The 72,089-nt window shown below is 40.6% G+C and overlaps 1 protein-coding gene and 1 long non-coding RNA gene across 2 annotated transcripts; both read left to right on the top strand.

Moving 5' to 3' along the window:
* The first annotated feature begins 14,301 nt into the window (after positions 1-14,301).
* On the top strand, positions 14,302-52,654 carry LOC147205852 (uncharacterized). Its single transcript, XR_015100611.1, has 3 exons — positions 14,302-14,499; positions 14,938-15,372; positions 52,586-52,654. It is a non-coding gene; the product is annotated as an uncharacterized LOC147205852 (long non-coding RNA).
* A 9,046-nt stretch (positions 52,655-61,700) lies between these two features.
* LOC147205851 (leucine-rich repeat-containing protein 4C-like) lies at positions 61,701-68,425 on the top strand. The gene has a single exon (XM_086110157.1). It carries the CDS (start codon positions 61,733-61,735, stop codon positions 63,677-63,679), a length of 1,947 nt encoding a protein of 648 aa, XP_085966283.1. The 5' UTR covers positions 61,701-61,732; the 3' UTR covers positions 63,680-68,425.
* Positions 68,426-72,089: the final 3,664 nt, after the last annotated feature.

Below are 72,089 nucleotides of genomic sequence, written 5' to 3'. Positions count from 1 at the left end.
CGAGTGTGCTGTTCTCTTATTAATTCCCGAACGCAGCCAGCAGTGCGGCACCCTGTCCCCAGTCGGACCGCCTAGTGCGCACCCCAGCACTGTTTTTGGTGCACTCTCAATAACTGAATGGCAAATTTGAGCAATGCTCTGTTTCAAAATTGTCTCAGTGTACCAGTGCGGGCTCTGAGTTGATTTCCAAACGCTCCCTTAAATCGTGGCAAGATAGGATGCAACAATTTCTTCTTGAAAGGAGGTGAGGTCGAAGTGGACGTAAAGCTACGAATCACTCTTTATACACACTATCAAGACAATATCAGGAACATTTATCATACATTTTTGGATTTAGTACAAATGGATTCCCTGGCAATAGTCGATATGGCAACTGGGGTAGCAAGCAAGTAATTTGGTAAAAGTGGCAGCTGTCATGCTTTGACAGTCTGTAAAACCGAGTCTGCTTCCATTAAACCTTTGATTATGGACAATATTGTTTTGAAATGAGCTTACAACCTGCATTTTTCTTCAGATGTTGAGTGGAATGAGAGCTAACCACTTTGTACTCTTCAGATTTTTTTTTCTACTTATGGAGAAAACTTTGGGCTTAATGCAGTGTATTCTACACAAAGCAAGAAGCCAATTGTAAACAACTCTCTTAATTATAATTGCTTGAATACATGCATGTGCAGCATGTGGGCCTTTGATGCTTGTTATGCCAGCAGCATGTCGATTTGTGCTGTAGTTATCCCTTACTTATACAATAATATTTGCTGAACACATAGGCGTGTAGGACCCTAAAAAAAGCCCCCGCCCCACCCATTTAAAACTCAACCTTAGACACGACCTCAACCATCTTGTGGCCAGATATATTTAAACATAAATAAGATTCTTTAATGGACAAAAATGTTGGAAAATCTGAGGAGTAATGGAGGGGAAACTGCTCTCTGTAGAATATAAACTTCTGGGCAAAATCTGCCATTGCTAGTCTACACATTGTTCTCATTTCAGTGAGGACTGTAGAGATAAATCATCCTCTTCCTTTTTGACATTTTCAGAGTTTTGTGGAGATGTTTGTTGCTTTTTAGACATCACGAGCCTGTGTACAAGTATTTGAGCCCACCGGCACCATTGAGCCCAGGGTTGTATGTTGTTGTTTAAGAGACCAAGACACACTACAAGGGCTTTGCAAGGCCACTGTTGAGCTGGCAGTTCCTGGGGATTTAGTCATTTTTTGCTTCCAGTAGCCACAGGCTTTGGAAAAAAAAAACAATAAACACAAGCAACACACAATTTTGGTTGACTGGTGTGTGGCTAGATGTCTTCCTCGCCTGTGCTTCTAAATTACAGAATGTGCTTCCAAAGACTGCGATTGTCTGTCAACCAGTTCAGGGTGTCCCCCGCCTACTGCCCAAAGACAGCTGGGATAGGCTCCAGCACCCCCCGCGACCCTTGTAAGGATAAGGCGAATCAGAAAATGGATAGATGGATGGATGCTTCCAAACATACTGTATGTAATCAAAATCAATAACGTTGAACGCAGCTATTAAGGGTGTGCTTGCCTTGTGTATGAAATGTGTTGTAAAAAGCAGTCCTGCTTTATCGAAATGTCCCTCCTAATCCAAGGGATTATGTAATGTCACTCAGCCAGCAACAACAAATGACAAGGTGCAACTGAGTTGAAGCGGAAAGAAAAAGGAAGTTTAACTATACTGTATTGTGGTGTTGGCATTTAAATGCAACTTAAGATAAGATATCCTTTATTTGTCCCACACTGGGGAAATTTACAGTCTACAGCAGCAAGATTGTGGGTAGAAGGAAGAAAGAAGAAAAAAAACAAACACTGAAAACTTGAAAACTGTTCGGATTCTCTTTCCTGTTCTATTGTCAGCACGAGCGAAAGTCAGTGCAAGAATATTTGTGTTCCTTTGTTATTAAAGAAAGTAAGAAATATCTAGACAATGATGCAAATTGTTTTTTTATACAGTACGTACAAGTCTCCTGGAAGGGACAACTCACATTTAAATCTCGATGACTGTCTGTACAGGTACATTCAGCGAATGAGTTAAAATTGTGAAATGCTTTGCATAGCAATATCTAGAATCGCACAGTAGAAGTCACTTCACCATGCTTCCCTAAATTAGAACCTCGATTAAATTGTCATTTTATACAATCCCATACATGGCCTTTGTCAGCGATCGGCGGCAGGAGTGACAGAAAAGGCAGTGATGCAGTACCTCATACCGTCCAACTGAATCTGACTGACATTTAAAAACGCAGCCCCTTGAGATCAAAAAGAGAAAAGACAATAAAAGGACTCCTTAGCAATCAACTCTCCTGAGATGTAGTCAAAGGCATAATTTCACAGTCGGAGCTACCAAAGCTTTAAAAGATAAAAACATACCTTGGAATCCGTTGTTGTGAAATGGCCATGGTCAATTGCTGCAAGGGCTTCACACAACCATAAAAGGAAGGTATCCATATTATGAATACATACAGTCGGTGCCATACACAATCAAACAGCACGCCCACATCGGGAGTGTTGCCCTTTTTATTTTCTTGGGGGTTGTTTCAGAAAAGAAGAAATCCACGTCAGTGACTTTGGATCATTTAAGAAGCGTTCCCCTTTGGAAACAGTCAGATCTTCCCTCTGTCTTTGTTCCTGTTCATCAACCAGCAGACTGGACAGAAGGTCCAAAGACCCGATCCATGCCAAAATAATGTTTGTTTGTTTGTTTGGTTTTTTTACCATTCCTTCCCCCTTTTTCTCATTTTCCATTTCAAATATTCCGATTTTGGAACCCCTAATGAGAATATGTCACTCCCAAATACCATCTGTTCTGCGTGCACACTAAAAGAGCGAAAAAAGAACATGTGACAGTTCCAATGATACTGATTAATCAAAGCCATTGGGTTGTTGCCCTGTGTACAAAGTGCATTACTGTGTTCTTCAATATGTTTGCTGAGAATTTCCAAAAGCAGCCCTAATTATGGCTCATAAATAGACCAAATTTAATACCATTATAATATGGTATTCACAAACTTGACACTGGTTATTTTTATGTGAAAAATATTTCACATCATATTCCAAAGTTCAATTTCTGTAACTTTTAACTAGCATTCAGCAGCTACTATGTCGATGGATGGATGTTTTTAATGCTTGGCACACACAGGTGCCATTACAATCAAATCTCATTTGTACCATTGTTTGTTGAAGTCGGAATGTATCCTCCAAAGAAGGAATGACGGTCCTGGTTTGAAAAAAATGTGCATTACTCTTAGTTGCAGTTTTTTTTTTCATGTATACCTATGACCATGAATATGTTTGTGTGTGTGTTTTAAGCTGTTTTTAAATCACACTGACCTTTGTTTCTTCTCTATGCTTGATAATCTGAGCTTTTTAATTGGACTAAAATTCAAGCACTGCTGATATAAAATGGTAATACTGCAATGTAAAGGGAAGCGGAGGGAAACGTCCTAAAATGTCAACTTGCAGATCATGTGGAATATGAAAGAAGTATATTTTTTAAATCAAGGTGTGAAGGAAGAGAGAACACGAATTACAGTATCAGAAGCAGTTTGGCAAATGATAGACCATAGGTGTCAAACTCAGGTCCCGGAGGGCCGCTGCCCTGCATGTTTTCCAAGTCTCCCTGTTGCAACACACCTGATTCAAATGAACAGGTTCAATGTCAGACTTCCGCTGATGATCTGATCATTTGAATCAGGTGTGTTGCAACAGGGAGACTTGGAAAACATGCAGGACAGCGGCCCTCCAGGACCTGAGTTTGACACCTATGTGATAGACAGTCATCAAAAATGAGGCTTTGGGGTGTTTCATGCCGCTCCCAGACAAAGTTTACCGTTCAACTAAACACAAAACAACATCATTTGTATTTAAAACAACCAAACAATGTTGACTTAAGAAGGGCCTGCCAGTTTAATGCTATCATGTGTAGGCAGATAATATTACAGTTCTCACTGGTATAGAATATTCTTCTTTGAAAACGGACTAATATTGCAGCATCTTACTAATTCGCATACACTAGTCGTATAAGTGATCCTTCACTTTCCTGCATGACTGTATTATACTGCCAGCACAATGAAATGAATTGCATCATTAGGTCATGATGCACAAACTGTAATTTTTACATTTGATGTATCAATGTCATTACTCTATGTTTATATAAAATACAATATTATTGTTATGAAGGCAAATATTACTAATTGAAAAGCATAGCCCAAAAATTGTATCTGTGTGTGTGTGTGTGTGTGTGTGTGTGTGTGTGTGTGTGTGTGTGTGTGTAGGGGGTGTCTGTAAATGGCATTTCCATCAATTTCAAGTGTTTATTTTTAGTGTCTTAAGTTAGAGTGGCTCCATTGTACATTGAACCTTAAAGTCACAGCCTTTTTAGTTCAATTTTGTGATCAGAATGCAACAAATATACAGCACAAACTGATCCAAATAATGCCCTCCCCCATTTCATCGTATTGCACCGCTTTTTAGCTTGTAGCTTTTCATTTTTGATCAGTGTTGTGGGAATAACATACATTGCTACAAGGAAATACGCTGCCTCTCTTGACGACTGAGGAGTCACCAAATGACATCATATTTGACTCAGAATTTACAGATCAGAAGACTTAGACTCAGTCAGGCAACAGCTACATAGTGTGTTCAGAGCGCTGTAATTACTGTATTAGAAGCACAGACATCAAAAATAACAAATCTGCATCCTCTGCAGATTTGTCACCAGATCAAGCCTTTAATCAGAATAGATTTCTTTCGTATTTAAACACTGCTGGCAAATGTTCTTCACCGTGAAATGTTGTTTCGATTACATGGTTGTGTTTGCAGATAAAGATTTGGCAGTATAAAAGACATTTTCGGACGTGGAATGTGAGAGGAAACTGGAGTACACCAAGGATAGAGTAATCCCAGCCATTTTCGGGCAGTGGGCAGAGTATACCTTGAATTGATTGACAGCCAATCGTAGTGCACACATAGGCAAACAACCATTCACACTCCAACCACACACAAGGACAATTCATAGTGGTCCATTAACCTACCGAACCAGTTTTTGGAACGTGGGAGGAAACTGGAATACCCGGAGAAAACCAACACGGGCCTTGGGAGAACATGCTGCACACAGGATAGTCGGAGCCGGAATGAACGCATTGCGGAGGTGCTGCTATTGACAAAAAAGCCTCAGTTTCTCCGACATTGTTTGGAAACACATGTAAACAAAAAATAACAGAAACAAACAGTGGAAGCATCCCCCACCACTACCCTCCCTAAATTGCTCAAAATGGCTCAAATAAACACACGTTCCAATAAGAGTTGAAATTGAGATTCCACGACATTCAAAAGCATTATTTTCCCAACAGGCAGGCAGGTGCAACCATGCAAAGTTCCTACATCAAGAAAAGCTCTGAACTCATATTTGCTAAGTCACAAGCTGAAGAAGTTTCAACAGAAACCCTGTAGCACTCCCCTTGGCTTACTAGCAATACCCTTTGCAAATGTATTCTGCACACACAAAATATTCTGCATGTGTTTTTGTCCTTGAGTCAGTGCACTAGGACGCTCTTATCTTCCGACAAGGGATTATTAAAATAAGCTAACATGCAATGTCCCTATTGCAAAGCAGAACTGCAAAATTACAATATTGTGTTTGTGTGTGTGCCTGCCATGCATGTTTTTGGAATGTGGGAGGAAAGTGGAGTACCTGGAGAAAACCCATGCAGGCCCGGGGAGAACATGCAAACTCCACACAGGAAGGCCGAATCTGGGATCGGACTTGTGACTCTGCACCGTGAGGTCGACACACTAAGCATTGGATCACCGGGCCGCCCTATAATCCAGTGAGTGTGTGTGTATATATATATATATATATATATATATATACAGTAAATATTCTCTAGTACGGACTCGTGTTTGCGCTGTCCAATTTGTCCTGATAACAGAAATTCCTCATTTGGGAAATGAGCATGGTACATGTCCTTTATGAACCTGCAAGTATGTTGACAAAATGCATGTGTAACAACACAATCAATAAAATACAAAAATATACTGTCCAAAAACTGTTTATATAACAAAAACTGCAATACAGGTGTATCCTAAAAAATCACAACAGTAAAATACATACAGTATTTTAATGTTTATTTTTTTCTGTCTTGGGAAAATTTGGATTGTTTTGTTGGATGCATTCTTTGGTTTATGACAATGTTTGCCTGCGTGTCATACAGTTTTCTTGCTAGTTGCAAGTAACTGTCCCGTTGATCACTGAACTCTGATAATTCTTGTGCATACTGAAGGATTTTTGTTGCCATTTGCATTGCTTCCTTGCTGGATGGTGGCTTGTCATCAGGAGTTGAATCGATGCCTTGTTTTTTAAAGTTTCGTAAATTTGCGTCTTTCCGACTCCAAGTGTCTGCTGGATCTTTTTAACTTTGTGTCCAGCCTGCTCAAACGGATGCATTTCACTCGCTCCGCTCCAGTCGTTACAGTTCTTCTACGTTTCGATGTGATGATCTACACGACGTAAGTGAATAAAGTTAAAATCTTTCGCAATTACAGTAAAACGCACGCCAATAAAAAGTCGCTTACATGTCTTCGTTTCGAATCTGATGAATGAAAACGGCGAAGCGAACACGTTTCTTCGGTCATGTCGAGTGGGTGCTGCTTTTAAGATAGTGCCGCGTTCTCCAGGATGTAAGTGAATAAAGTTAAAATCATTCACAATTACAGTAAAACGCATGGCAATAAAAACTCACGTCGTTTAGAATCTGATGATCGAAAAATGCGAAGTGAAAACTTGTTTCAGCGTCAGTCTTTTCCGTCGCATCGGGTGGGCGTTGCGTGTATTTAAGCTCCCGCGGCATTACACCTCCATCCGGGTTATGGATAGTGGAATTTCCGCTTACACAAGTTCCGGTAACACGTAATATCGTAGTCAAAATGTTAATGCATAGGTTTTTATTCCGGGTGAAGGATATTCCTTTCTATAGAATTCCGGGGATGGGAATATTTACTGTGTGTATATATATATATATATATATATATATATATATATATATATATATATATGGGATATGCCACATTATCCCACATGTTTTTGTGACATTTGAAGTGTGTTTCTGCAAGACGTAGAAACCAAGGTTGAAACTTGAATTCTATTTTTCAATTGAGCTGTACAGATCATATCTTACATACATGGTGGGAAAAGTATGACATTATTTATCTTGTTCTAATTTATTTATGTCACAAAAAAAACATGAAAAAACAGATTTTTGAGTTTAGCTAATAAAAAAGTGGCAGCAAAAGAAAATGATTTTTTTAAATATTTAAATATGTACAAAGAAAACAAGTGTACAGGAAACAATCTACTGCTGTGGTAAACAGGATGTATGCTCATATAATACTTCATCTATAAAACGTTTGAAAAGCACCCACCTCTGTCATGCAATAGAGCGTTTGACAATGCTCATTGAGCAATCCACAACTGCGCAATGAACATGGCAGCTTTTCATGTCATAATTTCTAACTCACTAGTCACCAAGCCAACATCAGCAAAGAGAACACGGATTTAAAAGCCTCACGTGTTGGCTCTCATTATAGTATCGGTTAGAGGTGTTCATAAAATATGAATTAGTGATGCAAACCAAACCAGAAATCTCACGAATATAATAATCCATCCATCCATCCATTTTCCGAACCGCTTGATCCTCACTAGGGTCGCGGGGGGTGCTGGAGCCTATCCCAGCCATCTCCGGGCAGTAGGCGGGGGACACCCTGAATCAGTTGCCAGCCAATCGCAGGGCACACAGAGACGAACAACCATCCACGCCCACACTCACACCTAGGGACAATTTAGAGCGTCCAATCAGCCTGACATGCATGTTTTTGGAATGTGGGAGGAAACCGGAGCACCCGGAGAAAACCCACGCAGGCCCGGGGAGAACATGCAAACTCCACACAGGGAGGCCGGAGCTGGAATCGAACCCGGTACCTCTGCACTGTGAAGCCGACGTGCTAACCACTGGATACCGGGCCGCCCGAATATAATAATAATAATAATAATAATAATACATTTTATTTATAAGCACTTTTCAAGACACCCAAGGACACTTTACAATAACAAAAAACACAAAACAATACGGGTTGAGCAGCAGCAGCCAAAACGCGCCAGCGTTCACTCAACCCGGAAGTCAGAAAGAAACCACAAGGGAGGGAGAGGGGGAGAAAAAAAACACGCTCGAACTACCCTCATTTTGAGGATAATTTGAGTTAGGCAAAAAACTCCTGCACAAGCATATGACAGTTACAACAGGTCACAAGACATAAACAATGAAGACGGTGAAACAAGGGAATGTATGAAGGAGGGGGTGATGGTGGGGGACTAGCTTCCGTGCATACTTTCATCAGGGGAAGGTCGAGATAGCAGATGTTGTTTTGGTAAGCTGCCCAAGAATTTAAGCACGGATTCCAGTTTCTCCAAGTTCTTGACCATCTTGCAGAGACGCTCCAAAACCACAACAGTTTGTGGTTGAGCACAGTCTGAGTCTGAGTGTTGGACATCCGCACTATGCCATCCTTTGACCGGCAGCCTCTTCACTTCCAATAGAGCCGCTCCCGTCGGTTGAATTCTGCGATAGATCAGGAAACTGCTAACACCAAACAGCAGCATACCTGTTATCGGAAGGCCGATAATGTAGATGTCATCTACATCCTCAACGGACAGTGTTGACAGGCACACCATTCTCCGCTTCCTCCAAGGATCTAGGGCAGAGGTGTCAAACTCGATTCACATTGTGGGCCACATATGACCTCAGTAGATGTCAAGTGGGCCGGACCATTAAAATTATACCATACTCTGCTATAAATAACCAAAATATCATGTCTTTCCTTTGTTCTGATCAAAACAGTGTGTCCCCTTGCGGATACTCCATGAATTGCACCTCATTAACAATATTCATTCCGTGTCTTTTATGCATTTTTTTCACTTTTAAATGATCCTGCGGGCCTGATTGACCTCCTTGGGGGCCGGTTCCGGCCCGCGGGCCGTATGTTTGACACCCATGATCTAGGGTGTACCCAGCAGCAAAAGTCCCCGAGGGGCAAGTAGGCTCCCCACTGCCTGCTCTTCTCATCGAGAAAATTTTGTCGATGGCATCGAGAGACCAGACAACCAATTCCATGTTTGTTTTTAGGATGAAAATACGACAGGAGGCTAGGAAAAGTCAGACGAAGACAGCACATGGACTAAGTGGCGAGCAGGGAAGGGTGGGGGTGAGGGGACAGGAGCAGAAAGCAAAAGCGTCCGCCTTCGTCGAGAGCCAAGCAAGAAAAGGATATATATCAAAATATAACTAAAACATAGTAACACATTAATTTCGAAAGGCAGCAGTTCATTGTGTGGTGCAATTGATCAATTACGTAGCAGTTAGCAGTTTCAAGCACAGCAAGAATTACACTCACAGATAACATACAAAAATCTTTTTACATTATTGTTGATCATTGGCGGAGGGGATCCTTTTTATACATTAAATTCATCGGGGGGGTTTTCAGTTGTCTTTCGCACACAGGAAACATTTTTTACTTGGATAATGATCCAAATTCTGTGTCAATGACATGATTACCTATTTTTTTTTTCGGAATTCCATCTCCGTCAAAAGACAGTTTACAGTTTAAGCTCAGTTGTAAATAGCAGTCGTATCAGCGTAGGCATGATAACGAGACTTTGTAGCAGCCATTGTCTTTGTCAGATACTCCAAAAACGGGAGTGTGTGTGGACAATTTCAAGTACTCCTCAGAGTCCTTGACTACAACAGGAAATGAACTACAACTTTTTTGTCGTCACACATAAGAAGAATTTTCGTGTGATAATATTGTGGAGTTATGCAAGGTGCCACAATAAATAAATAATTAATAAATAAATAATATTGGGAGATCATATTGATAGTAGCTCATGTCCTGAAAAAGCGTGGCCCCCTCCGTCCAAGAGTAACACGTTACCGACCACACTGCTCTCGGTGTACAGTCGGTAAGTTTACCGTGAGAAATACATATCTCTGGAGATAACCAGGCAACAATTGAGCTATACCAAGTGTAACTCTGCCATGATACGGGATTACAAAATTGAATTTTGTTTGTTGCAGTTGATTGTTATTTGAGATTTGCTAAGTACTAAAATGCGTTTGGTCTTGAATCCCTACGCTTGAACAGATTTGGCAACTTGAGAAAATACAACATTGCATTGCCTTTTATATTGCTTGATTTCTTTGCTTTCTCAATGAGATGATTTTACCTTTGCGAGAACAAGATATTGTGTGTTGGCTAAATTAATATTCTGTATGTTTATGTTTTATCATGTATATATACAAAATCAGATACAGCTGTAGTGTATGGCTTTGAAATTTTACACTTAAAATTTGAAAACATAAAAAGGCTTGCGACAAGATGGGTCTGAATAACTGAATGATTGAATGAACGAATGAACGAAACAAAATTTTAATTTGACCCCTATAAATTCTGTTACTCAAATGCTACCCTTAAATCCCAAAGGGTCAAATTTGGCCCGAATCCTAAATTAGGATTAAAGCATTACATATTTTAAAAAGCATATATTTTGGTGTTTAGTGATAATATAGCAGGCATTTAATGTAAAATTCATAATTTTCCAGAGAGGAAAAGGGTCCTTGGGTTCTCCAGGGTTTGTATGTTTTAGAGAAGAAGAACAATTCACTCTCACATTCACATTCAAAATTTAGTCTCCATTGAAGCTATCGTGCATGTTTTTGGAATGTTAAAAGAACCGAGAGTACTCTGAGAGAGCACACAAAACTGCACACAGGAAGGCCATCACCCAGATTTGAACCCTCAACCTTAGCACTCTGAGTTGAATGTGCAAACATGCTGCCGGTTCTGAGTTTCAACACCATTTTTGTTAATTGAGGAGTCAAAGATCAGATTGGGTGCCATTCTTGTACAAAACCGAGGTCACGGTATATGAGGTAGGATGAGAAACACAGTCATGGAATTGACCCCTTGTTCCCCTAGTTTTTGCTTCCTTAGTAATTGGTTCTCCCCGACCAGGAGTCACCCTAATCTGTGTAAGTTGTGCTAGTAAGATTAGCCACACTATGAAATGTGATGCACTGCAACTATTGGAACAGATTTTTGAAATGTAACCTCAAAACATGATTTGATGTCTTGGAACTCCTGTCTTTGGGGCACTTGAAAAGGCGCTCCTGTCTGATCATTGGCCTTTGTCTACTCCAAGGTTTAAATAATATTTCATGGACAGTGTTTGAACATATTTATAATGCTTTTGTCGCACAATCTTCTCTGAGGGTGGCACAGTAGGCTAACCAGGTTAGGTAGTGGATTGATTCCTTCTTTCAGCTTTTCTATAAAGACCAGTACTTTTCATTTTTTCTAACGAATGACAAAAGTAGTCCAGTTGTCCTTTGCCATGATCATCAGGAATGATTTGTGCTTCAGAGCTTAGCTTCTTACTTGCTTTTGCATGAGATCCGAGATTTTGCGTGAGTATCAGTTTTATACCGCTGATGTCAAACACATCGTATACCTTCATGCCTGCTTCAGTCTGACTTTTTTTTTTTTTAAATTGGATAATATTTCTTTTGGGAGAGCAGAGAGTGAAAGCCCATGTTAGCAACAATAGCTTGGCAGACTTGGCAGCAAAAATAACTGAGGGGGCCGGGTCTTGGCAAAGGGCAATTGGCACTGTGAGGAAAACTGTTGAATATGAATAAATAAATAAAAACAATTTCTAAATAATTGTGCCTTTTTTGATGTTCAAACTGATGATTGTAGTCAAATCTTTCTATAAATGATTGTTTAAAAAAGGCATGCAAAAAGTCTGGTACATCATGCATATTTTGTTCAAACATCTTCCTCCTGGCAATTTGTTTTTCTTTCTTTTAGCTAAAACACCATCTTGGCCAAGTAAACAAGCCATTTTGAGTAGCAAGAGTTGAGCGGGATACATGCAGTATTCTTTCTGCTTGAAACCCACATGGCATACCCAACACGATTATTACATTATCTAATTCCATTCCAACACATGTATTATTCAGGCTCTGACAACATAATGCTCAGAGGAAAAGGAAGAGATCTGCATGAGTTGAGTCATCTCTGAAAGCCACAGCGATGCGTTTACTTCCTTCTGTCAAAACATCACATTTTCATGGTTGTCACCATCAAATTATTGCAGAGCATGGTGTGGTGAAAACTTACCGTTTAAAAGTTGGATGCAGTCTGTTCGGAAATCACATTGTTAAAGCCAAGCAGTTTCTTTCTTTATCAGGATGCTGAGCGTATAAGCAATAATCTATGCTGAAGTATGACCTTAGATAAGGAGCTTTGCCCTTGCCACATGAAAAATAACTGCCCCCAAGAGACTTGAATGTCTTGCCCTTCCAAGCAACAAGGTCACATGGCTTACGGTGCACATCTTTACTATCCTCTTAGGGTGTCGACATCAACCGAGTTGTGTCATTCTAGCCGGGTGCCTCTATTGACAAACATAATATGCAAATGCATATGTGATATTGGTTTATTAGCACAAAAACAGCGATTAAACTGATTGATTCGGGAAACAACAATTGAGCATCCCAAAGCATCACTTTAGAGACTTAAGTGTTACGACTACTGAAGATGCTTTGGTCTCTAAAGCCACATGAACAAAGATGAAGCGTGGCACGCTCACTGATGGTTCCCATGATGCTTATAAGGCCAGAATCGGGAAGACTAGTCACCAGAAAATCCACAGCTGAGGCTACAGTAAGATTTTTAAATCACGCCCAACTGGCGAGTCTGCTATTCAGAAAATTTGCTCAAACCGAGCTCAAGTCACCTCGGCAATGACAATAAAGTAGATTCAGCCACACTGTTCAACATTTCTCAGAGCAATTTGAGTGTGCATAGAAATAGCATCCGTTCATGTTGCTTTCTGAGAACCAAGAAAAGTAAGATACAAAACGAAAATAGTGAGGGAGTTAAGAGTATGTAATGCAAGGCACATCAATGCTCTTTATATGCCGGGGACACAGAGACTATCAGGAGAGTTACGGAGACAGATGAATGATGCAACACCGTTCAGCATTTGAGGAAAATGATGTCAGACACTTTCACCTTGATGGACATACAATATCTCCACTCTGGCATTTAGATGGCTCCCCACATATACTAGTTTGGAGTCTGCTGATGTATGTGTTGCTTTTGTCTGTGCATGCTGGGCATACAGCACCGAATAAAAGGTGAGACGTGAGCAATAATATATGTGAGCGAGGTTTAGCCTGTGCTGCAATACTGTAGGGTGGACCTGTGATGGCTCCTGGCACATCAGGACACAATAGCAAAGACACCCCCCACCACCACCACCACCTTGCCCCTACAATGCAATTGACATTTGTGGATGGGTGGACCATTTGGCTGTGAGGCTTGGTTCCAAAACATTTGTCAACCTTTATTCACAAGTACATGAATAATCTGTGTTCAGCAACATCCATGATTTTGATATTATTTGGTGTTCGGCTAAATTATCGTTTTTTATGGCAATTGAGAGCCATCCTATGTATTTATTGTATGGTGATATCTCATCAATGTACTTGGATATGCTGAGACTTTATTCATATGAATATGTCCCACAAGTGGAATCACCATGATACAGTAACATCACAGCCATGTTTGGATCGAGCTGAGCCAAATGGATGTACAAATCATTCCCATTACATTTTGACAGTGTTTTTGTATCTGTTGCAGGTACAACGCTGTCCCGGGGCATTTCTTAATGCAGATATATATCTAGTTTTAATCTGAGATCTCTGCGAGTAAAATGTCGTACATCCTTTGCACAAAGCGCCCGGGGGTACAGTCCCACGACAGCAAAGCGACGAGGTGGATCGGCAGGTGGCAGTCGTGTCCTTTTTGCGAGACACATGAGTGGTCCGATCTCCCACATGCGCAACATCTCAACCTCTTTTCTCCCTCTCTATCTCTGACACTGGTGCACATTCAAACAATCATTTTGACACACACACAAAAAAAAGAAAAATAATAATAATAATTAACACAAATTTCGCAGAACATGTCTTGTGTTTAAACTGAGTATGCCATTTCGGGAGCCGCGCAAGTTCAAGTGAGCAAGCAACATGTCGACTGAGGGAGGAGAAGAGAAACAGCGTCTTGCCGCTCTGCTCCTGATTCAGCAGCAGTGATCGAGGGAGCACTTTGTCAGAGGGAGGTAACCCACATGACTGCTTATCAATTCTACGCCTGTCCGCAGTACTGCGCCGTCCGGAACACGCTCTGAGATGCTGCACATCCCCGTTTCATGCAAGCCCCCACGCGCGGACTGCAAACCGGATCTTGTGGTCACAAGCCTGAAGCGTTTGCAGCCCAGGGAGGAGGAGAAGGACGGATAGAAGGACACTTGAATAAGAAGCACTCAGCATCGTCTGTGCCCATGTGTCGATCGCCTCAGTGGTTAGGTGAGACTTGATTTTGAGAGATTTACACACGCGTGTGGCGCAGAAGTGAAGCTCCTCTTCAGTGACCCGGGTCCAGTCTGCACATGATGATATCAATGCACGGAGGAGAGAAGAGTATTTAATATTTCAGAGCAATAAAAATTCCCGCCGAATGTAGCTGTTAGATGAGACTTCTCCTCTCTGTTTTTGGTGTGAGTATAACGTTACATGATATAGACTGTACGATTGAGACTTTTTCTGCGGATCCGCAAATCCTCGGGGGATAAAATAAACTACAGCTACACTGAGCTGCGGAATCAAATTCGGTGGGATTGACGGCTAAGAGTAAAAGAGACTTGGTGAGAAGTGACATTTCCAAAAGTGAGACTATATTGAAAGAAAATGTCACATATGGGCGCTCATGTGGGGTGAAAGTTTATTGTCTGTGTTTTGTTTCAGGATGCATCATTCTAGAATAGAAGCTGAATCACAAACCATGTGGGAAGATTTATCGATCTTACATCTTGTACGTTTACAGCAGTGAAGGAATAACAAGTGTGCAAGTCCACAAATCCCCAACTCAGGAGACGCGTGGGACATTAATGGGTCGAGCAGTTGGAGCAATGGCACTTGTGGGTCCCTCAACGCAAAAGAGCGTCGTGGAAAATGGCAATGTCGGATATATCACCATCATTTTGAGAGTTATTTCCAGATCTGGACTGATGGATGGAATGATTATTGTTGTAAGAGCGGGGCTAAATCGCTCCGCGTTGTGCAAGCTCGCCTGAGAATTGCGGATTTTTTTTTTTTTTGAATGCAGTTTTTGTGCTTTGACCAAAAGACGGATCGCTCCCAAAAAGCCTCATCCAGCAGGAACGCTGTCTACATGAACAAGTAAGCTTGTGTTTGTGTGCGTGTGTGTTTGCGGGCGCGCGTGCGTCCCTCTACTTTTCTTACGTCTCACTATAACAGCAAATTCTATCACAAATGTCATTGTCGTAACATTGTAAAGGCAGATTGAATTGCAGAAATATCGTCCTTTTGCAACAAGACTTTCTTTGTGGTCTCAGACGATATCTGATCAATCTTTAAGCAAGCACTGATTTGACAGATGATTTGAATAGCTGCACCGCGCTCCCCGTTAAGTCTCGCTGCTTTTCAATGCGCTCCCGGGAGCCTTGACTCAAGCTCACGTGCAGTTTCGAAAAAAAACGGGGCTCTGTTTCATTGAGAAGGATACAATATGAAGAATCGTAGGCACCACCATGGAATTGTACACTGCACCACGTTGTACACCCTCCGAATGCAAAGTAGGCAACAGCTTTTTATTCATCACCAAACCAATCTGCAGCAAGCCAAATTCATTTGAGTGTGTGGTCGAGCGGTTATTTTTCAGACGTTTAAACATATGTTACATATGAAATACTATTTTGTATGCATTTCAAGAGCAGCTCTGCTGTTGTCACATAACTGGTTGCCTTCATAGTCAGACATCACCTGTCATGTATATTCCTGGCATGGCCTGGATCTACACAGAAGGCACTTGTTCCTTGCCTTCATTGCGCTCTGCGATGGAGCTGTCCCCCTTTTAGTGGTTCTGAAATAGAAAGCGGCCTTGCCTGTCTTGCAAGAGCATACATTAAATGGCGGTATATGTTTTAAGAGGCATGCCTTCATTGGTCAGTTGTTGCTTCTGAATGTATTGCATTTCATGTTAAGTTTGGGGAAGGCCTGGGCAGTGTAAGACCAATAATCGTGTGCAAAAAAAAAAAGTTTAGCATGATTTGCAGATTTTTTTTTTTTTCTGGATGTATGGCAGAAACCTTAGTATGCATGCTGAGAGGGGAGATTGAGTGGACAATTTATTCCATGTCCCTCTCAATGGCTTAGCGTCAAAGTAAAAGCCCAGGCTCTTATAGGTGCGTGTATTTGTCATCAACGGATATGCAGCCAATACATTGTCTTACTTGTTTCATCATGCATGCAATATCGATTCACATTGAGTCCCCGACAGGTGATTGTGAAGTATACCGTATGTCTGTCATCATCAGTAAACCATAACCCACTGTTGGTGTTCATGCATAAATGGGGCTAGTTGCCACTTTTCACATGAAGAATGAATCTCCGTGTGAGAAACACATCAAGCATCTGTCATTAAATGAAAGAAAAGCATTCTGTGGTGGAGTGACATCACCTTGGGACACATTAGAATGCTGATTTTGCTGTTCTACCGCAATGAGGTTACCACCATCAGTTCTCCCCGCACGCGCACAAGTTTGCAGTTAGCAAATTGGCGCAGGATGATTTATAGTGGTACAAAGACAGATGATTCATTTTTCCACTTGCACACCAACATGCAAAATGGGTTTGCATATCGTCAGTAGAAACATCATAACTATTTTAAAATGTACAGGCAATGATGGACTCTTTTTTCAATGATTGTGAGAGCTATGTTCGCACTCTACAGTAGTTAGCATTATCCTTTGAGCAGGTGAGGAGACCAAAAGTGTTAGTCCAATTTATCTAGTTGTTGCTGTATGATGCATCTGTTGAAAATCGTTCCATGCGGCCATTTCGGGAAATTAATGAATTTGCCACATAAGAAGGAACAAAGCAATGAGAGACCGGGGTCGACCGTAAACCCATGTTCGCTTCCCACGCTCTTGTCATTTATTTCCCAATTCAGCCAGCGGCCTTGTTCAGATCGGGGCCAGCACTCGGGGCCATATAATGAAATGATCATTCCTCAAATCGGATTAATCCTTTACAAAGCCCATCTTAGAACACCATTAGCATTCATTTCTCTCACTGCAAGGGACTTGTTTCAATAATGGAGCTACTATACTATATTTCCCATCTTCAGTGCTTCTGAAATGTCTCAAGAGGGTTCATTTAATAACAACGGTGCAATTACATAGATCCGTATTCTGCTCCCCATCCACTTGTCTTGGGGACAAACAGATCAATTTGCGAGGTTTGAATGGAAGCTCGAATGCAGGACGTGGAAAAAAGAAACAAATAAATAAATGAAGTGTGGACATGGACACGATAACAGGCTAGGTTGTAAATGCTCGCGCCTTAAACTGATGACAGGGGTGGAGGAACGGATCAATACAACACCAGCATGTGCCATGAGAGATATACTGAATGTTTCTTTCTTATTACTGTACAATATTTTACATTTACAACCGCGAAAGAAAATCACAGCGACAACGAAGTATCAGCCCCCTTAAATTTAAGGGGAATTCTTTTGCAAACAAGTACAGTATATGTATGTAAATAATAGGGCAGTGTGTTTTTCTAACACCTCAAAAGGTGCAAACAAACCATTTTCTCGTTCGACATCTTTTTGGACCACAATAATCCCAATAATTCATTTGTCCACCCACCCGTCCATTTTCTTCTGCTTGTCAGTTGAACAATAATTTGCATAACTAATCGTCATATAGCACTTACAACCATTGCCGACAGCCTTCAATTGCCCTGCACTCACTAATAAAGCCAATCAAGTAAATCGACCTAAATGTAATTATCACATAGGAATATATATCAGCAACAACCATGTCCGGCCCCCTCTCAAACATGACTTATTCTCCATGGTTCTTCCACACCAGCTCTTCCAACGGACTAAACTCTCAACTGCGTTTCAATACTTTCATTGTGTGTAATCTTTGTTGAACACACTTTTTTTTCTAGCGCCAACTAATAATAACTTTGACACGATGGCTGCCGGCATGTTGTGGCGAGTGAGAGGCAGCTGATGTTATTGTGATAAAAGCTTACCTGAATGGATGACAGCTGCACTGCTTCGAAGAGAATGTTGAGGTCAAATTTGTCAGTGAGGTGTTGATTGTCGGTGCAAAACCACAAAGAGAGTATCTGAATACAGCAGTGTACACCAAAGATACTTTTACAACAGAATGTGAAAAGAAGGTGCGTCAAATATTCTCTTATATTTTATATTTTATTGTTTTATCATCAATTTTACCCCACAAAAATCAGGAGCATTGAGTAGAAGTTTAAGATCTCTTAGGTTTTTCTGAAGATATAGTTCGATTCCTATCTTGCCCCAAAGATTTGACTGGATGGTCTTCGAGCCTGCATAATGATCATTTTCAGCAACCAGGCCAAAGCAAACGTCTTGTACATATCACCCTGACACAGATGGACTCGATCGGTATCTGCAGTCTCCCCACTCATTAGTCATCCTCTCCAGCATGTCTGTCTGAATGTTGTGTCCGAGGGCAGAACAGCTGAGCAGGGGGACAGCCGCAGCACATTCCGCCAGTCGATGGATTAATCAATCGGTGTTCCAGCTCATCCGATCCATCTTCGAGAATAATCTGGTCGACATCGTAAAAGTGCTATTCTGTCATTCTCGAGGCCGGGGATCGCTTGACTTTTTTTTTCTCCCCGTCTTACCTCCTCCTCTCGCGCTACACTTATCATGAGAACATAAGTGGATTAAATGGAATATACTGTAGATGTGCGTTCAATGGGGTTCACACTGAGGGAAGCCTGCTTGTGTTTTTTTTTTTTCTCATTTGGGTATTTTCATCACAAAGACTAAGTAGAAAGAAACGACTGTTCTTTACTCCTGTCATTAATTCAGTAAAGGGCAGTGACCAAAGTCCAGATTTATGATTTCTTACCATTCATCTCACATGTCTCACCCCATTTAATGCATAAATATGTACCTTCCTTGATGATGCCAGTTTCTCTTTCTTGGCATCGCACAAATGTTACACACGGCTAAAATGTGAACTGGCAGCAACCAATATTGGACTAATGTCATGTCTCTGATAATGTTTGCATGAAATCACCATAAATAGTCAAACGCACACCCAAACTGACACAGGAAGAGATGTTTATACATTCGCACTGTGCAGGAGCCATTTTCTCTGCCTTTGGGCCCATTGGATGTCTTGTTTAAAATGGCTCTGGTCCACACATTAATTCCTGCTGCTTATTTGGAGGTTAAATGGAATGTGAACTGGTCGAGGGCTAGTTTCCCAAAATATGTCTTCACAACCAATTTTCCACTTGTTTGGTTGCATGATGTCCGTATAAATTTATACATATATATATATATATATATATATATATAAATCAGGTGAACTTCAGGCTTGTAACAAAAAAACTCCACTAACATGCTCCCCAGTTTTATACAGTAGGACAGTCAAATGCGAATGTGATCACATAATCATCAAAAAAACAACTCAATATTTTACCTGGAAAAAAAAAGACATTCATTTGCAGGGCTTTAGAACTGCATTACAATGTCTAGCATTTGGCATGGAATAGTTGGTAATTTTTGAATGCCTAATACATGTAATACAACATTATATATAGATAGGTGATGGCTGGATGGATGATGTGTAGACATGTAAGCAATCCACCTTTAGCTTTATATTATCACCACATGCTTTTTTCAAAACCGGAGGCGAGGATGTAAGAAACTGCTCATCAAAATTAATTGCTGGATTTAATGTTTTACCACAGGGCTTGCGTAAGTCTAAGCCTGAACTTCTGTTTGCCCTCTTAAAGTGGTGGCTTCTGCATAGCCATGGGTGCAGAATTACAGTCTATGATCTGAACAAAGTGTGCTACTTGATCTTTTGCACTCATTTAATCCATACAAGTTAGCCATGAATTACAGTCTATAAAATCATTTGAAGCAGGAAAACTGAATATAATGCAGCATTCCACACCTCACCAATTAAGGGCACAACCTACTGGAGCTATACACAATAGCAAACAGGTAGTAACAAACACCTCTTAAAATATTCAATTGGGGGTTGTGCTTCACCCTAGTTGCTTGTTTTCGCTCTGCTTTCTCTGGATACTCTGGCTTCCGTCCCCCAAATTCCATAAACGGGCTTCTTAGGTTAAATGACGACTCTCAATTGTCCACATGTGTGAATAAGAGTTTGAATGGTTGGTTGTTGGTCTACAGGGTGATTCATGATCAGTCCATGGTGTACCTCGCCTCTCGCCCAAAGCAAGCTTGGGAAGGCTTCAACACAACTGCAACCCTGGTGAGGAAAAGCTGTATAGAAGATGGATAGTCGGAGAGTAACTCCCAAGTGTAGAACAGTAGCCAACATCCAGTCTAATGGTAATTACCTTCAGATGAGAGGCATTGTCACACGTATCTGTCGATTTTGCTCTCTTGCTTACGTGTTCGTCAGCGTGCTTACCTGCACGATACTCAGTGTCTTGATGGATTTCGCTCACTATCCACTCGCCCTGTTAGTCTATGACCCTAATGCGTCATTCATCTTGGCAACTGCATGTCGGCAAGGCTGCCCTACGAAGATTGTTTTGATCTGACAAGGATCGACTTCCATGTGATTTAATTCAAGTTGTCTCTGTGGTGTGAGTCTGTTTTCAACGCTCGGGTCAAGGCCCTGTGTCAGGAGCTGTCAGTCTGTTGCTATACTAAATGTGGGGGAGAGCGTAAAGAAAAATCTCAGAGTTAAACACGAATCACCCGGATATACTTGAGCGGGGGTCACCATGTGGGCACCAGGTAGCCCCCAGGGACCAGATGAGTAGGCCGCGATCCTGTTCCAAATTATAAAAAAAAAACAAAAAACAAACACAACAACAACAAAACAAAAAAAAGGGTCATCAGTGATGGGATATGGTGATTTCTTAGCAATGTTGTGGAAGTGGTATTTTGAAAATTTGAATACTGACAGGGATGAATAGAAACAGTCTTGCATGAAATGTATCTATTTATTATTACTCTTTAAACTGTGCAGTGTCACATAAATGCATATCATGAATTATTAATATCATACAGCGGACTCATAAAGAGGTCACATAAAGAAACAAACGCTTCAGTTGGTCTCGAAACAAGTCAGTTGCGTTCACACACACAATGACCCAAAACACCCGTTTCAAACTGTGCCAAGCTGTGTGCATCTGCAAAAATACCAAAACAATGACTAACCGTCCCCTGTGCGTCGTTTGACTTGCGCTAAGCACAACTATAGAGCCATTGGACCAGGGCCGTCAATAGTTTTTATGCATGGGGCTGGGGGTGAGGGGGGCTAGCCCCCAGGGGAAACACAGAATGTGAGCGAATGCATTGCTTGAGCACAACATTTCACAAGCAGCCAACAAAGATACTGAGTAAACGCTTAAACATTTGTAGTGTTATTTCATTGTCTGGTTTTTAATCCAGTTAACAAACAGAGGACCAATATGAACAGCATTAACCACAACTGTGTTGTCACGAATTAAGCCAAGCCAATCATTTTCCATCATAAAAGTATGACAGAGAAACAGAAAAATCCCTTTGAGGAGTTAACAATGTCATCATAATCAAATTAACAGCTGCAATCGGCAGATCCTCGGTGTGTGCATGCATCAAAGAATGCCGGTCTGTCACTCTTTTGTGACTGTGTTTATATCTTGGCTCTCTCCACTTTCTAACCATTCCTTTCCGAAATAAAATTTCATCTAACGGTAAAATAACTCAAACTGTATACGATGCAACTTGCCTGTATTGTTTCATATTTCATTTCTTTGATGAGTTAGATATTATTCCTAGACGGTCTGCATCACAAATGACTTAAGTCTGTGAAATCCTTTCCTCACATATCCAGAAGATGTCACTTTCCTTGTTGCTATGTCAACTCATGTCCCGATTCCTTCTGGAGGAGTGACCTTAACATTCTATGGATAAATATGCAGCATTCTCGTTACCTCTGCGTCCCGTGTCCAAGATGCATAATTTTCCCGCAGGACGCACAGTTCCAAATAATGTGCGTTTTTGGGACGCAAGGAAATTTCTCAGTCATAACCCAAAAAAAAAAACTATGATAAATCTTTTTTTCTAGCAACGATCGCAGTTTGACCATCGCCGCCATTGTTGTTTTGATCTCGCGTTAAGTCATCTCGCGTAACGAGATTTTTATTCTCGCGAGACGAGATTGGCGAGATCGGCCTTCACCTCGCGGGAAGCAGACGATTGCCAAGTTGTGTAACGTTAAAACAAGTGTTGCGAACAAGTGTTGCGAACAAGTGTTGCGAACAAGTGTTGCGAAAGTTTGTTGCGGAGATATCACAGAGGAAGCAGATAAAGTTGGATAGATTTTTGCGATGATCAGTTGACTTTGAGAAAGCCTTGCATCAATGGAAGCAGAGTAAAGAGAGGAGAATTTATGAACTCAAAGACTGAACCAAGGGATGAAATAAGAATCTATTTCTCAGCAAATCTTGTCTGCCTGAATGTCAGAGATTTTCTCGGACAAAGTTAAATAAATGACTCGGCACACAGGGAAAATGGTCTTCAATATCGGCGGGAGGGATCTCTGAGAGCGAACGACGGTAGTTGCCCCGATGATCACACACTCTAGCTCCCTTCCCGCCAATTCAGACTTTTATTGTAACATACAAGAAAAACACTGCCCCCGATATTTGCATACCGCTCATAGATTCCTCTAACACTGAATTATTTAAATGTTTGCAGCTTTTGTTGAGAAGAAATCAACCTATTATCGATGTATATTGTTGTTGTTTGTGATATTAACATATGGAATTGAATAAGTAGACCATTTCAGAATTCGAAATTTGGGACTCTCTAAATGCATAATGGGACTCATACTATTCTGATCAGCAAGTCCCTGTGACTCACAGGGCTCAAACTGTAAATTTAGCACTAAATATGTATTGTATTTTATTATTATTATTATGATTGAGTGATGACAACCACAAGTGAATGAGCTCAGCTCCTGTTTCATGGTGTGAATTCATGCATCAAGTTCACTCTAACCCCCTCGATTTCAATGCATTTCAGACTCCATCTGACAAGCTAGTGAGCAGTTGCATGGGACTTTATGCTGTTCGGAAGGCGCTAACTAACTGTTACTACCAGTGTGATGAAGACTTAATTTCTTGAAAATCTTTCTTTTGACCATCCCTCACATTTTCTCTTTTCTGCATTTAATGGCCTTGTGTGCGAAGTAGCAAATAGTTGACTCTTTGTGCGACCAAAACACTCATAGAGGCATTTGCCTTTGATTGCAAGGTCGCAGAGAAAACATGGGCTGGAATTTTAGTAATCATGACACATCCAGTATTATTAAGTGGAATGGATTGCAGGACTCCTGAAGAAAGTAGTAGTAGTATTGTGAAGGATTAGTTGGGGCCTCAGGAATTCATCAAATGCATGTGTGCACTTACATCCCACTTCCCATTATATTACGAAATGAAGGTTCCAGAATTTTCAAACAAGGCCGTTCCTTTGTCTGGCTTCTGATGAAAAAGCACTTGGCGTCTTGCACATTCATTTTCATCTGGAGAGGAACGTTTAGTAACATTGTTTTGAGGACATGGATTCATGGCATAAGCATGTATGATGCTTTTGTTGAGGTCCGTTTTGGGGTTGGGTGTACCGTGCAGTTATAAAATGTTTGACTCATTTCCCAATTTCTACTTTTTATGTGTATTATTCAAATCGTGAAGCTAATGTCTGACAAAGACAACCCAGGTAATAGGAAATGCATTCACCAAATGACTATTTTATTTATCAAGGCATAAAAATCGCTGCGACTTCCTCCCACATTCTAAAAACATGCATGGCAGGCTGATTGAACACTCCAAATTGGCTCTAGGTGTGTGTGTGTGAGCACGGATCGTTGTTTGTCTCCGTCTGCCCTGCGATTGGCTGGCAACCATCTTACTGCCCGAAGACAGCTGGGACAGGCTCCAGCACGCCCCGCGACCCTTGTGAGGATAAACGGATTAGACAATGGATGCGTGGATAGAAGGCAAACATTTCTAACCAAACCTATTTGGCACTTGATTGTTTTATTTTATTTATTTATTTTTTGGGGGGGAGGGGTTGTCTTTGTGAGGTATCCAAATTTCTTCAAACCTGATTGCTTTCCTATTTTTAAGCAGTCTTTGTGTAGACATAGCACAGTTTCCAGGTAATTTGCCACATCTGCATCAGCAATTAAATGCTGAACATATGCCATTCCACGTCATGAAACCTTTGCCCTTGTTTCCAAACTGGCAGCTGTGTGTCAGGGGCCGCTACTTGTCGCTGCATTTGATTAATGGGTACTGTAAGTAGTCAAGCGAAAGAACAGAGATATCGGCAATCATGTTTGATGGGAATAGTGTGTGTGTTCATGTTTAGGTGTGAAAATGTGTATGTGTGCTCTTTTGTGTGCGTGCATGTGTGAGTAGCCCCACGGCAAGCCCAGTGCAGCCTGTGGCAGACTCTTCAGCAATTGGCTGCTATCCGTCTGTCATGAAAAAACAAACATTTGATTTTGGATTGGATTGGATACAACTTTATTGTCAAATGTGCTGTACATACAGCACAGATGAAAATTTCTTCCCTCTCAAGACAACATAAAACAAGAGGAGCTGCTGCACACAACATTCGTCACATTTTGTTTACCTTTTGTGTATTCATTCCCATAATGTTATCTTTGACTTTATATTCAAGCCTAATGTGCCAAATATGCAGCAGGTATATGGGGAGAAAACAAATGTATTCTTACAATTTATAAAATTTGTTTCTAAAATGTCATAAAATGAATGAATTTTGTCATTATATGCAGTATATTTGAATACATATGCACCAGTCGTAATTGCGTGAAGATTTCGGAGTGTTCTTTCTACAAGTTCACATGTATCACTAAGTAAGTCACGATGTAAAACGTGACTGCAGGAAAAAAATGTTTTTCTGTCAATATGATGATGTGCTTTCAAATGAACAAACTCACATTCAGGTAACGCACTCTAAACCGGTTACGGTACATTAAATAGACGATGATATTTTCTATAACATACATATAAAACACAATCAGTTTTGGGATTTTGTACATAGAAAACATCTTATTGACTGTGACAACAGGAGCTACGATAATTAAATTAACCTACACAACCTAAAGTTGCATACTATAACACAATGAAAACTGAAGTTTTCTTTTAAATGACAAATTTTATTATTTTATCGAAATTCTACCGTTTGATTTCATCTCTTCATGAGTGAGGTGGGTATCGACTCTCTCTCTCTCTCTCTCGCATCATTCCAGTCCGACCAATGAAAGGCTTCCAACATTGGTTCAGTTGAAGATTCGCCCACAAGACTGAAGCTGTTCTCAACTAAAAATCAGAAGTTGCAAATATAATTTTAAAACTTGTAACCCAAATTTCTGAACTTGCAATCAAATATTCACAATATGCCAACAACATGTATTACATGAGAACAATGTTTTTTGATTTTTAAACAAAACCAACACCACAAAACCGTTTTAAGTTTGAGCAATCTTGGTCTTGTTTGAAAACCTTTTTTTTTTTTAATTTATTATTACAAGTTCATAATTTAAAAAAAAGAAAATTATTTTATTTTTTTGAAATTTCAAATCCCTTTTTGGTTTGATTGCAAATGAAGACACAACATTATCCCCATTGACTGCAGCCTGGAACAGTCGAGACTAATATCAATGAGGCACATTTATCTTGAATATATATTTGCCGTGGATTGCTACTTAAACCCGTAGATTTAGATTTGGGCTTGGAGAAATCTGGAATGCTCAAACCACGATGCACTCAATATTCAATATGAATTTAAGTGGACAGCACGGTGCTACCGAAAGAAAGCGCCTTTCCCTCTGTACTGGATTGTCGCGATTTTATTTATTGACTCTCTTTGTTGCTGTCTATCACTCAACCTTTAGATTTATTCGTTACGACCCAGATGGCGGCCATCATTGTGTCCCATTTGAGAAATTGGGCTCGCTGTCAAACCGCATTTTGTTTATTGTCACTGTGTGCCTAAATCGTTCTCCAGATAACAGTACTGGATGACTTTACATGATCCTGCAATTGGGAGAAGGCTCTCCGAGTAAATCTGAACCTGCCTTTTGTCTCTACAAATGTAAAAGAGGCTCAAGTGACCTTCAGGGTAAAGGCAACCTCACCAGCGACTGGAAGGAAGCGGAAAGCTCAGATTAGATGGTGAGAAGGTGTCACTGTCCTGCTTCCCCACTATCACTGAGGTGCCCTTTTGCAAGGCAATTTTATTTTCTCATTATTGTATTGATATATACCGTCCTCGGGTTTCATATGCTAATTACATCTTGAACTCCAAGTGACTTCCTAAATAGGCAATGAAATGCAAATGTCGGAGAACGTAAGCCTTGATAACTGTATTACCCTGAATGCAGCACAATCCTGATATGCGGTCGACATGCGCACAAACACACACACACACACACGCGCATGCACACACATACGCAGATTAGATTCAAAAAGAGACAGGGGCCAAAATATGCACTGTCAAATTAAGCTTGACGTTTGAATATGGCCGAGCACAGCCACACAAATTGAACATGGATTGTTGGATTTTGAAATAAAAGGGCTTCCAATACAGGAGGTGACATTCAACTTTTCACTAATCACCCCATCGAATCATTGAGGTGATAATTGTTCCCTGTATCTGTGATTGTATGGTTTGATCCTGTCCTGATCTGGAGTCTGTTTCCGTGATATAGTGATTATGTATTGCGGCAGGGGAACATTCCGGTTTCTGTGTTGACTGCTAATTGGGCTCCAGTGTAACGACTGTGACATATTAATGACCTAGATCCAGCTCTTGGTAATATTCATGAGGAGTGCGGCATTGCCATTTCTCTGTGGACCTGCACAGTACAGAGGTTTATAAGTGCATGTACTGTATGTGTTGAACATCATCATTTCTATGTTGATATGTGAACGCGTGGGTGGAAAAAAAGAATAATCGCTGCGTGCGGGTCTCTTCTTCAGTTTCTGATAAGTGGTTACAATGTTTGCTGTCATTACTCTCAGGATTTAGGTGTCCTATCCTGTGACTGATAGATAAAGTGAGCTTGTGTTATTCACACGAACAGTACGACGGTAATTGTCTCTTTTTTTTTTTTTGTCATATTACATTGAGAAAGAGACATGAAATGAATTCTTCAAATTAGGCACCTTATGTCAAGATTAACAGTTGTGTGCGTGTGTGTGTGCGTGTGTTTGTGTATCAGTGCAATTTTAGAGGGTCTTCTGTATCTAATGAAACAGGTGGTATTCATTAGCATCCTCTCAAGGGATTCCTGCATTTCACTTTTTTTAATGGTTGGCTTGCTATGTGAAGTTTTGTCATTGAAGGAGGTCATATGAATACAAAGTATCTCTTATGCCAAGAAAAAAAAGAAAAGGCCTCAACCTCAGTCTCTTCAGGGGGCAGTACAGATAGTCAGTCAACTTTATCCCTTTCCTTTATGTCCGATTGGGCATTGCATATGAATTAGGATCAGTACTTCGTTCCAACATTTGAATGTGCCAAATTTTGCTATGGAGCCTAATTTGAATTAGCAGGTGAAAAGTGGGAAAAAAAATGATAAGCACCAATATTGATCAAGATTTGGGATGTTTGACTTCATCTAGCTCAGTTCATGCTGTTTAATTGGCAAATCTTTCTTTTCATTTCTTAGTTTCTCATAACCTTTGAGACGGTAAGGAAGGTCAAAATTGGCTGCTAACTCCAACACTTCAATTCCCATCTGTTCTGATTATGAGAAACTGCTCTCTTGTCACCTCCGTAACACATCTTTAGAACATTCAAACAAAAGATTACTTGTTGGAAGACGTTTTAATATCTCTTTTCCCTAATTGGTTTTGTGTTTCTTGTGTTGCATATGAGTTTGAACCTCGCTGGTTAATGGACTTTTCTCGTACGAAGCAAAAGTAAAATGATGCATAAGAAATTAGAAGTGTTTTCCAAAGACAAATTAGATTTTAATGAAGAATGTGGTTCTGGGGACTCGTTGGCACACTGTCGAGTTTCAGCATAGTACGTTTTGTGCAGATAAAATACATTCATTCTAGTCATTTAAGAATGGCAGCTCTGTGTATAAATCTGTATAATCATCCATATAAATCATGTACCCATAAATGTAAAATAGGTTAATAGAATTGGACGGTCAAAAAGAGATGAACCGGTTTATGTTTCCCTCCTCCCAAAAGAGTCGATGATCCCCGCCATCCTTGGATTTTATAAGACAATAGAGACTATTGTCATATTGAGGAGAATAGATTCAGTCGCCTATTGGAGATTTGGTGTGCTTTGTGGGAGAAGGAAGGAACAATTTGTCACAAGAATGATGTGCCATTTTTGGACCTATTTATTGGAACATCAAACAGATCAGATACTTGCCAATTGCAGCCTCTGCAATGTGCACTGCAATTCAGATGAATTGGTGCACTGCTTAAACATGATCATGCAGTTTTCATTGTTTCCACATATCATTTATATAAGTTTAATAGGTTTATTAAGACAACTCTATACCGTGTACACAGATTCATATTACAACTTAAATTGTGTATTTTATTATTCTCTCTTTACTGTGCTCAGAAAAATAATAACTTTTTATTGTATCTTGGTGACTCATCTCAAGTTTGATTGGTACTCTTGAATTACCCCAACATGCTGTTAACTATGTACCACATAGTGACAGTTGGAATAACGCGTTGTGCATATTGAGTGCCGACACGACAGCATTTTCCCAGCGATATTGTCAAAGAGTAGCATTGTAAATTTTCCCACCATTTTTTTTCAATTTTTTTCCTTTTGTTGGGGGGGGGGGTGGGGGAATTTGTCAAGGGGCCACTCAGAGTGAGGTCGCGAACCCAACAAACACCCCATACTTGCGTGCGGTACACCGCACTCTGAAATTGCCATTGCCAGGAGCATAAAGACCCAGACAACTTAGGTCCTAAAGTCACTGAGACACACAAACCATTCCATCACAATAATGTAATGGCTCAGGGATGGGGGATATGTAACTTGATGTTGCATTTATTGTTTACAACTTCCTGGGGAAATGCAGTGCAGTGTTTGTGAAAACTACATTGCGACAGCTACGCAATCCTGAAAGTAGCTTAGCTACTGAAAAGCTGTTGAAAAGGTTGAAAACACTGATGCTACTTAGAAATGTAGGTAAGATAGCAGCGTCGCTACTGCCCAACACTGCTGTTTTCTTTTGTCTGAATAACATTACGTATGGAGCACCATATGAGAGCTCTCGCTCTGTCTTGCTTTAAGAGATGAAAACTGTGAAGTCTCACACAACCGATTCCGAACCGTGTGATGGCCGGTTCGTAACCCTGCCATTGATTAATACAGTCACATTTATCCCCCTTACAAATGAATATCGGATTGTACCGGTTTCTTATTCTGAACTCTCGTGTTTCCCCGCTTGATTTATTGTGGGAATAACTGCACTGTCTGTTTGATTAATATGAGATGATGAATACATCTTAATATTGTATTGTGTGAAATAAATGTTACTCTTGTTAATAACAATAAAGGCACTCTGAAATTAATCACACTAAACCAATGCAAAGCAGTAAAGCAATTAGGGGCTTAGAAGAGTAAGCGTTGTTGAAAAAATTAGGTGCATTAATTTTACTTTAAGCACGGATGCAGTGCACCCTTATTTGCCTTTGTAGAATCGGGACAGCGTGTTCAAATCTGGCACTGAAGAAATGCATGAATAGAACTTGCTAAAGGCGCATTATTTTCAATTTCGTTCCACTTGAAATCTCACCGTCACTTGATGTTTTTCAAGGCCGACAAAGTGTGCTGTCTGCTCAACATGTACTCTGTGTTATTTTGGTCACTGCAGCTTTTGGTGTCAGACATGCTGGTATGCACAGACAGTGTGATCAAATGTTGACTTACCAGTTGCCAACTAACCTGCTGCAGTGTGTGACATTGCAGTCACACTTCCTTCAATTGTGTGTTTGGCATTCATACGGTTTAGAAGAGAGATTAGGAACCATCTTTGGATGTTTCTCTCTCTCTCTCTCTGTTTCTCTCTCTCTCTCTCTCTCTCTCTGTGTGTGTGTGTGTGTGCGCCTAATCATGGAAGTATCTTCCAAAATGAAGCTAATGCTTTTGGACATTGCAGTAAACAAACATTTAGGATATAGTTTGGAAAGGCAGTAAAGAGGTGTAATATACAAAAGCCACCTCATCTCAAACATTACTGTACTCACACTTTATGCCTTCAAATAACCTATAGATGCATGAAGTGAATACACAGAATGACAAATACACAAAGCTTGGGGGGGAGTGTTTAAATAGAGGATTACACTTTGACATACCGTGGGCGGAACCCCCCTTCACCGTGCAATGCAGTTTGCCATGTTTTAAGCTCAATGCCCTGGAGGTGTTACAGAATTTAAAAACCAAGGAAATGTGACAGACCACATAGGCTTCTAAATATAACAAAACTAATACAAGGTGTGTGACTCACATTTTGGCTTGGATACATAAGATGTAGGTTATGTAAGTGCATATATATACTGTATATGTATATGTATAGTATATACACCAGTGTGTGTATATATATATATATCATTGTATAGCACAAAGAAAAATAACTAATTTTAAAAAAAGTAGAAACGTCAACACGGGACAATTTCCCCTGGGAAAATTGTACATGCAACACCGTAGTAATTACAGTGCTGTCTTCCTACTTTCTTTGGCCCACAAATTCTCATCCACATTACAACTATTTTTTTCACTTGCCACTGAGAGTTAAGTTTCACCTGGTAAAAAAGACAAATGGGAATGTGTAGAAATATACTTGACATGTGATCAAGTTGTTCGAACATGTCAAGTATATATTTTGCATGTAAACACATATGCAATGAGTTAGTTTATTGGCAGATTATCGCTCTTTGGTGGCGACTACCACCACCTGCTGTACAGGAACTGCAAAGGGACTTTGCAGGCTATGTTACCTACTGTCGGTCAAAGCTGAGCATTTCTGTCGATGTATTTCCATATACAGTCAATGCAGTTAGCTTGAAGCAACCCCCGCGTCTATCATAATAATAATAATAAGAAGAAGAACACTTTTTTCCAATTATTATTATTATTTGTGTTGTTATTATTGTTGTTATTATTGTTTTGAGAGAAGTCTCAATGGTCCAAGCACATTGCACCATCATGTTACCATCTGTATGTTGGAATTGCACTGATATGCTGTCATACGTTTAAACATTATTTGAACAACTATTTTCAAGTACAGCGGTTATCAGAACTACCATAAAATGCATGGCTTAATTTATAGTTCTGACTTAATTTGCAAAATAAGATCTGTGAAGTGAAGAGATGAAGTAAATGTCGACAGCACATGTTTGATAGTCTTCTGTGGTTCCTTCTATGTCCTCAAAATGATTCACCAATCAGGTTTCTACAAGAGCGGCGGGCGAAAAAATTTGTGTCTTTCCAGCGCATGCAAACATAGATGCAATTATTGCATAATATGCAAATTGAGACGCTGCAGTTTTTGCAAAGTTTCCTTATCCCCGCTCTCTCACTCAGTGCTTCATCTTCTCTGTCTAATCCATGCCATCATATTCTATCTAATATTTATCTGTCTCCTTCAAAATCAACATGCTGTATGGAACTGAATATTCAGAAATTTCAACCCCCCCCCCCCAGTGTCCCATAAAAGGGCAAAGCTAACACATTACGCTGCTGCTAAAACATTATGCACATAAACAAGCCAGGCTCGGAAGCAAAGCTTCTGGAGAAAGCAAAGCACAGCAGTGCTATTGTAATCACACAGGGGGAGATTAGCGTTGATGGCTGGATGTGAGCGAGCAGGCTTGGCTGGTGTTCTGTGTCGGATGCTAACCCAGCCCACCCCTGCTGTCACTGATGACATGTCACAATTAGCCAGAATAGCTGCAGGCATGAGCGTTCACCCTGGTGGCAAATGTACTCTATCCTTCTCGAATCTCAGAGATATCACCACTCTCAAGATCATTGCTATCATAATGCATACTGCCCCGCTTTTCACCCCTCAGATTATATTCTGTGCCAAGAATCGGGAGTAATAGCCTGCATTGTTCTTTGCTCTAATTTCTGAGGCTAACAAACTCACAGTTGACACATTTTTCCCAGAGTGATTCATCCACACAAGGTAATTTATGGCCGTTGCTGTCGAAACACATACAGGAAAGTGGGGTGTGTCCTTGGGGTTTTTTTTGTTTGTTTTTGTACAAATCTGAACACGAGCGATTCAAATACTGTACCACAAAAAGTGACAGGAAATGTCCCCGACTGATTACAGATGCACGAATAATTAGCAGAGAGACCGCTAAAAAGTACTGGCTATTATTTGATGTACAGAGATAGACAAGATTCTCCATGGAACACAACAGTGTCCTCTTTGCCCTTCTCGCTCTTGTCTGCTGTCATCCTCTGCAATCCTCCTTTTTCTATATTAGGAACTTCTGGGTTAATCATTCCTAGAGGACACCGGTGCTGGAAAAAAAAAAGTGACACTCATCCTTTCTAGTGTCGACAATTTTATACATCACAGACAACTGAAACTCGGATATCAACATGTTCTGTTTCAGACTTGTCTGAAATCCTTGACCTTATTCCCCATTTATTCGTGATTTGCCCCTCCTTTCACTTTGGGATGAATGCACACGGCTCTCCGATTTTCTCATTATTATTTAACATTTCTTCACCTTTGCCAACATCCTTGCTCCCCATTTTACTCTATTGAGTCATGAGCCCTGTGGGAGGCTGGTACTTTAATTCATTTGTTTGCATACGGGGAAAATGTCCATCTCTGATGGATGGCTTTGGCTCGTGCACTCTCTCTGTAGCCCAGGGTTTACAATGGAATTTGCTTAGAGTCTCTCAAAGGACCGCATCCTCAAATAGAGAGGGATAAATAAAACACCCACACACGCACAAGCTGTACATAAGGTAGACTGACATATAATCTCCCTTTTATAATCACCGTGTCTGCACACAGTGGGCCCAAACATGTAGAACATAACTCTACAGCAATATGTGGTGTGATATTAGAGTGATAACCATGAAAGACTTCAGATGTCCTCACACAAAATCCTGTAATCGCAGAGTCCACTTCATGTCCAAATTAGTCTGGATCGTGAGCCCTTTAATCAGTGAGGATGCAAACTGTGATGTGATATGACTGCTAACATGAAGCCACTCTCTATTGTACTCTTCTCACGAACATTCACATGAACAAACATGAGCGCTTATGAGGACTCCAGGTTAAAAAAAAAAAAAAAAAAAGGCTGCCAAGTGAGCATGTTTTTCCAGTTAGATTCACCTGCAGCAGAAGCTCAGCAATTTGTCTGCCAGCTTTTGGTCTAACATGTTTGAGGGTTTCCAAGTTCGTGAGCACTATTCTCCTACATGTCTGACATTGTAATTGTGTGCGTGTGCGTGTGTGTGTGTGTGTGTGTGTGTGTGTGTGTGTGTGTGTGTGTGTGTGTGTGTGTGTGTGCGCGTTCGTGAGCACTATTCTCCTACATGTCTGACATTGTAATTGTGTGTGTGTGTGTGTGTGTGCCACTTGTGTTTTGTGTCTTTTCCAGTTCAAGATATCCGTGCCAAGTACAGTATGCCATGTATGGTTTGTGAACCTCGGTCAAAAACAACAACCCCCCCCCCCCCCCCCAAAAAAAACCCCAAACAAACAAACATTATTATCCCCCAAAAAGGTTCACATCGTAAGCTGTAAAGTTCACACCGTCGCACAAGGGGGCACTACTACTAGTACAAAAAAAATGCATGTTGAATTTCCTCCACTTTATTTCATGAAGTAGCTGCACAAAATAAAATAGATACATTTTTAAAGTCGATTTATAGTCTCCTCGCTGCCCATCTTCTTTGGCTTGTGACTCAACATGAGACTTAAGTTTTAGTTTTACTGTTTTTGCGCTTTCTATTGGCTTTGTTTTTAATGTGTCGTTTCATTGTTATTTTTCCATGAATTAGTTTTCCTCCATGTCCAGCACTTTGTATACAACGGTGGTTGTTTTAAAGTGCTCTACAAGTACAGCTGAGTTGAGCTGAGTTGAGATGGTGATGTGGTTTCATACACTGGTCAAGTGCAACGTATGAACTTCTTTCAATTGTCTTTTTGTGTTCTTTACTTTTTTTTCTCTACTTGTCCTCATGGTTTTAATCCTTTAAAAATGTTCTATGAAACACTTTGTTACAAATGCAGCTGTTGTGAAAGTGCAATACAGTATAACTAGAGATGTAAGTTAAAAAAATTATCTTGTTATAAATGACTTTATTTGGTGCAACCACATGATCAAATATAATAGGAATGAAGTCAACAAAAACTTTTTGGGGAAACTCTTAACTCTAAAGCCAGTTTGACCACTGAGAGCAATATAGCAAAACAAGCAACAGGGTACTTATGATGCGCCAATGAGTTGAATATCATCAAGCTACGTCATCACTTCCTGCTCTTTTTTGTCAAACAGCACATACAAATAGGACTTAAATGCACGGCCCCTTGTCACAGAAGATCCTAAGTTCTTTGTGCACAAAAAAGCTGGTCGATACAGACCAAGCCAAATCCAGGAAGGAGGCACCTAAATAAAGCCAGTAGTCACATTAAACATCGCTGAACAGAACCAATTCCTCTGCTCAGTCATCCACATGGCTGCCGGCGAATATCCTCTCCTTCTGCCAAACACTCTGTAATGCTGGACAGAACATGGAGACTGCAAGAGTCTGCTTTGAGTGTGAGATTGAAAGTACAGTGTGTATTCAAAGTGTAATATTTCATCTATCAATCAATTTTCCAGACCGTTTGTCCTCAATAGTTTATATTGGTGGGGAAAAAAAAATCTAGTTTGAAAGTGTGTGTGTTCTTGAGCACTTAGACCTGAATGAGAGGCTTTCTCCTCCTATGCTGCAAGTAAGAATGCAGTGCCAGCTGTCACGCATTGCTGATGTTTTGCCATGACTGGCGTGTATAGCTTGTAGCACAGAACGCTTCAGCTTCGTCTGTTATTGGATACGTGTTCCAGATCAAACCGAAACAATATCCTGTCTCTTGAGCAAATCTGAAGCAAAGGTGCATGTGTCTGTCTTCTCAAATGTGATTTATGCTCTCGCTTGCCAAATTAAACGCACAAGCCTTGGAGACGTTTCTGCATCTGTAACACTGACAAGGCCAAGACATCTGTGATTCTGCGGGGTGAACGGCAGGCATGTGGCAGGGGACATGTATTTTCGTGGTTCATTTCACCCCTGCTCCCTCTGTCCCTCTTCCTCTCCCTCGGCGGTCCTGATTCATTCTCACACAAAAATGCAAGGCTTAGTTCCATTGCTTAGTCAGGGAGAGCCAGGACTATTTTGAGGGAGAGCAATCACGTACACATTTTAATTATAACTCATTATTATGTAAAGTACCAGAAGGCTAGACCTCAGTGATTCAACCACAACTCAGATATTTTGAAATGAGAGGTGATGTGCATCTAACAGCATTTTTTTTCAAAACATCCTCCAACGCATCCCAATAAGTGCTGATTTGCATCAAAGTGAAAAGGAATGCAAATATGGGGAATATGTGAAGCTATAAATCAAATAATTCATAAGAAATTTGATGAGTCCCTCCGCCCCTCTTTTTTTAATTTCAGGCATAACTGTGCCCCAAAGCACACAACACATAAATGCATGATTCGATGAGTGTGTTGTGGAAAACTGTGGAACGGTTCCTGTTATGTAATCACCAGGTGTCCGAATTCCTCTTCCCTTTTTGTGTGTTTCCACCTTTCCACCATTTTTTGACATTCTGAACAGAGATGCAATTGAATGTATTTCCGTTTTCCTCCACCTCACATTTCTGCACAAATCCTCTCTCGAAAAGTCAAATATCAATTTAAATCTTCAGTATGCTCTTGTGTTGGAATCCCTGTCAGAACACCTTTTTGGGATGATTGTTTGTTATTCCTATATGCTTGTGTGGGTTATGCAATTTCTTCCCAACCATATGAAGTCAATGTTGATTTAACACTTGACATTTCCCTTACAGTTATGTGAACGTGAGTGTGACAGGTTTCGTTGTGCCCTGCAATTGACTGGCAGTCAGTCCAGGGTGGCCATCTCGTTACCTCTGCGCACCACGTCTTAGATGCATAATTTTCCCGCGGGACGCACGGTTGCAAATAATGTTTTCGGGACGCAAGGAAATTTCTCAGTCAAACCCCCCCCCCCCCCCCAAAAAAAAACCTACGGTCCATCTTTTTTTCCAGCAACGATCGCAGTTTGACAGTCGCCGCCATTGTTGCTTTGATCTTGCGTTAAGTCATCTTGCGCGACGAGATTTCCGTTCTCGCCAGACGAGATTGGTGAGATTGGCAGACGATGGCCAACAATAAAACAAGTGCTGCAAACAAGTGTTGCGAAAGTTTACTGCGGAGATATCACAGAGAAAGCAGCTAAAGTTGGATAGTTTTTAACCTTCAGGCAATTTAAAATCTCCAATTCAGATAACATCCATATTTTTAGACTGGGCTACGCTGTAGCGTTTAGCAGCGTTTCAGTCACAAGTTCATTTGAGAGGCATTTTTGCGAAGTTGACTTTGAAAAAGCCTTGCATCATTAGAAGCAGAGTAAAGAGAGGAGAATTTATGAACTCAAAGACTGAATCATGGGATGAAATAAGAACCTATTTCTCAGCAAATCTTGTATGCCCGAATTATTTAAATTTTTGCAGCATTTGTTAAGAAGAAATAAACATGTCAATGTATATTGTTGTTGTTTGTGTTATTATCATATGCAATTGAATAAGTAGACCATTTCAGAATTTGAAATGAGGGACTCTCTAAATGCATAATGGGACTCATACTTTTCTGATCAGCGAGTCCCTGGGACTCGCAGGGCTCAAACGGTAAAATTATCACTGTAATTTGGTAAGGCTCCATTTAGTCGTGCCCCTGATGAGGACAAGCAGTACTTTCCTAAGCAGAAGTAATGTGTGATGTAAGGGAAACAACAGAAAAACTAAAAGCATTTTTACTCATAATTTAAAATTCATTTATTAATTTGCGGCTCTAAGATCACATTTACTTTCTCCAAAGATGCCTGCAGGGTTTGTTTTTCACAGATGTTCTGAATGAAAACACACCGTCTTGCGGGTGGGAAAAATTTGTGAATTTAAGCACAAATTGCTTCTTGGCATTCCATGTGCTGTAGCAGTATCAGTCAAACTGTAATCTGTTCATTTTGAAAAGAATGAATAAAACTGTAGCATTTTATTCATGTAAAATTTTGCCATGCCAAGGGGCCTGGCAGTGCTCGCTGAGAAAGAAATAGAGGGCAATCACAGCTGCTGTCTTACATTTCACATTCCGCTTGGCGTATCGCTCAAAGACACACGACTATAAAAGCACATGGAGGCTACACTCCACTCTTAGATGTCCTCTTTAATTTGTTTCCTATTTGTTATCCGTGGCGCCCGCGGTCTTCGGCTACTTCTACGGTATACACATGCAAACCCATTGGACAGTTTAATAGGTGGGTGTCATAAGTTTGTTTAATAATGGTGCAATTTGCACCTCTGGAAACTTTAATGTCGCGTTGCGCAACCCACAGTCCAAACAAATGGCCCCTATAGCATGCAGCTCTCCACCTTTATGACAACACAAACGATCGTGTCACAATTTGTTTTTTTGAGACCAAACAGCAATGCGATTTTATTCCCATGTTGAAGAAAGCTCTTTGAGGAACTGAACACTGCATTAAATTGTGGTTATTGACAAGGCGCAATATATTTGACACATTTTTTTTCTATTGCAATGGAGGTTTTGTACAATGTGTTGGCAGCAAGGCAGCACATGTTAAATATGTAACAACTGTTTGAGCTGGTTGTGTATTAGCTCTGTTTTGATGAATTTGTCATTTAAGTTCATTGCTTTTTCATTACACTTGTTTTATAAAACGATCGTGTAATTGAATTTGCCAGAGAGGGACAAAAATAAAGTGTACTTTACGCTCTAATTGATGCCAGTGTCACTGCGGTTCTGCATCCTCAGCAGCTCTCCTCCTTAGCCGGTGGTGGGAAATTCCAGGCGGAGGGTGATATATGTCAAGGTGAGGGAAGAAGAGGAAGGAAGGCAAAACGGGCAAAAGTCCAAAGACCAAGAACACAGTTTTTCATTTGTGGGGCGTGGGGGTGTGTGATTCTTTTAACATGCATTGTTAGTTGGCGGCTTTCGGAGACCCGAAATGTAGAATCCTTTTTCTTGTGACTGATGTGAGGGAGAATTGCAGACTCTGCTTGTTTCTGTTTAAAGAATATAATATGTGATAATGAAGTGTGCCTCCACATAAACCTTACTCAACAAATGCTGCAAATGATTTCTCTGCTTCACTCATACACATGCCCCAAAGAAATGGAAATCATTTGCTGGTACACCATTACTCCTCCGGCATGTATTTTATTTTTATTTTTTTAATTACAGAATATTAAGTGTCATGGCAGAAAACCACATGGCAACCGTAACCTCTTTGGTATTGTATTGGAGCCAGGTAAGAATTCCTACAGAAGAACGTTGACAATCAGGAGTGCATCACCACAGCAACACTGTTATCTTAATCATGTTCATTATGAGAAGATGAACCGATGCGAGGCTCGGATCGTTCCTAATCTGCTGAACTTGGGGGGGCGCTCTGACCCGCAAGTATAAGGAGCCACGTTTCATACTTTATCCAGCAGTCTTTATATTTATCACCTTGACTTTTTACAGTTCTGGGGAATGACCTGAATGAAAGGATGCATTTGACAACTGTGTTCATTAAGCGAATTTAGGAGCAGAAAGGCACATTATCATGAGTTCCCATGACGACACAAGTACCGTATGCCATGGCAGGCCACAGAGATGTCGCTTTGCACACCTTATGTAGCTCATTCTGGTACGCTCAATAGTTCACTTCTGTCCTGGCGGAGTAAAGATGTCAGACAAGACATTATACAGCTAGCTCATCCCTAACACGAGACATAAAATGATGAAAGGAAAACACCAGAGCGGGATGGGGAAGGACACGTGACTTTTTTAATACCCCTGGACTATGGTCAGATTTCTATTCATAAGGAGGACAGGGATAAGCAGCTGTTCTTCCCACATAAAGAAAGGCAATTCGTGGAAGAGCTCAAAGAACCACTCACCCTGGCTGTGCGTCGGGCGAACCGAGGAGGACTCTCCCGATCGCAAACGTGTGAAGTGGAAGGAGATTGACTGAAAGGCAAAGATGGCATCGGGAATGAGCTGCTCTGTCTTTCTTCTCCTCTTCTCCCACTGAGACAGTGGCAGTTCTCTGGTGAGGATCAGAAAGGTGTGTGATGGAAAGTGTGGGGGGAGAGAGTAGCCCCAGGAGAACTGCTCTCCAGTCATGAATTCCACTGGGACTCCCTCTATCAGTGCTCACTTTCCATCATAAGTTAAAAAAAAAAACCTCTTCAGTCGGTCTCTTTGAGAAGTCAGCTTTTCCCAGGGGTAAGGCTTACTTTCCATGTAGTTATCGCTCTGCCGTCCCTCTTAACTGCGCCTTTTTCACACCCTCTGACACGGGCTATATCCATACAGCCATAAGTTCTGAGGATATACATTTCAGTGCCTCATCCATATTTCAGCTCGTAGGCTGTATTCACACTGGTAGTAGCTTGGTCCAGATCTAAGTAAAAAATAAATAAAATAAAAAAAGTAAACATGGCACTGGATTCACATATTTTTCAGCTTGTCCTTTCACTTTGAGATGTAATTCATCATCGAGGCATGAGCGATATGGAGCAAGTTATTACAAATCAAGAGGTGCCCAGTTTAAAAAAAAAAAAAGTGTGTCGTCCCAATAACTTGATTAGACAAGGATTTTTATGTCTTGCCTGATGAAACTCACCTGAAACACAATTGCTATCTGCTGGGTCACATTCAATCAATTGACCCCATCGATGAATGCATGTCTTGACTTGCTAAAGAAAGGTAAACACGTAAGGCTCCTGATAATCCTGCAAATCCTTTGATTATCATATTTTATTATCTCTAAAATATTTCCCTGACCATTTATCCTACTCAGAAAGGGTCAGGACTTATACTCGTTCAAGTTAAAACAATTGAATATTTACAATTGCAAATCCTTGTGTGTGTCCTAAGTACTCAGTTCAGTCGAGGCACGGAATCTGTCTTTGTGATGTGAAATGACGAAAAGAAAAACGACCTGTAGCCTGCGCTGTGTTAGAATGTGTCACTCAGCAGAATAAAAATGCCAAAGAATGAGCAAACCGTTCCAATTATCTCCTTTCTTCTTCTCCTACTCGTTCCTCTTCTTTGTATTTTGGCAGTCTGGATGCCTTGTGGGCACTTGCCCCCTCTCACAAGTCAGTCTCGGGACCACGCCAGATTCCTGGTTTGGGGGAGGACACTCGATTGTCATGGAGAAATCATTTTGTGAGTGCTGTGCTGTGTTGTGTTGGTCAACTAGAGTACACCGCATAATATAAGCTCACTAAGAAAACACATGCCGACTGTTTTGCTCATCATTTGTTGGTTCACTCACAATTTAAATTTGTATGTGTCAACCCGATTTAAGATGTCACAAAAGCGTATTCAAACGGTGTCATTACCCATCCCTTTTTGGTGTCAGTCCTTCTTTGGTGTGCTACTTACTGTATTTGAATAACAGCTTTTCCACTTGATCAAATGACCTGCACTAGTAGAGCAAATGCACTCATGTTTGCTCTTGGTAGTTTTAGTCAGTGTTTACTAAATACATCCAAGCAGTACAGTATTTGAGTTAGATGAAAGGATTGACAATTCTTGTTCATATTCTACCACAATGGTTGTACCTTTCTCAGTGCGAATACAAATCGATTTGTTGAAATTCAAGGTGTCAAAACAAAAGACCAATTGTTTACCTTCTTTAAAAGTTATTATTAATTATTATGATCTGCAGCCAACCCTGTTGAGGGACAAGGTTGAGCCGGGGCCTGACTTTGGGGTGGTTAATCATAGGGCACATGCTGCATGGACAAACAACTTTTTATACTCACATTCAAACCTTCAGGCAATTTAAAATCTCCAATTCAAATAACATCCATATTTTTAGACTGGGCTACGCTGTAGCGTTTAGCGGCGTTTCAGTCACAAGTTCATTTGAGAGGCATTTTGACTCTGCGACGGTAGGCTATTTTTAGTTATCTTAACAAACACATGGGCAAAAAAAAAATAGTGATCATCCTTTTTATTCTTATGCCTCCTCACATCGATGTTTAGTCTCCTTTAATGCATCACTCTACCTGCGCCCTCAGTTTGTGTTATGAGAGACTCTGGGCCAATCATCCATGACGAGCGAACCCTTCTATGTAATCCTGGTCTTTCATGTTCAAAGATGAGCAGAAGAAAGAACGCCTTGATCGTGTACGCCTGGTTCTGGTTGTCTTTTTATCAAAATGACACATCCACAAGCGCCCGCACGCGCACACTCACACATACACACATACCTTAACGTCTTCGTGACTTGGATCATAGACTGAAGGCATTAACATATTATCAAATATAGAGACACTTTCACTCTCTTTTGAACGCAAATGTCTTGCATTCATCCGAACATCATATTAGCACTTTTTTTTCCAGTACCATGTCAGCATTTACTGCCTTAATGCGACTATCTACTTTAACTCCTGACATCTGTCATGAATAGTAGTCTTAATGTCGATGCTGCCAAATACACTCACTTAAAATCGCTAGCATTAGAGCCTATATGGAATTGACTGGCTGAATGGAAGCAGGAGATTGGTGAGCGCAATGTTCGCTGAATTTTGTGGGGCTGGATGACGGAGGTTGCACGGAGGCAACAATGACGCTGTCCGGTAATGCTAAATCTTCATTAACTGTGGGAAAGCTGAGCTCCTTCTTTGGAGGCCGAGATGAGCTCCTCTGATATGAGCAGCGGAGTTTAAAGCTCGCTTACCTGCCGAAATCAGGTCATAAATACACAATGGCCCCAATTAAACGGGATGACCTAAAAGACCTACATTTTGTTTCTTTCACACAAACATAATTAATGTTTAGTTTTGATACGTTCGTAGACGTAACAATTTAACCACGTATGTAATATGATGGTTGTTGGAGCAGTGTGGACTCAAATGGCTGAAAATCCATCTGTTTTACTCACCATGGATCTAGCTGTCGGGATAAACATAGAATATCTCGCCGATAACATAAATTGTAACGGCCACATAATGTTCAAATGAAAACACAATTTATGAAATTTACCAGTTCCGAAGCCTGCAAAAGGAACAGCTCCCGTACTGATATTCTGACAGTTCTGTTCCTGAGTATTAGAGATTAGATAAATTATGTGGATGTAAAATAAGCATACTCTTTTCAAACAGAGTGTTTGTATGAGGGTGATTATCTCCTTGAGATGACATGGATGACTGTACGCAAATTTTCAAGCTGCACGTAGGTCTGCCATGACACCATAATTAGATAATAGACATGAAGTCTGTATTCTGCTCATATTTAGTCATGCTGTATAACTTTCCCATGCCCGCAGTGTAGCTTTGCGTCCTTGTCACTTAAAATTAAAATACTCCCTGTTGGAGACGCACAAACATTGCAATGCACTAAGCTGAGAATCGGTTTAGGAGAAACGAAAGTTATGATGTCACACCTTGTGTCTCGGTACCGCCCTTCTGATAATATAAAAATGATGTAAATCTCTTCCTGTTTCGCACTCGTGACCCGCAGCCATTGTCTGTAACTCACTGATGCCCAGAATATTCTGTTATTAAAAGCTTTGAAGAAACTGTTCATCGATTCCAGCCTTTATTTGAAGAACCAGCATTCTCCTCGTCCAAAATTCAACGAACACGCGGGGGAAAGGAGGCCGCTTTCCCCCAACAGACACAATCAGTAGAAGTTAGCAAATCAGCCTCAACAAGTATTAATCTGGAAAAATAAAAAATACAAGCAACTATTTAAAGTAAACTATTTTCGTTTGAATGATAAAAACGGTAATGCATGCACCTAGTAAATCTAGTTTGTACTAAATGCTCCTCAATAAAAATAAAAATAAAACAATGACCAGTTATGTTGTCATAAGAGGCCTCTTTGGTATGTGGATCTACTGTAAGTCAGATATGTACGCGATGCAACTGCAGTTTGGGTGTACAGGTTGCCCATAACCTACCTATATATTTTCAAAAGACAACAAACTGTTTGGAAAAAAACAAAACCAGAAAAAAACAGCGGAAAAAGGAACAGAAAACAGTCAGTGGTGAAAGGAAGATGCATTCATTAGAAGTGATAAATATCAGTTCAAATATAGTCATTGAATTTTTTACCAACGAGTGGGGGTGACTGCTGTTGCACTTTGTTGCTTTCATACGTTTGAAATCGCAATCCATAAAAAATAAAATAAAGGATTTGCCACAAATGCGTCAGGACTGAGACCTACATGATGGACTAAATTTACTTCAGTCACCTTAGAAGTCTCATTTGTTTCTGTAAAGTGAACGGCTTCGAAAAAATATTCCACCTTTCATTTATAAGCCACACGCATATTGCGGAGAGCCATTTAGTTAATTAGAAGAGTGAAATGCTACCATACAATAACAATCAAAATCTCGACTCAGTAATCCTTGTCAAACAACACAAACAGGTGATACTCATATCTGAAATAACAGAGATTCCAAATTAAAGCGATTTGTTCACAGAAAGCCCCTCACTCACGGCTGAGTATAACAGCAGGCAAAAAAAAAATACGGTGGAATGGAGCAAGTGGTAACAGTGCTAAGCAGCTAGTGCACGTGCCATAAACAAAGATTTGGACAGAAGCAAAATCAAACCCGACATTTCTCAAATATGCTGCTTCCTGTGTCGGGGAGAAAAAAGAGATTATGCAGGTCACCTCCCCAAGGTATTGGGAGTAGAAATGTTGGAATTCAGAGTGTGATGTTGCCCAACACTTATTTGAAAGAGGATGTGCATCATTGTCTCAGTAAATGTGTGAAGTCTCACCTTTACCCCGAGGCCTTGCCTTGCAGTCTTTTTTCTTTTTTTTTTCCATATGTTTACTTCATTGCTTTGCACCAACACCGTTGTTTTGTTTGTGTTTTTCTCTTGGGACCCATTTTACAACTGCCACATATTCACAAATGCTGGTCTGAATAAGGCCAAGATCACTTTTCCAATATCTGAGAGCAGTGTTGCCACAATTACCTTGAAAGAGTAACTGAGTTACCTTTTGATTACTTGATTTTAAAACGTAATGTTAGATCACAAGTTATTTTAATATTTGCATTCAGCAGATATTGGCAAACCTGTTTGACACCTGATTTTGCCACTTAAATTCATTGGAAGAGCAATTTCTAAGAATAAAGATTAAGAAATGTGTTTTGATTAAAAATAAAATAGACAACGGTGGCCCGGTGGGCGACTGGTGAGCGCGTTGTCCTCAGAGTACAAAGGTGCAGGGTACGATTCCGGCTCCGGCCTTCCTGTGTGGAGTTTGCATGTTCTCCCCTCGCCTGTGTGCGTTTTCTCTGGGTACTCCGGTTTCCTCCCACATTCCAAAAAAACATGCGTGGCAGGCCGATTGAACACTCGTAATTGTCCCTAGGTGTGAGTGTGAGTGTGAATGGTTGTTCATCTATGTATGCCCTGCGATTGGCTGCCAACCAGTTCGGGGTGTCCCCCGCTTACTGCCCGAAGACAGCTGGGATAGGTTCCAGCATGCCCTACGACCCCTGTGAGGGATCCGAACATGGATGGATGGATCAAATAGACAACATTTTTGAACTTTTCATAATTATTTTCTTTCTGGATTTTACAGTTGTTCGACTTCCCATAAATACATAAAAAAAAAAACTGACATTTTTCTCCCTGATATATTCAACTATTTATATTATCATGTCAAAATGTAACATTTGTTTCCCCGTGCCTGCGTGGGTTTCACACATTCCGAAAAACATGCATGCAGGAAAATGGATGGAAGAATGAATGGACGTCTAAATTTGGGGACTTCCTGCAGTCCCACAATCCGGAGGGACTTTTCTCTTTAGGCTTGAATGCATACCGTGCTGAGATCGATGCTTTTTGTTGTTTGGTTGGAGTGTTTTGGAAGCTAGATAATACTTTTGTCGACAGCACAGAGTGTGCAACAAACGTTAATATTTATGCCTTTGGCTGACACAAAAAAGAAAAAAAAATAGGTACTGTATTTTCTGCTTGAAAATGCAAATGTCTCTCCTTCCTCCACTGTTGTTTATGTGGTATGGTACTGACACGAGATTTATCAATGTGCTGATAACATGACATGTGCATGTGAGATTTCACTCCCCCCGAAGTTGAAGGCTCCCACAATGCCTCCCCTTAATCTGTAAGTACCAGAGTTGTTACCGTTTGTGTAGGACCCCAAACGCACGACAACAAACTGCACTAGATTAAGCCGAAAACTTGCTGTCATATCTTATGCCCTTCTCAAAGTCAACTCAGGGAAACCAGGAATAAACACAGGAAGTGGAATGTCCAGAATTGTTCCTCAATTCTGAGTCCGGAAAGACTCCACAAGAGTCACACCAGCGCTCACTGCAGGTGGTTGTCACACAAATTTGCACTGACTGGGTAGGGAGCCAACTTATCCCAGCCCTAACGAGCTGATAAGCTGCAGGTAAGTGATGAGCAGGCAACCCTCAGGTGTGAGATGCAGAGCCCATCCCTAACAAGAGTTCCCCTTTCCTCCATGTTCCATCATGTACAGCTATTTGTAGCGTGCCTTTTGTGAATCATAGGGTGTTCGAACCAGGTATCCTTCCGTATGTTAACTGTCACAATACTGCACATGTGTGAGTGACCACCAAGGCTGAAAAGTATGTTTTGTTGATTTAAGTCTTGTCAAATGGTGCTCACGACTTGGACTGCGAGGTGTCACTTTCTTATCAAAATCAATAAATATGACATGCAAGTAGTAATACCATATGAGCAACTGTAATCTGATTACTTGGCTGGGGAAAGTTACCCATTTGATTAGTCCTGACTGGAAACCATGGACATTTTGGAGTAACAGTAACACGTTGCCAGCATCACTATTTTGAGGTTTATGAAATGGCAGTTATATGCACACAAAAAAAAATGGATTCATTTGAAGGAAATATTTTGGAGACACAGAAAGAATGGATGTTAAAATCTAGATTGTTGAAATAATGTACAGGGAGTGACTTCTGAATGTGCACGTTCATACATCGCTTCCGTTTTAATATTATTGTTAATGTTTATTTTGTATCACATGCCACAATGCAGATCTACACAAAATCAATATTTATTCTTATGAGCTAGAAATTTCTCTCCTGATTGAATAAATGTGTTTGGTTGAAGAATTGGGAAATAACTGCTGGTAGTCGCTGATGGTGTAGTCGTACATTTTTGATGCATGATTTGTGTCAGTGTGGGATTGGTTCACACTTAGTGACGGTGTTGTAAATGCATGGATGGACTCTCGTAGGTGCAAGAATATCGGAGAGGAATCAAAATATGTTGCAATGTTGCCTCGTTGTCAGCAACTGTGTGCACCTGAGCTAACACCATGTAAACAATTAGGCCAGGCAGGGCCAACTGTCAGAAAAGTCTGGCTAACTTCCCTCAAATTATGTGTGAATACATACAGCAGCCTGTTCTGCTCTGTGTAGGCTGTCAAAGCAAATTACGAATCTGAGCAAAACCTGCACATTTTTGCCGGCAACTGCCCAAGCATTATTCAAAGATCACCCATTGCCAAAATTATTTCGACAATTAAGAAAAAAAATAAAGATGTATATGTATGTTAAAACGTGAAACATGGGGGTAGTGGTGTTAACCTGGATTTATAACCATTTACGCAACACTTAAATCAGTGCTCTTTTTTTTAATACATATTTGCCAGCCGGCCAGCATTTTTTTGTCAAATCAAAAAGAAGACAAACCTAGTACTATTTTTCTTCTGACTTAGATATCTCCAAAGGCTTCTAAAATGTATTTGTGAATCATGCACTCACACACACCGAGACACATTTTCAAGGAAGACATTTTATTTGGCCATGTGACAGTACTCTAATAAAACCATCATTTTTGATAACTGGATATAATCCCTTTGCAGTCAATGACTGCCTGAAGTAGAGTGCCCATGTAATCAATTTCACTTCCCTTTTTGGAAATCCTGTGACAGGCCTTCCGTACAGCCACTTGCACGTTTGCTGCTTTTTTTCTGTCGCTGCCAAGACTTTTGTCTTCCAGTTCAGGCATTTGGCTAGGTCATTGGCGAGTACGGTATTCATTTATCTTGCTTGCCTTTAGAAAGTCCGGGCAAGAGGACTGAGACCACCTCTTCAAGCGGTTGCAATCCGCTTGTTCCATGAGCACCAGAGATGGGATGTCGCAGACACTTGACCAATCGTAGCAGTTTGTTTCACTGAACAAAACATGGCAAGTGTGAAAACATCCATCCATCCATCCATTTTCTGATCCGCTTATCCTCAGAAGGGTCGCGGGGCGTGCTGGAGCTTATCCCAGATGTCTTTGGGCAGTAGGCGGGGGACACCCTGAACCGGTTGCCAGCCAATCGCAGGTCACGCGTAGACAAACAACCATCCGTGCTCACACTTAGACCTAGGGACAATTTAGAGTGTTCCGTTCACCTGCCATGCATGTTTTTTGAAAAGTGGGAGGAAACCGGACGACCCGGAGAAAACCCACGCAGGGACGGGGAGAACATGCAAACTCCACACAGGAAGGCCGAAGCTGGGATCAAACCCTGCACCTCTGCACTGTGCTAACCAGTCGACCGTGTCACAGTGAATGTGTAATATGTGCCTCTATGGAAGATTTATTATTTATTTATTTTTTTAATATATATTAGTATTCTCCTTTCGTCCCATTTGAAGGACTTCATTTCTTAGCATCGCCTCACATTTCCCTGTTTCACTTTAATACCCCACTACACTGTTTTACATTCCCTGCCCTCCATCCCAAACCCCACAGAAGAGTGTGCCTCCACTTCTTCTGTGGAACTGCTGTGATTCTGAGTTATCAGTGATTCGTATTACATATTCTTATCGGCTTAGCGTGTTAATCCTCCTGTATCTCAGTGGAAGTATGGCAAGCCTTCTGAGGCATTTTTCAGAGGCGTTTCCCAGTCTTTAAAATGACAGACATTTCATGAAATAAACTGAATATTGGTGGTTTTCTCTTTCACATTGTCATGATTCGGTTTAGGGACCAACAGGTGGCACTGTAGGGCTCCCCTGGCAGCTGCACACCTGTTGGTCATAGGTAATCAGGCCTTTAAAAGGACTCCCAGCCCGAACACTCGGTGTCGGGTCATTGTTGCTTTTTGCTACTGTCATGTGTGTTGCTGTTTGCTGTTGGCTTCTGTTATGTTTAGTTCATTGTTATGTTTTAGTTTTAGTCATGGGTTTTGTTTGATACTTTGGACTTCGTTTGTTTTGGATTTAGTTTTCTTTGTTTTAAATACAATTCTTCAAATACACCCTGCTCCTCCCTCCTGCCTGCTTTTTGGGGTCCACCACCACCGTGCTACGTGACACAGATGCTTCCTATGCAATATACTGTATGCCTTCCATCTAATGCACCTCTTGGTAAAACAGCCTTTTATAGACATTTTGCTGATGGATACCATTTTCCCTCTTCTGAATATTTGATGTTCTGTTCACCAATTGTTCATCTTCACTTAGTGTGTTTAAGTCAGAAAAGGCATGCAGATAAACACTTTTTTTGGCTGTACAGATAGATCCTCCAATTGACTTAAGTTTGTCACTTTTTACCTTCATGAAATGTACACACTCTGGGTGGACAGATTCTGAAATGAGGTTGTTCCCTGTCTACACTTTGTCTGAAAGCGCCACTCTCAGCAACTGCAGTCATTGTAATGGTGGCAATGGAGAGTGAGACTTTGAATCATTTGTTTTTATTTGATCTATTCTGACCGTGTCTGTGTGGCAAAACCCATTGCTAGGCAACACTTTAACAATGGCTGGCTGGCGCTTTTCTACTCATGTAAGGGCTCCAAACAGGCATTCAGTCATGTGCACAGTACTCTAATTAAATGACTTTTATTGTATATATGAAATAAAGCATGCAAGTACACATGCTCTTTCAAAGTAGCCTGTTTGATGAGCTGCGTGCCTGTCATTGGCGATGATCAGTATAACTTAGCGATCCACTATACCCAATTCACATGTAAAGCGGGACATAGGGTGTGTTCAAACCTCAGGGCATGATACCCCATCCGGATTTGTTGTTAAACCCAATCTTTTTGTTTTTCGTTCACATTACAAAAGCAAACGTGACTTCTAATGTGAGCACAACGCATCCGTGATGTGACACGAATCCGCATAAAGTATACAATGCAAGAAAAACAAAACAAAAAAACCATCATGTGGCACAGTGTTTACAAAAGCAAATATGGTCCCGGGTGTTGGGGCTCATTTTATCATCTGATATCGTGAAGAATACTTATTTTACTAATTTTGGGGTTTGAGGCGTCGCTCCTTGATCTCTTCCTTTAATGGAGAAGTCAACTAAGGATGACGTCATATCATAACTGCGTGTAATAAATGAAGCGCCTACGCCTACTATCACGAACAATGTTCACTATATTCTTCACGTTTAATGGGGATTAAATTAAAGTCAAATGTTAAGATAGCAACTGTTACTCAGGCGCATCGCATACATACACACACACACACACACATATATATGGTAGAGGACCCGAGCTGAATGAGGGCCGGACACCACCTGAGGGGTGAGACGAGGACTTTTTTGATATATATATATATATATATATATACGGTATATACACACACATATATGAAAGAGGCCCAGGTTGAATTCGAAAAAAAATCTGAATTTTTACTGCTCATGCGGCATGGAAAAATAAAATTAGATACGGCATATGCCCCCCCCCCCCCCCCCGGTCAAACAAAAAGGGAATTGGGCTACAAAATGAACATATCCCTAGTTTCCAACCTGATCTCTATAGAATTCCCATATTTCATGAAAACCCTCACAATCCACGAATAAAGATCACCAGGGCTGAATTTCATAAAGTGAGTGTGCTGAAATAGGAAATGTTTCAGATAAAGTAAGAAAAAAAAATGCACTTGGATGTTTAATTTCACACTTGATTGTTGGGCAGGCAGTCGAGAGACATAACTATTTTCAGACGAGACGTTAAAAGGGGAATTTTCATATTTCCCCGTAATGCAAGCCATTTTGGAAAACTACTTTTTCAACTGCAATTTGTGGAAGGCCCCTTTCAGTTCCAGCATGACTGAATTTCACTATGTAATCCTCCAGCCTTGAAACAGCTTCAGTCCGACTGGACTCATAAACAAATACTTTTTATTTTATCCAGAATGACTTCTAAAAATCTGGCAACAGTTGTCATTGGTTAAGCACCACAATCTGGTGACATTATTGTATGTAGTCCAGACAAGCCTGGTTATCGAGTCTGATTATTGACACAGTCCAAACACACATAAACATCTGCAAACACACACGCTCTGTCCCTCTTGGAGATAAATTGAATACGACATAAAATGCTGTGTATTAACAAATGTTGTATACTCCTTAGATGTGTCGTAATTGATTTTGCTACGTTCCAATTTAATTTAGTCACACATCATATATTAATGTAGTCGGAGTATTGAAATTGCTCTGTTTGTTCCAGAAAATTGTTTTAATTCTTGTTCTGAAGCCTCTTAATTTGTTTTATCTAGTCGCCATCATTTTACTTGGTCTCATTTATTTTTAAAATATGAAATGAATCCCAGTGTGCATTTGCATCATGTCAACGAATAAAATGATTGGATTTCATGCGTCTTTTGAAATTATTTAATATGACATCACAATGTTTTGTTATGGAATGATCAAATATTTGTTCCGTAATAGTTTTCATTTGTATTGTATTGTATTTGGCATCGATCCATCGCTCTTTACCATCTTTGGATTTCTTCTCGCTTGACTTGGTGAGTCATCTTCGCAGGACCTTTCCAGCAGATACAGATGGATTTACCATTAGATAATGACAAATGCCAGGCGTAACTGAGGTGATTTCAGCACTTACTATTCCTTTGGGAGTCTGTGTTCACTGCACTAGAACCCCACATCGTCCACCCTGACCAAAGATCTTAATTGAATGGGTGGCTCTGCAACCAAGTGATTCAGCCTGACATACATTTCTGCTAATTTCCAGTAGGTGATGTAGTGTGACATGCAGGGCAAAATATTCAAGGTTGTAGCGCATAAGACATTGACATGAGACATGATTTGTTGTTTGACTTTTGCTCTTAATCATAAGGGCATCATTTTTTCAAATAAATGGCTTATGAGACAGACGACTGCTTGGGAGAATGTTTCATTTTATTGCCTGTTTCATACATAGGTTATAATATTGCCTGGACTGATGTGGTTGGCCACAGTTGTAGTATGATATATGTAGTATGTAGCTGAGATGGGCACATAAGAAACTGAGGCTGTGTGAATAGTGATAGTGATGTTATGGATTTGAAACATATACATTGTTGATCAAAGCATCAGATTGAGTGACATCACTTTATATTGATGATAATGATGATGATGATTTACCACCTTTTAATGTCAGCCTCCCATTTGGCTCATAAATTTGTATATGTTATTGTAATATTAGTGTCTCACCAGCTTCAAAGCTGCCTGGTTTATCCATTTAAACGTTTGGTTTGTTGATTTAGATTACAACCATAAATCATTTTAAAAGACTAACTTAGGACATGTTTGGAAAAATGTGGTGTTTAGCGAAGGAGGGTGAAAGCCAGAGCATTTTTTCAGTGTGGAAATGTAGTTAAATATTGGTGTCGTTGATAGTTATGAACGTAATGATGACAATGGCAAAGTCATAATCATTGTGTATGCAGGTAAAGTGATAAAACAATGTGCCTTTGCATTGGCGTAATTCAGCACTGAATCATAGTGAGGGGCAGTGCTCAAATGTTGGGCGTCCCTTTTTTCCGATATATACAGTATATATATAATATACACACATACACACACACAAATGCGTGTGTGGTCATTTAAAGACGGTGAAGAGATGTTTTATTATTATTATTTATTTTTTTTATCCCAGCAAGCCTGCAATCACACCTCGTTATTCATGTTGTGTTTCACAGGAGAGTACATTGAAGTAGTAATCATTTGATTATGTCCTTTGCATTTTCAGGGCTGGTATTATGTTGGAATGGGTGTTTAAATGACAATGACCGGAATCCCACTGGACTGTAATTGACTTGGCAGGTAAGAACTCACTCTGATCCACACTCTGAGATCTACTTTGAAATGAAAATGACACAAAGAGTGTTTCACTGTTAATTTTCAGAAAGAGAGAGGAGTAAGTAACTCCAGAATGTGGAGTTTGGCTTTGCTTGGATTTAGTTGAATCTACAACAAGTAAATTAAAAATGCACACATAAGACATCTCCATTTCTTCTGGATTCCCTCCACTAAATTCTGCCCCCAACACCGACACACACACACACACAGTCTGCAATGCTCCACAACACTAGGTGGCAATGCACCATCTTTCAGCTTCCACTGCTAAAGGACATTTCCACTTGACCTATTACATCATGTCAAAACATTGTAGCTTTGGATGTAATAAAATGACTAACTTAACAGCTCTCCTCATCACGTGCATCATTTCCCCTTTACTAACATTTGTGGATGCTTTTTCCTGTTACATAAGATATGTGTCTTCAATGGGGTCAGCAAAATCAGAAGCACCTACATTCATTTACAACCTAAATTATGATATGTGTTCCATTGAATTGTATAGTTATTCTGTATATTTCAATATTTACAATTAGTCTGGATTTCTGGGCTCATGGTATCAATGCCTACAACCTCTCATGTATATTGCTGGCATTATCCTTGTAGTATGCATTTGAGAAAGGTGCAAAAGTAGAACATTTATTTTAGGTTCACAAGACTTTGCAATATGAATCAATTTATTGGCCAAGTATGTAGAAAACAAACAAACAAACAAAAAAACAATGACCAAAAGGGATATAGAGCGGAAGGAAGCCAGGCAGTTCACTGTTAAATACCCCGATATCTTAGATGCGGAAAAAAACCAAAAACAATGGGGAATAAGAGGGGGGGAAAACAACCGACTCCAACCATTCTCTTTAAGTGGGAGCATTGTTTGAGTCAGAGGGAAAAAAAAATGAGCACAGGTATCTTACATTTAAAAGACAAGTACAGTCATAGCTCTGTTTTCAACCATAATCCGTTCCAGAAGGCTGTTTGAAAAGCTATTTGTTCGAAATCCGAAACTATTTTATTTGCCCATGATTAGGGGCTAATTCACTATGCAGAAATAACAAAAAAAAAGTCAGATTTGTGTAAATCACTACAAACACGTGTGCTCACAATAAACATTACACGAGGAAGCATCACTTCAGTTAAAACCAATCTAGTTGGAACACGTGGGGCCAAAGCGAATAGGAATCCAGCTACAACGTTGATGTTGCGGAGAATGTGTTATTGTCGTTTGTCTACGTTTGCATGTCGAGCACCTGTGGCTTATCAGTCTCGGGCCCTGGAAGGAGGGGTAAAAGGCAAGTAGGAATGCTTGCCTCCGATCGAATTTTCTTCGTCCAGGGTAAAGTCTAGATCGCAGTTGTTTTGGGAACAGGCCATCCACAATTTCAGACAGCCTTGAGAGCCTTTTAGCTTGTGACTTCTCAACGGTTTCAATTCGCCAAATCCTCAATCGGTCATTCAATTTGCTCCTGGCCGGGCCAACTACTCCTCGTTCTTTTCCATTTTGCAAAGCGACTCCAACACCACATCCACTTTGATGTTCCCACCAAGCCTCTGCATCCGTGGGGACACCAGTTTCCGTGTTTCAACCACCATGTTGTTCTTTAGCAGCTAGCTCAGCAAAGTGCAGATTTTTTTTGTTCATATTCCTCATTCATGGAGTCTTCCCAGGGTACAGTATCTCAGTTGTCTTAAATGCACATTGACACATGAGGATCGAGTATTGAGGAGGTTCCACAGACTAGCTAAAATCGAGTAGTCACTGATCGATTTTTTGCAGAGGTCTTTTGGCACCTTGACTGTGACGTATTGTACAAATGTCTGTGCCAGATAGATAGTAAATGGACCAGCACTCTCACTCCTGGATCATGTTAGCTTAAATATACTGTAACTATTTTGATCAGTCCATTTTATTTTGGGCAGATACTGATTTTGATTGATACTGAAATGACTGATTTATGCTGGCTCATGGTTATTATGCAATAAATGTCTGTAATGATTTAGAAATAAATCGTCAAATGCATTTGGCCACATCAAGAAACTAAAAAGTCTTGATGGTTCTAGACTGTTTCTGCATTCTGCATAATACATAATCATCACATCAACACTGAATACATATTTACAAGTCACTCCAAACAAGCATGAGGATTGTGGGGTGCGGGTGGTGGGTGCGGGGTAGCCCACTCATAATCGGATTTGTGAAAAGCACCGGTAATGGGGTTGATCAAATTTGAGTTTATTTTAATTTCACCTAAACATAACGTAACACAGTGGTTCTTAACCTTCTTGGAGGTACCAAACCCAACCAGTTAATATGCACATTCACCGAACCCTTCCATTAGTGAAAAATAATTTTTTTACAAATTCAAGATCTAAAAAAAAACACCGCATTTATTAAAAACAGAAAAAAAGTAAATAATATTTCAAGAGATAAGTATCCATTTTTTTTTTTCCGGTACAACATAGTATCACCACAGTCACACATTGACTACGGAACAAACAAAATTTCCCACTGCACTGATTAGACAAGCAATGTCATGTGATCATCTGCAACCACTGATGGCCAAGCGGGTGTGTCATAACTAATTGACATGTTGAGTCGGGTGTGTCTTACTCTCCATGGCAGAGGCTCCGTCGAACCCCTGAGACCGATTCACCGAACCCCTCGGGTTCGATCAAACCCGGATTAAGAACCACCGTCGTAACATAAAGCATCATGTCAACATGAATAGTGTTGGGCAAGTCACTTCCAAAATGTAATATATATAATCTTACTAGTTACAGTGCAATTGAAAGTAATGTTTTTTTTTGGGGGGGGGGGGGGGTTGTTTGTTTAATTTTATTTTTTTTATTTATATATAATAATATATTTTATTACCATCTTTTTCAAGTAATAAATTACTCCAAGTTTAAGTTAAGTTCCTTTTTTTTAATGTGGGATTCATTGCGTTAATGACAATTTAAATACTTAAAAAGAAAAGTACAAAATTTGCAACAGCTGCTGGAGAGAAAAGCTGAATGCAGAAGACATGTAAGAAAGTTGACATTCTGACTCAAAGAAAGCTTGACATGATAGTGACAAGTCACCACCTCCTGCTTATCTACTAAAGGACCAAAGCATAATAGGACAATAGCAACTGATATATCAAGGAGCCATCAGGAGTCCATTAAGTCTTTTCATTTGGCACATCAAAGCCGAAGGCGGGTGTTCTCAGAGGAAGTGATTATTTTTGGTCATCTGTATCAGCTATAGATGTGTATATGACCTGTAATAAACTGTAAATGTGCTTGTATGCACCTGCCTCACAGGTCCAAAAATTAGAAAACAATATCTTGTTTTGGTTAGAATTATGTACCGTGTATATATAGGAAGAGACATTCTTGCAAAAACAAAACTAAGCAAAAAAACAGAAGTACTGTCATGAGTTTTAAAAAAGCCAACCTTGACTTTTAAGAGACTCTGCCGTGCTGATCTACTGCTCAACGGAGCCTGTGCACCTGTGTGTAATGACTAATCGATCAAGGACATAATACATGGGTCCTTGAACATATCAGGAGTGGAAGAGTTTGAAATTAAAAATGTTGTTTTATTTTTAATTATGAAACTGTATAATGCGGTGGGAAAATTTTGGGATCATTTAATAAAGAAAGAAAATTGTCTTAGTGACAGGATTTTATGATGCTTTGGTGATCACATAGCATGGTAGCGTTCACACGCTACATTTTCCAGGCACTTCTTACCCCAAAGTGCATCCTTTCCATTTGACATCACTTATTTTGTGGTTATCCCCCAGTTGAAGCCCACTTTAGACTTGTGCAGAACCTTTTGGATTATGGGAAATGTGCAGCTACATTCAAATGGAGGAGGGGGCAGAGGTGCATAGATCTGATCAAACCCAATGGGCCATACCTGAACAAAGCCATTCTACGAATTGAGCATCGCACGTTCTTCTGGGTATGGAGTGTCGGGTCTTTGGCATCTAGCGGCCTTTGTCTCAGGGTGTTACCAGGCTTTAAGTGCACTGGGATGGTGTGTTGGTTGAAAATCTTTCTTTCTGATTTTCTCAGGCATACCTGACAGATAGATCGAATGACAAGTTTGTGGTGTCTATCACTCCTTTCTTTCTTATCCACTTTACTATTGTTCCTTCGAGTGGTAGATTTGCTTTTTGAAATGACCAGCTGGGGTAAGGGCCTGCCTCACATGCGAATGTTCTTTCTCTTTGGCCTGTGTGCTGTTTGGCAGATTATCATCTCTGTGTTGTTGTTGATAACGCTCAGTTTGTGTTCCAGTGGGCGGTGTGAGTCAGACTAAGTATTTGTCAGTGTGAGGGGGTTTTCTGTCAGGCCCAACATGGATCCCCTGTCAACGCCAAAGTGGACATCACGGTCCAAAAAAGACAACTTGTTGTCTTTGAAATCTTCACATGTGAATTTATTTTCCACTGAGAGAATGTGCTCGGTGAAGGCTTTGCACTTCCTGGCTTTGGATTTTAACCCATGTGTCAGCCACATATCTGCACCAATGACTTTCGATTAGGTTTCCTCAAAGGAGCTCAGAGCCCTCGTTTCCATGTCCTCTATGTACGAGTTTGCTTTGATGTGGCATGCCAGGGAGCCCAGAGCTTCTTTTTGTCTGTAAAATATTCTCACAAATTCAAAGTATGCGGTGTTCAGGCAAAGGTCCAACAACTGGCATATTTCTACTGGCTTAAGGATGCGTCTGTCTTGGATGCTGTGATCAAACAGTAGCCATTGCCTCACAGATATCATTTTCTACGAGACTCATTCTTGTTTTACTGTTTTATTGTGTTCACTGTTGTTGTTAAGTTATTGTGTAACGGTATGTATAGGACTTTGTAAGCAGCTGTGGTTGTTTTCTGTGCTCTAGAAGTAAAATTGAGTTGAGTATCTCTACAAAACTTTGCATATTAATGTACCGGTAATTGGCCAAGTGAATTTTATGTCCCCAAAAAAGGCTGTCATATTTTCCACGTTTATAAAGGGATGGTCTTTCAAAAGGAAAATGATGAAGCTCAGCTATTCAAATTTGGTCATAATATATAAGCCCTAATGATACATTCTTTGTTCCGCTTATCCTCTCTAGGCTCGCGGTTGTGCTGGAACCTAAACCAACTGACTGTCCTTGAACTCGTCGTCATTCTATCGCAGGGCATAATATATAAACCCATATTGAAAATGTAAACGTCCTGTAGAGTACACCAAAGAATCTCAACTGTCCATGGAAGTGAATGTAAATGTGAATGGCTATTTGGTCTACAGCAGGGATGTCAAACTCGTTTTTGTCGCAGGCCACATTGCAGTCACTAAAGTTTCCCTTGGAGGGCCATTATTACTGTCAAACCATATAAAGAAGTCAAGAATAATTGTTTATTCAGCTATTGTTTAAGTGACTGTAATGAGGGGTTTAGTAACAAGAAAATGCCTACAATATTTTTTAGTTATTACATATGAGAATGTGAAATTCTGCAAGCATTAGTCATGGAGGTTGACATGTTTGATTTGCTTTCACAGGCCTCATAAAATGATGAGGCTGGCCAGACCTGGCCCCCAGGCCTTGAGTTTGACACCTATGGTGTACATTATATGTCGCCTGCAAATTCACCAGTCCAGGGTACTTCCCCAAATTCAGCAGGGATAGGCTCCAGTTTACCCTCTCCTCGACTGGACACGTGGGATAAAATGTGAATGGATGGACAAACATTGACGGTACCTTATCTCAGAAATGAGGTGTGAATAGTTGCAAGAATAAAAAGGAGTACCGGTAATAAATCTAAAAGCACAATATCACTGCTTTAAACTTATGTTTTTGTTTGTGTGAGCATTGACACAGAACTTGCAGCAACTATTATTCAGTAGAAAGACCAATGTAAGCCATAGCGAAGACTGTGAGGCTTCAACAACTCTCTGGAGACTGTTCTTACAGCTTCAAAAGTATGAGCTGACCTGACTTTGCTGATGCATATTTAAATTCCTGACAAAAACACTGAAATAAATGTCAAACGTGCAATGTGAGGTTGAACAAACCAGAAATAAGTATGTGTTATGAATTCTGCTCTCATAATTTATTCAAATGAAACCAACCCTATCCTACATGAGAATAAAGTTGTTAAAATGGGAGAGTACACGCTTCCAAATGACATGGCGGGGATGTCACGTAACTGCCACCCATTCATGCTCCAGTTTTTTTTACTTCCATTTAAATGTTAAATTAAATCAAATATAAAATAATAGTTTGGTTCTGTACCATACGTCTGGCATTGTGGTTTTTGCAAAACAGATAATGCACCACCATTTGGGACCCCTAGTTGCAGTCCCATCTTTCAGTATCTAAAGGATGGGCCTACTTTCATACCTCATTGTCTCAATCAGGGGTCGACCAACTTAAATACTCAGAGCCATTTGAACAGTCTCACATAAAAAAATAAAAATAAATTCAAAAAAATCACCTGGCGTTAAGAATACCATTTTGATATCAAAAGTGAAATTAACACGTATGGGGTTTTTTTTAGTGGGGGGGGGGGGGTGTTTTTTTTCCCCTGTATGTATAAAAAACAGTATATTACATCATGGAATTGCTCCAAAGAAAGTGTCCTTTTTTATGTAACAAAAACATTCAAAACTATGAAAAAAAAGACTCTTGGTTGAAGCTTACTTTCAAATAAAATAGTGTCTATTTGAGTCCTCCTCGTGTTCATGAAATGAAAGCCAAATGTAAATAATCCACTCGCAGCAAAGCAAAAATGCTGTCTGCGTCTGTGTGCCCTCATCATTGGATCACGAGCGTTCCCAGTAGCGTGCAACCGTGTGTCGATGCCTGATGCGACAGATTTTACCCATCAGAAACCAATTGTAAATGGGGGGGTGGCGCTGACGGAGAATGAATGCCTCATTTAGATGCTCCTCTGAGGTTGCAAGTGGAATTCACTGCTATCAACTTCAACTAAAAAGGACTCCAGGTATATTTGTAAACTAAGAGTCCATGAAAGTAGATATTTTACCCAGTTCTATATTTCACCCAGATTTTTGTAAGACGTCACCTTCATCTTCACACTCAAGATTTTAAACTGTCATCTGTGAGGTTCCGCAAGCGATGTTTGTATTTCATATAATAGGGCATAGCATTAAATGTTCTCTTTCTGTTAGATTATTTTTTTCTTGATTTATCCATGATTTCACCTCCCGACAGGCGAATAGCTCAATAAATCTGGACGGCAGCCACATCGGTGGCTCTGACTCCTCATTTTACTCATTCAAATATATTTAATGATATTATAGAAAGTACTCATGATTGACTGTATTCCGCAAAGTCACAGAGAGCCACGGTAGAAGGATCAAAGAGCCACACGCGGCTCTGGAGCCGCGTGCTTCCGACATCTGGTCTAAATACACACCAGATTGTTTACTTTTCCTTATTTATTTATTTGTTTTTAAATATAGTATACGGTGTCTACTGTATAGACTAATGCTCTCAAAGACAATATAGAAGACTGATCGATTTAGCAAGAGTTTAAGGCCTGGTTCCCCATTTTCTAATATTAACAGAGGAGTCAAAGTAGGTTTAACGGCAGCTACAAACATTGGCTCATTGGAAGAATGATTTGCCCAATTTTACCACGCGTGAAATCCAATACATCGGCTGGAGTCATGAGTAATGCAACAGCTGTTGTAAAAAAATATTATCCAGTGAGAAGTACAGACCCGCAACTTTAACCAGCTGTGCAACATTTATACCTCTATTGAAAAGGGTGTGTGCAAAGGAAAGACTTGTGTTTAATATAGATTCCACTCTGGAATCCATGTCGGAATTTGGTTTCTATTTCGAGCTGTTGCAGGAATGCAGGCATGGTCACAAAGTGACCCGATTTAATTTATATCTCATTAATCTCTCCCTCTCTGTCTTCACTCTTTTTCTTTCAAGTGTAGAACACGGGCCGACCTTCCCCTGTAATATATGCATCCACTTGTTTTTCATACAGTATGAATTAAAGCATTACATCATGGCCAGGTCTATCCAAATACATAGATTATTCAATCAAAAAATAGCACTCACTGAATAATTGAATGACAATAATAAACTGGACACTGCTTCATTTGTCTAAAATCATTGTGCTCCTCAAGATGCAGCATCCTGTTCATTTAGGCCATCAATATGTACTGCTGAGGGATGAAGAGAAACTGGCGGTTGACAATCTTACTCAAGTTGAAGAATTCTTTCATTTTCTTGATATGATGTCTTGTAGTTACTGCACATTTTTAAAAATCATTTTTAATCAGTCTTGCAAAACAAAAACCCAATTAAATCACTTTGATTGTGTACGGAAGCCGGTATTATAATTAATTTAGAATAGCGGCATCTCCTCTTGTACTTCAATTTGGATTTGATGATTTATCACTGTCGGTGTCGGTACAAAGAAGAAAATACAGCAATTTGATTGTTTCATGGTAACTAAAGAGCCTCTTTTTGTCCCGTTCATTATTACGTTCTCCTTTGAAAATATTTGTCTGCCTTTGTCTAAATCTGCATTTCATTCATGGTTGAGACAATTATACCACAATTGATATTATTTTTTATGATTGTATTTTTTTTTAATATTGTTTGATCAAGGGTAAAATAAGCACATATACATTGCTGACACAATTACACTCATGCAAAATAACTTTTGGACACTTTAAAAGATCTATCTATCCATCTATCTACCATAGTCGGAGTAGTATACTGTATATTTTGTATTTCTGTAGTTAGAGTGCTTTCTCATTTTCAAGGTCACTGAAGCCTCTATCGATTCCAAAACATGATCTACTCCATATGAAAGGCAATGTGATTGTGCTGTATGAGATGCAACTACAACACAACACCAAAAGCTGTAATGATTGTAGTTTATTTCTATGTACCATATTAGTTGAAGGACACTTTTGGCCTGTATATCATCTCACATTCATAGGCATTTTCTTGTGCTTTGTGTCATTCCAGTTGTCCCCAATCCTCTTTCCAGCAAGTGGAAGATCAGTTAATGAATTATGAATGTTAAACAAGATGACCTCCTCTCAGCAGCAGCAGACGATGCGTGGTCCTAGGTGGAACCGGGCCTTGTCCGACCCTTTGTTTGTGCTGCTTCTGGCCCTACAACTTTTGGTGGTTGCGGGTCTGGTTCGTGCTCAGACGTGCCCTTCCGTCTGCTCCTGCAGTAATCAATTCAGCAAAGTCATCTGCACACGGAGGGGGCTACGAGAGGTCCCTGATGGCATTTCTACCAACACGCGCTACCTGAATCTCCAAGAAAACCTCATCCAGGTCATCAAAGTGGACAGCTTCAAGCACTTAAGGCATTTGGAGATCCTGCAACTGAGTAAAAACCACATACGCAAAATTGAGCTTGGGGCCTTCAATGGACTTGCGAGCCTCAATACCCTGGAGCTTTTCGATAACCGCCTCACCACGATCCCAAATGGGGCATTCGAGTACCTGTCCAAACTAAAGGAGTTATGGTTGAGGAATAATCCCATTGAGAGCATTCCCTCCTATGCCTTCAACAGGGTGCCCTCATTACGGCGACTGGACCTGGGGGAGCTTAAAAGGCTATCCTACATATCCGAGGGGGCCTTTGAAGGACTGAGCAATCTTCGCTACTTAAATCTGGGAATGTGTAATCTGAAGGAAATTCCCAACCTCATTCCCTTGGTGAAACTGGATGAACTGGAGATGTCAGGGAACCAACTGTCTGTCGTCCGGCCTGGTTCTTTTAAGGGGCTCATCCATCTCCAGAAGCTATGGATGATGCATGCTCAGATCCAGACTATTGAAAGAAACTCATTTGATGATCTCCAGTCACTAGTGGAGCTTAATTTAGCCCACAACAACCTTACGCTCTTGCCCCATGATCTGTTCACTCCTTTGCATCATCTGGAGAGGGTGCATTTGCACCACAACCCTTGGAATTGTAACTGTGACATCCTCTGGCTGAGTTGGTGGCTCAAGGAGATGGTACCAGCAAACACCAGCTGCTGCGCACGCTGTAGCTCACCAGCTCACCACAAAGGGCGTTACATCGGTGAGCTTGACCAAAATTACTTTCACTGTTATGCTCCTGTGATTGTGGAGCCCCCCGCTGACCTCAATGTGACTGAGGGGAGCGCTGCCGAGTTGAAATGTCGAGCCAACTCTTTGACTTCTGTGAGCTGGATTACGCCCAATGGTTCCATTATGACACACGGTGCGTACAAAATCCGAATCTCAGTGCTGAATGATGGCACTCTAAACTTCACCAACGTTACCATGCAAGACACTGGCACATATACGTGTATGGTCAGCAATTCAGCCGGTAACACAACAGCGTCCGCCACACTCAATGTGTCCTCAACTGAGAACAGCAGCTTCAGCTACTTCACCACAGTGACCGTCGAGACGATAGAAACGCCACACAATGAAGGCTTCACCACGATTGTGCAACAGAAGGTCGGCCCCACCCCCTCGGCTCATACGTGGAGATCTGTTTCATCCAGCTCTACAACCACCACCACAGTGCGGACCCCTGTCTCTACTCGTGCCACAGAGAAGACTTACACAATCGCCGTCACTGAATTTGGTGGCGAAGGCTCCCTAAATGGCTTGGATGAGGTCATGAAGACGACCAAGATCATCATCGGCTGTTTTGTTGCAATCACGCTCATGGCAGCGGTCATGCTGATCATCTTCTACAAAATGCGGAAACAGCACCACCAGCAGAATCACCATGCGCCCACACGCACCATTGAGATCATTAATGTGGATGAGGACTGCGTAACCGGAGGACCAGGGATGGAGGGCCACCTGACTTTGCCTCCTCTTGAACATGAGCACCTCAACCATTATAACACATATAAAACAGCATACAACCACGCCTCCACTATCAACTCCATACACAGCTCAGCGCATGAACCTTTGTTAATCCGGGCAAACTCAAAAGACAATGTGCAAGAGACCCAAATCTGAACATTCTTTTCTCCAACGATGGAATTTGAGCAAGACTCAAACATGAACGAACCATGTGTGTTTGGCAATTCAGTGGTTGGTGATGTTCATTGAAGGACTTTGGTAATTAGCGTATGTCCATTATTTAAAAAAAAAGTGTCTTTGAAAAAGTAATTTATTTAAGAACAAAGACTATTGTTGTTCAATCAAGGGAAAAAAAATATTCAGCAGTTGTTTTTTTCCAATGAATAATTCACGTCATGCCTCCTCCTTTTTAGATTATGCTCGGAGACAATAGAGCCAAAACAAATGAAACAAGAAAACTTTATATTTGGTAAACCATAAACTTTGTTTTCCCAATGAATGCAGAGCACATGACATTTTTCTCCAACTGTGGAGTAAGTGGTAAAGTATTCTATGACCATCTAATACCTGGATGAAATAAATATTGAGTTACCTGTTGTTTCAAGGTGTTCAGCGGAATTGTCAGTAAAGGTAGTTGTTTTCCCAGTAAAGAGAATGACACATAGTTGTGATAAATCTTGCTTTGAATTTTTCTCCTCACTTGACTTGTTGCATTTCCCATCTTCCAAAATGCCCACTCAGATCTCAAATGCAAGGCCAAATGGAAGAAAACTGTCAAGGAAGTGGACTGAAACGTTTCCAACATTTCATGCTTTGCCCACAGTTTGCTGTCCGTATGTTTCCAAGCTTCCTGAGCTACCCTTTTAAAGCATGTACCCCCTTATCTCATCTACAGGGCTGTAGAACTGCATGCTCTCAGGTTGACTGGTGATCTTAAACCCTTTATAGAGCTGTCTCAGCAGATTACCTGTAATCCGCGTGCCACATTTGCACATGGGCAGTGCCTGGCAGCTCCACATACACATCCCACAACCCTGCCAGCGCCACAACTCGGTCCTGTGCAGCACATTTCTTAGCTAAATGTGGGGAAGCAGGCATCAGCCAGATGTTTATGCTACACTTGCCTTACTCCCACAGCCCCATTTACATTTTAATTGACATGCCCATGAGCAAAACTGTGTAAAGTAACCCCGAGAGCCCATTTTGAAAAACAATGCCAAGCACCACAACTTGAGGGGCTAGGTGGGCAATTGGTGATGCCCGACACTTAGAATGAAGTATATTCAACTTAGAATTGTGAATGGTTGCCCACCCCAACCCACTCCACATTTTTGAAGAGTGAACGATGCAGCTAGATGAATAACCCATTGTTCCATTGTCATACTTTCATCCCCCCCCCCAAAAAAAACCAAAACACATCATACAACTGAATTATCAACACTCAATGTGCTAAAAAAATATTGCAGCATTTGATTCATTTCGAGACAAAACTGCACAACTTTCCAAAACAAAAATGGTGTCCATTAGCTTCTATTTTCTATTGCATTATTTTTTATAAGATGTGCAAAGCCTCGTAATTTGCAGGAAAAGGTCCTAGAGCCAGGCTGCGAATAGCTCATTTTTGCGAGAAACTGATGCAACCCTACAAATAATGATCCTAATTGCGTATGAGAAGATTAAATTATACATATACCACCAACTACAATCCCAAAACACTTTAATAGCTTTTCAAATGTTGACAAACATTGTTGTACCCGGAAAAAAACATCTTACACTTAAGCATGCACATCCACAATGTAGAGTCCCTGTCCAGACAACAACTAAGATGATGATGAATTATCATAGCTGTGAAAATTACACTGCACAGCATAGCACAAGAGTTAGTGTACAATGATGGTCCCGACTGCGGATACTTCTGAAGGTGCTTTTGCTGGTGCTTAAGTCAGCTGCTCAATGTAGCTGTGAACAGTGACTCGCACTTGGGTAAAAGCCAAAACTGCTGGATTCACTTAGGACCAACACAGACTAACGGGGGTAGATAGGTTTAGCAATGCTCTGCTAACCTTTTTTAGGCGGTGGTTTCACATTCAGTCCACATTTATACAACACATCTTTATTCATATCTTGCTTTCACGAGAGCTGTAGCGAAGCGCTCGACAGAATAGTTAACATAAAATAACAAAATGCGGTAATATAACACAACACGTGACATGAGACATTGGACAGTCATGCAATCGGAACCCCTATTCCTGCATTCGCCTTGTTGTTTGAAACAGTTATGGATGAAAGAGGAGAGAATCAAAATGTCCTTTCGCAGGTGTTTTAGAGACGTCACGCTCAACATACGCATGACGGCCCACACGTGGGCTACAGGCTAAGTTTAAAAGTACCAGTAAGCAAAAAGCTGGAGCGTCCACTGACGAAATAAGAGATTGGTTCGCTTCGCCTTTCCCATGTAAATCTCGTTCAATTGCAAGCGCCGACGCTCGGGTGCAAATGTGCATCCGCGCTCCAGTAGCCATCCATCAAGCACACATTCTTCTCTTTTGACGAATGTCATGGCCAAAACGCTGAAAACAGTCCACAAAGGGTCCACATGAAGCACAACAAACATCATATGACTCAAAACAAAAAGCTCTTGCAGATAGCTACCAACTACGGCGTCATCTTCAAAAAGCTAATTATTAATAAAACTCTTATAAGCCACTGTAGACATGGGCACTCATTTCATCTATGTAGTCGAGCTGTCAATTACAGAGTTAACAAAACTGCTGCTGGATCTGTGATTGGGTGAAAGAGTGTGACGATGTACAACTTCCGTCTACTTATACAACAAGTCTGGTACAGTGCCGGTTTGGTCATGCAGACAAATCTTTTGTCATGATGAATCCTGCTTTATCTCATTTTAAGAAACCCTTCAAAACAATAAATATTATTCATATCACACACACACACAGAGGGAGTGCGAGAGAGAGAGAGAGAGAAAGCCAGCCACATTTGTCACAGAATCTATCAAGGAGCTTTCACCAACAGACACAACAGCCTTCTTGCCTTTTGCCACAGAGTAGACAGCTAGTTTGATATTTTGGGGTCTGTTTAAAGGTGACAGTAACCATTGCTTCAATTTTAGCGATGCTACAATACAGTGAAATTATACGTACTGTAAACAGTAGTTTGCCACGAAAAGAAATGGAAAGAAAAAAAAAATCTGCCTCTTTCTTTTTTTTTTAACATGTTACAATCTGCAAATCGGTAAATCTGTGGATCCCAATCAGAGAATATGCAGGGTCCACTGTCCTGTATACTGTATTGATGATACACCCTGAAACCTTTTTTTTTAAATTTTAATGCTGGTCCATGTCTTTGGTGTGTGCAGCATTCACATTTGAGCTGAACGTAACACATTTTGAACGGTTGACGAGCAAGCATAAAGAGAACAACTCTTCAAGTGACCCAGACCGGCTTGTTTGGTGTATTCCAAGGTTTGAATGTTTCAGATTAGACTTCACCAAACCACAACAATCATACTTAATATACTTATATCCTGCTGAACATGTGAATACAACCTTGATGAATCACTGACCGATTAATCAAAACAATGAATGGATCCGAATGCTTGTTTCAAATATATTGAATAGATCTTTGACAGATGAGTACATGCAATGTTTTTTATTTTTTTGACACAAACAGACACTGCACATCTCCAAAAGGTTCCTTGAACTATAAAAGGTGTTGTATTTGCAAGACAGTAACTCCCATTAAAAGCACATCATTTTCATTCGATCTTTTGCAGTCAGAAAAATCCTCAGCTCAATTTATTTCTCAAAGTTGTACGATGTAAAAGCAGTTGATGTCATTTTGCCATTCCGAGTGATCAGCTCATCAGCAATCTTATCAGAAGCCTGATAACGATCCATGTCATTTGAATCAGATGTGTTGGCGGAGGGAGACATCTACAAAAGGCTAGATCGACACGCATTTCACGCACAAGACGTGTTTTTAAGGGTGCATCTTAAACTGGATCCCATTCCATTTCTCGTCAACTCAGACCTCCCTCGCAAGTAATATTACCAAGGTTCAGTGCTAATATTAGTTACTGCGAAAGGACAGATCATTTTCTTTCCCCCTCAAGGATTATGACTCATCAATAAAGATTATGAGCACTTTGGGGTGCAAAAGCTAATGAGTCTACCCAGCATGCCCATAGTTTGTATCAATAGTGTACAGGATATTAACATTAAGAGGGCAACGTTTAGCAAATTTAAAAGAAACAGTCATATGTTTGAGTGTGTTGAACATAAAACAAATGTCTTTTTGAAATGACTAATTAATTGATCTAAGATCCACAGATGATTTGGTGAATTATCCTAAAAAATGCTTTGTTTTAGCCAACGAATATTTACAAAATCAAAATTCTAATTCTCTTTATTATTTAATCCCATTGATGTTCCAGTTCTAATCTTGTTATTCACATGAGCCTGTTAAGGTTCCAATTTTGTTTTTATTTAAATTTTGTTTCAATTTAATGCATTTTAGACAAGCTCCCTGATGTGTGTAAGATATTGAAATATTTCTGTTCTTACATAAGCATTTTTGAGAGGAAATGCAGTTGTAGTTGTAGATTTATACAAAAGTACATTTTTGAGACTGACATTTAAAAGGGACCCAGTGTGATTTTTTTTCTTGTTGCTGTTTGTTTGTTTGTTTGTTTTTGTTTAGTTTTGTTTTTACTTGTATCAACCAGCCGTCTAAAGACGCAAAGTGCTGTAAAGGACTAAGAGATTGATTTTCATGTAAGAATTATTACACAACCTTTCAGAAGATATGGAGACTGATTAGAGAGACCAGAGTTTGTAGTACATACACAAAATATGGTTAAAATAAACTTGTTGTTTTTTTGGACCTGTCTGCATTTTGTGTTGTTTTCCATCACAAATTAAGATTTTTTATTTTTTATTTTCCAGAACATGACAGATAAGGGGTGTTCACACGGCAACATTTACTACGGTGTAGCACCGGAGCTGCCCCCAGTAGAGCGTTCACACGTACGAAGTTATACCGGTGTAGCGCCTGAAAACATCTTAAACCGGAGCAAATTTAACCCTGCTCAGGAGGTGGTTTAAAAATTTACTCCGTAGTAAATGCTAGTTTGCGGGGCAGCACCGATATAAAATGGGACGTGTGAACGCTTCAGGGGTTGACTCGCTATGCGTGAGAAGAGTTGATTACATACGGGTATTGCATAACTTGCATCCTGGGTATTTTGCACTTCTTTCCTTTCTCTCTCTCATCCTTTTACGGTGTCTGATAGACCACAGCGTTGATTTATCCGGAGAAGTATAAACCATAGTTTTTCGATATGTCACAAACAAGGCGGGGAAAAGGAAGAACACTTTACGCATGTGCACGTTTTATTTCCGTATTATTACGATTATTATCGTATTGCACGGCCGCAGAAACTGCCATGTGGACGCAAGTGCGGCTGCACCGGGTTTAACATGCTTCTCCTTAGTAAGCAGCTTTATACGTATGAACACTCCACAAAACTTACACCGGTGTAAGATATATCGCAACAAAATACATCAGTGCAGCACCAGTGCAAATGTGTGCCATGTGGACACCCCTATGTACAGCATGTTAAAAATTGAATTTATGGGCGTTGTGATTAGGATTTTATGTTGCGGATTCTGATACCGGTCACCCAAAATTGAGATCGGCCGATACAGAATTCCAATATTGATCAGGTGAATTAGCTGCATATTTCTCACTTGTGTAATGCATTCTGGGATGATGACATGAAAAGATGCTTCCCACATTTCTGGCCTCTGCCATGCAAAGCAAAACAATTGCCAACTACTGTATTACAAAAAAGGAGTCAAAATGTCAAAATGTGCAGCTTTTGGATGTAATTTTCAAGCAAAGAGAATAAAGGAAGTGAGGTAATTCTCCAGAAAGCAAGATGCAAAGTCTGCCTGCCCAAAAGACCCACAGCTGTGCTCTTGTCATTTTAGCCTAGACGCATTTGAGGCTTTTCATCACTCTCAACTCATGAGAGAGCTCGCTGATGTCCCTGGCTACAAACAACAGTTGAAACCAACAGTAGTGTGTCCTGTTGTTGTAGTGGCAACAACAGGATGGCATAGAGCATAGGTGTCAAACTCAGGTCCTGGAGGGCCGCTGCCCTGTGTGTTTTCAAAGTCTCACTGTTGCAACACACCTGAATCAAATGAACAGGTTCAATGTCAGGCTTGCGCAGAGCTTGCTGATGATCTGATCATTTGAATCAGGTGTGTTGGAACAGGGAGACTTGGAAAACATGCAGGGCAGTGGCCCTCCAGTACCTGAGTTTGACACCTATGGCGTAGAGAAAGGTCTTACTGGTACTATGTCACAAGCAGGGACTGCACGTCTGACATGCAGCCAGATATAGAAAAAATCTAAAATCAAACAGCGTTGTATACCTTTCAGTCCCACAGAACTCAATGACATGTGTCCCATATTGTTTTTATTTCACTAATCACCACGCTGTGCACGTGTGTGTGTGTGTGTGTGTGTGAGCTGTGTTTCAGCCATCATGAACTGATGGACCTTCTGCCAGCCTGACAGAATTCCCAACTCTGGTGAAAATGCTAAAGTTCAGAGGCATTGGACACATACCCCGACCTCAGTTGCTGCAGCTACGGATGAGCCGAATTTGCAACTGAGGAAACAAACAGAATAGGTTCCATTTAATAATGTAACCTGAAAAAAATGCCAATCAAGCAGCCTGACATCTGTAAATGTGCAATGTTCACCACTTATGACAAATGCATCCACTCAGACAGAAATGGCGTTCCCACATGCTTCATATTTTTGGGGAGATTTTAGTGAAATTGCACAAAACGAACATTCGACTCATGCCTGTTTCCATTTGTTATTTTGTGAATTTTGAGAGAAGGCTGCACCATGTGATGATGTCATTTAAGAGCATCTCTTTTCCACAAGACACGCGACTGACTGTCAACCAAAGTGATCATGATTGCTGCTGCTGCTGCTCAGCTTTCATGGTTTGAAAGAACACTGGTCATAATTCACCGCCGACCGAGCCATCATGACAAGGAGAAAGCAACAGAAGATTGTTTATGCGAAGAATAGAAGATAAGGAGTTGACCAAGTCAAGCAGAGCCTCACTAGCACCATCTGCTGGACGATCTCTGTATTTTAAGAGTTGGACAAAAAACTTAAAATGATTGTTCCCTTTTAGTTATATAATATATGCTTTCCATTGATTTTCTTTTTCAGTCCAATAATGATCTTTTTCTTCCCTATTAAATAGCCGAATGTGCGTATATCCTCCTGAGGACCAGCAGGAAGTGAAGCGAACCACACTGCAGAACTGAAGCCTCAGTTTACCATTGCCGACTCAAAGCTTGTGCACTCACACGAGATGTGTTGCTGTGTGTCTATCAGTAATAATCATGGGGTTTTTTTCACACCTGTACTGCACATGCTGATGTTCAACAGTATGTAGAATAGTTTTCATGAATTTATGTGACATATTTAATCACTCTTACAACGAGAGAAGTGTTTTAATATGCACACTAGAATCTGGTAGGTATGGTACCATATCCAGCATGTGTAAGTGTTGCGCTCCATTGGCGCAATGCATAGAAAAAGAAGCCTATAGACAAAAATAACCTTTAAAGCGGTGCTCAAACAGTCGATCACAAAAAAAATATGTGTGTCTATTTGTGTTATTAATATAATATATATATATACAGTATATACATACACACACACACACACACACATAGGTGATGCACTCTCCCCTCTGCTGTTCTGCATAGGACCTAAGACAAGTAATCGCCAAGACAAGCTATGGATACCGCCTCAGAAATGGAGCTACGATCAGCCACGTCCTCTACATGGATGACATAAAGCTGTATGCTAAGAGCAAAAGGGACATAGATGCCCTGATCCACAACCAGGATCTACAGCAGTGACATCAGGATGTCATTCGGTCTCGAGAAATGTAGCCAGATCGTGACTAAGAGAGGCAAGGTAGTCCACACTGAAGGGGTCTCACTCCCTGAAGGAACAATAGCAGACATTGAGGACATCTACAACTACCGCGGTCTACCCCAAGCCAATGGCAACCTCGAACTGGCAACAAGGAAAGCGGCTACGGCCAAATACCTCCAGCGGGTGAGGCAAGTCCTAAGACAGGGGTGTCCAAAGTCGGTCCTCAAGGGCCGCTGTCCTGCCTGTTTTGCAGCTCTCCCAAGAGCAACACACCTGATTCAAATACGTAATCAGAAACGTTCTAATGCTGCTTCAGAGCTGGCTGATGACCTGGATCAGGTGTGTTGCAGCCGGGAGAGCTGGAAAACAGGCAGGACAGTGGCCCTCCAGGCCCGGAGCTGGACATGCCTGTCCTAAGAAGCCAGCTCAATGGCAAGAATAAGACCCGGGCAATCAACAGCTATGCCCTGCCAGTGATCAGATACCCTGCAAAAATAATAAGGTGGCCAAAGGAAGAGATTCAGACCACGGATGTTAAGACCCGAAAGCTCCCAACCATGCATGG

The sequence above is a fragment of the Hippocampus guttulatus genome, chromosome 4 (genome assembly GCF_054856545.1).
Source record: "Hippocampus guttulatus isolate MCC_2025c chromosome 4, RoL_Hgut_1.0, whole genome shotgun sequence".
Lineage (NCBI taxonomy): Eukaryota > Metazoa > Chordata > Actinopteri > Syngnathiformes > Syngnathidae > Hippocampus > Hippocampus guttulatus.
This window is presented reverse-complemented; position numbering and strand designations above follow the sequence as displayed.

What these genes read in the sequence shown, in the direction of transcription:
- LOC147205851 (XM_086110157.1), top strand. Translation starts at nt 61,733, where the DNA reads ATGTTAAACAAGATGACCTCCTCTCAGCAGCAGCAGACGATGCGTGGT.